Source organism: Teleopsis dalmanni, chromosome X (genome assembly GCF_002237135.1).
Source record: "Teleopsis dalmanni isolate 2A chromosome X, ASM223713v2, whole genome shotgun sequence".
Taxonomy (NCBI): Eukaryota; Metazoa; Arthropoda; class Insecta; order Diptera; family Diopsidae; genus Teleopsis; species Teleopsis dalmanni.
The window spans coordinates 4,754,463-4,822,613 of record NC_051848.1 but is presented as its reverse complement, the minus strand read 5'-3'; the positions used below and the strand labels follow the sequence as shown (position 1 = coordinate 4,822,613).

The following is a 68,151-nucleotide window of genomic DNA, read 5'->3' as shown; positions in this document are numbered from 1 at the left end:
ATTGTTGTTACTTTCAAAGCACATTGTCAAAGTAAAAATTTGGCATTGACGGCAATAGAGTAAAACCCGATTGGGACCATATTACAGAGACAATCGTTGTACGTTCTCATATATAAGTACATTTTGTACCAAATTTTATTTGAATATCTTTATTAAGAGTGGAAAAAACTCATATCCTACTCTTCAGTTCATATGACAGTTTTAAAATATAGTGGTTCGATTACAATTAGTCCAACAAATAATAAGGGTCCACTCCCAAAAATTATGTCTCCAAAATTTCATTCGAATAGCAAAAATTGTCGGCATAGCTTGAACTGAAATTAAATTGGCGGACACCTGACAGATTTAATTAAGCTCAACTTGTCAAACGGATGTAAAATACATAAACTTCATGGGGTCTAAAATGGTTGGGTCAATGCGTTACAAACATATTGATTGGCCGATATACCCTTTCAACACTACTTTAAGTAAATGGTATAAAAAGGAGGAAATACTTAACTAAATATCTCCACCCAATGACGGTGGGAAACATTTAAAGGAATTTGAACTAACTGTTACTAACGGTTGTATTTAAGTTACTTATTTACCTTCTGTGATAAACATATCAAAAATGTTCCATTTATCTTCCTAACAGTCTAATTCCTAAAGAGCAAAATCGATAAATGTGGCCAACGCGATAAACCAGTCTTGCAGTTTATCGAACACATGAATTATACATTAGCATTTGATATCTATAATAAACTTATGCCTGTTTATGTCATAAATGTTATCGAAATGTACATTTCGAAGATCAAGAAATCAAAGGTACAAGTATACATTGGACAACATTAGTCGTTAGTATCCTTCTGGTTATTTCTCACGGTCGACATCAAATGGAATTCAGGTTCTGCAAACAGTAATCGAAGAAATAATCAACACACTTGTATATATAATATGATTTTGTAAAAAAATCATTTCATAGATTTAAAAAACTAACATAGCAAGTATTAGAAAAAAATTTAGATATATCATTATTGGGAAAGAAAATTGTATTCATTAAAATTTGTAATATTATTCAGTCTGAAACGAAAGCAATAGATTGCCTAAAGAACTTCGCTTACAAGAGAAAGTAACATTTTCCATTGTTCAAAGTGCTTAGATCTGAAGAAAGATGACTGATACTAGCTTGGGCTCCGAACTTGGAGCGTTTGGAGAAAATGTTCTCATGCTAATCGCTTTTCTATTGATAAAGATTGGATTGCAATATCTAGTGAAATGGATTTGGAAGGTAAGAAAGAGTAACTAAGAAGCTGAAAAAAACGTTTAAAAATGATTTATTCTAGAAATTCGATAAAAGGCGTTAAAATCATTCTTTGGATGGAATGTACTTTTAAACAGTCCTAACCTCAACAGAAAAGTTTTTTTTTTGAAGTAGTCATGAAATTTTTTCATAAAACTGAATAAACAACAAACATGAAGCACTGAATTAATATTATTTTTTTTATGAATTAATGTTATTAACTCAATAATTAACTCAACACGATTTTGTTGAAAAGTGATATTAAACAACTAAAAAGATATCTCAAAAATATCTTAACGATAAGTTTAATTACAATTATTGCTAAATTTCCGAAAAATATATAAAATTATAAGTGTTGTGGTTGTAGGTAAACTGTGTTGGTAGTAAGGCTAAGAGAGATTTATTTAAAATAAATGGCGTTTCCGAGGTGTTAACTCGGTCGCTACTAAAACTATTAAATTATAAATAATTATGAATATGGAAATCAATTTGGCAATTCTCCGAAATCTTTAATCACCTTTTTAACCTTTGTGGTTAATAATCTCCTATCCGATCTCCAATCACGTCAAAAATATGCGCTACGCACGTATTTCATTTGCCATCGCTTTTAATAACTAACTTTATGCCGAAACTAAAATGCACTTTATCAGGAATCAGCTACTGTCTAAACAAGTTCTCTCTTTTGGCCACGAAGAAGCATATCGCAATTACGCTACCCGTGCGAACCCTCCGCATTTCATAGTCGATCGACTACTACCCCAATATAGATGACATCAGTAAAGTCGACAATAGATTTAAACATTTATCTTAGAGCAAATCCGTATACAGTTGTCAGCATAAGTGAGACGGTAGTCGGATACGAAGTTGTGTTGTTTGGTACACTGAGTGGACGGCCAAATACCACAAACACTTCTTTTATTCCTCCTTTCCAGTAGGAAACAAATCGTTCCGACATTGAAGACATCTCGAAGACATGAATGCATGCCTGCAAACCGATTCATCCAAATGTATAACAGTCTTCGAAGACATTGTCCAACAAATTAGAAAAATGTCTTCGAAGACATTTTGCGTACATGTCTCGAAGACTGGATGTGTCCATGTCCTGCTTAGAGATGTCTTCAATGTTATGAATTAATATTTATTCCGAAAATAGGCTTCTAATAATTCCTATAGATCCTATAGAGTTAAATAGAGTTCCTCTAATCCTATAGAGTTAAATGCATAGAGGAGGCAATAGATTTAATCATCAACAAATTTCATTATTCTTATGATTCCAATTTTAAAATTAATCAAGTATTTTGAAATAATATTAATATAAACTTAAACTTAAAACTTAATCAACCAAATTTTTAAAAAAATTTTTTTTTAATTTTAATCGATGTTATAAACGCTTTATGTGCGATACATAAATCTATTATAAACTTAAATATGGAATTCATGTTCAGCGTATCCGCATACCCCATCAGTATAAACATTGATTTCGGACTCGAAATGATTATATTTAAACGCTAAAAAAAAACAAACTTATAAATATATATTTAAAAATTTTAATTACACAAAGTTACCTTTGAATTAGTCAAGAACGACAATTAGTGATTTGACGAACGACACAATTATAATTAACCTCTCCGAACCTTGAAAGATTTCCGACGAGCCAATAGAAATCGTGAATAAATTATTATCTGCCAAAGCATTTTTGGCGAATTTATACCAATGGTCGTCTTCCGAATTTTGAAGTCTTTGGAATTGCTTGCGAGTAAGTGAATTGTTAATGCTGTAAAGAAAATATCAATGAAATAATATTTTTATATTAGTATAGTTCAGGACTCCGGTAAATAATATCAATTCTCTTCCAAGATTTTATCTACAGGAAAATCGTTTAAGATTTCTTTTTCGGCAATAGTTTGCAACCGATTTATTTTTAAATCAAATCATGTTTATTATTGTATACTGTAAGAATAATTATAGTATTTATTATGTTTGCCTCCAACGACATGACAATATGAAGTAATGCTATTCACCACTTCTTTTTCGAAGCGTATTAATACTGAAATAAGAGCGATGAGCTCTAATCCTAGCGATGAACTGCTAGGATTGTGCAAGAGATTCTGTTCATTATTAGACTAGATCAGAAAGTATTGCAGTTTTTTTTTTCATCTTCGTCCTGTCAAAGATTAGACCACACCTTTATGATGTGATTCTAAACTATAATCGAAATTATTTTTAAAAATAATTTAAAAAGTTATGTTTTATTTAAAGAATTGACCAATGAGCCAGTTTTAAAAATAAAAATAGTAAATTAAACTTTATTGAAACAATAAATTAGAGTAAAATAAACTTATGCAATTATTAATTTAATTTATTATTAATTTAATTAAACAAAAAAAAAAGTTTTACTCTTAAATTCCATAAATATCAAGTTTACCTGTATCTGAGGTGTAAAAACGAATACCTATAGTACAATAATACTAGTTGTTAACTAATTTTACTTATAAGTCGCAGTAAGAAAACAGGACAAGGGGCCCCTAAAACAACAGTTTCAATTAAAACTAAATTTCGTTATTACTGAAACCAGGGCTGTCCAAAGCACGTCCAACGGGCCTCATGCGGCCCAAGGGTAATCTTTGTGCGGCCCGCAACATATTTCTAACCTACCACAATTAGGCAAATTTCTCTTTGTTGTATTTTGGTAAATACATTATTTTTTTCTGTATGATATCCCACTTGATGTTGATTTACTTAATTGACAAAGACTTTATTATATATGTATTTCTTTGTACAATTGGTTCAAAAAACTCAGTTCCAGTCATTACAGTCATAAGTCCAGTCATGTCATTACATTACAGATATAATATTATTCGTATGGCAACAATTAAATAAGTAATGCTGTTATTGATAAAATTGTAAAAGATAAATTAATTATAATTATTATTAATAATTAATATTTATGATAAGTTAATAAAACTAAATTTTAAGATTTTCGCCGTATTTTTACTTCTCTTCGGAAAGTTTATGAACGTATGTTTTTATTTCTGCGGCTCTCCAACCTATTCAGTGATTTGTATTGCCCCGCGTTCTTATCTGGCCAAAACAGCTCTGATTTAAACGACATAAATGGTTATATGTCCTAGAACCACTCTTCGAATTCTAACCAATTGCCGTTCACATGGGCGTACCCAGGGCCGAAAGTATGGGGAGGAGGGGGCGCTGATATACTGATTTAATATTTTTACATATTTTAAAGCGTGTTAAGTTTTTATATTTTTAAAATTAAATTAAAATTTTTGAGAAATTTTAAACTTTTCTTGTAAACAGTATTAAATTTTTATTCAAAACAACAACATTTTGAAATATACCTGTGTACGCCCATAGCCGTTCACGAAACTCAAAAGATATTACACAAGAACTATACAAGAATTACACAGGACTACAACAACAACATTATAAATAAATACGTCAGGCGGTCTGGTATATACACTTGATCATATGTTCACGATCGGTCTCTAACATTTAGGAGAAATCAATTTGAAATCTATAAAATATACTATGGTACTTCAGGCACATTGTTAATGGGATCTACCCCATATGCCCTCCCCTCTACGCACATGCTCAATTATGTTATTGAGTGAAAAATAATTTCTTTTTAAAAATTTTTATGCCGTCTTGTTTTTGCACAAAAAATAAAAATATAAATTCTGATATAAATAAGAGTTTGTACTTGATTTTTTTTTTTTCTCTCTTACTCAATTCATTTGTATTTATTTTATATTAAAATGTATTTTATTTTTGTAATTACGCTTTATTATAGCAAACAAAACTTTTTTTATATTTTCAGCAACCTTGCCAAGAGTACGCAATTTATTGTTATTATTATTTATATGTACACACACTTATACTGACGACGGTGTTGACAACAACAACACGAACGGCTAATACAACTACTATATTAATATTTCTCCTACATAGTACATAAAAGAACATAGACGTTAATAGCGTTGCTGCTAGCTGCTAGCTGCTAGCTGCGCTGCTACTGCTGCTACTCATTAACTAAACAATACAACAACAATGTAATATCAGAGATCGGCAGGGGTCAAACAAATCATTGAAACACACTTCATTATCCCATTTCATGCATAAAAGAAATTTTAAGCAATTTTTTACTGATTAAAGACGGCTTATTAGGCATTTATATACATGCATACATACATGTTTGTTTGTGTGATACGCATTACTAGTACTGCTGCTGCTGAGAGTTTTGCTTGTTTGTTGCTGTTTACTTTGAGTATTGTTGCATTGTTGGTGTAGTGCATAGCTTCATACGTGTTGTTTTTGCTTAAGGTTACCATAGAAATTTTCTGATGAAATTTTTTCATCACTCTTATTCGTTAATTTATTTATGATTTTTACTTTTGTTGCTGTTGCTTTATTAGCATAATGAAATGTGCACTTTTGGTATTTTGGTATTTATTTGATGGCATTTTTGGTTTCGTTCATGTCAACACAGAATTTTTATTTGATTTTATTGATATTTTATTATAATTACGCTCAAGGCTGTCTTACTTCGTTTTATTACACACATACTTACATACATACAACACTTGATGTTTTACGATTTCTTGCTGCACAGCACGCAACTAACAAAAACAAATTAAATATTTTCATTTGATTGCGAACTATGCAAATTTATTTCACAGCCTTAGACAGTATATTCCTTCTTCTTCACCTTCTTCACCTTCTTCATTTTCCACCGCTGATTAATGATCGACGCGCATCCATGCCGTGTGGTCTCCACTCAAATTAATAAGCAAAGCAAATTGACAAAATTTTTGGTGTAGTTCATGCTGAGCTGTCAAGCAATTTTGTTTATTGCAAATTACAACAAAAACCAACAACAACAACTGAAAGGGTTTAATGAGTAACTTGTCTTCTATTTCGTGTGGTAAAAAAAAGGATTATATTGCAAGCCGGCGTTAAGCGTTGCCACTTTAAAATAATGATATTTTGCTAATTATAATTAATCCAGATTTATTTTATTTAAATTAGAATAGATATATATACACATTTTTTTTTATGAATTTAGTAAATAGTCATTACAAAAATATGTAATTATTGTTTTTTTAATTAAAGGTCAAAACTAGAGAGGCATATATATTAACATTGTATTAACATTGAAATTGGTTTCAATTGGTATACATTCCATATAGCCAAGTACTAATATATGTAAATACATATACCACAATATATTGATATAAAATTTTATAAAAAAAAAAATTTTCACAATGTCAATATAGGTCTGTTTCACGAGCTACTCGTAGTAGAACTCAAGTAAAACACAAGTAAAGTACAAACTGAGAGCGTAACACAAATAAAGAGCCAAATTACGCTCTTTATACAGATTTTAAAGTCAAAATTTAAATTCAAACCAAAACAGCTGATTCACACATCAACACAAGTTTCACTTGAAATAAAATGTACGAGTAAAGTCTGTGTAGCATTTTTAAATTTCGACAGGGATGTTACTCTCTCTCAGATGTTCTCATTTATCCGAAAATTTTTTGGTGAGCGCACTTGTGTATATACAGTGTTACTTAAAGTTACTACGAGTAGCTCGTGGAACAGACCTATTGGTATACATTCCATTTAGCCAAGTGTTAATATATGCGCATATATACATATTGCACCAAATATTGATAAAAAAATTTTTTTAATATCAATTATATGAATTGCAAAGTGATTGACATAAGACTGCACTTGGAAGAAATTTTTTAAAAATAATTTTTTTTACTTTAAGTTTTATATAAATTTTTTCTACAAAATTGATTTTCTTACTACCAACCGTAATTACTATTAAGATTAAACTCTAAGCAAGAAGCTGTTGTAACCACAATTCTAGAGCAGGATTACTGGCAAAACCCGTACAATGGCGTCCAAATAAAACGTCAGCAATTGTGGAGACTTACACCCCATATTATTAAACAAGTCAGAGTGAAAATTGTAACGCCTGTTAAAGTATATTGGTGTTAGAGATAATATAACGTTCTATGTCATGCACCAAATAGTTATGAAAACAAAAAACTTATGATCATATAGTGAATTATTTCAGTGTAAACACTTTGAAACAAAGTAAATTACGAAATAGATTGTTAGATTTCGCGGTGTAACTAAAGCATAATACATAGTTAAATTTGTAGCCAGCAAAACATAATTTTAATTTAGAATATGCTATATGGAAAAATAAGCGTAACATTTTTGTTAATATTTAAAATATTTGTTTCTATTTCTCACAGAAATTAATAATTCTAACAGTTTTTTTACTCTGTATGTAAAATTACTCTGTATCTGTATGTTGTTCAGTTTCTTATTTTTTTTCAACAATTGCTGGTAGTCAATCATTGCTGCTGTTGCTATTGCTTTTATTGCTGTTGTGATGTTGAATGGAAATTACTTACTTCCTAATTGTTCTATTAAATTGGATAATGGAATTCATATACACTGTTCCCACACACGTCTGTTGTTTTTAAAAAGATATGACGACTTAATGTTCAATTAAACATGACCCAAATCAGCTGATAATATGCTATGTGGTCAACTGTTTAATAATAAATTTGTTCTGGAAGGTTTAACGTTAACACAATGTTAATAAAAATCACACATTTTATATAATTTAATAATACATTTTATATTTTTGTGCAATCAATTAGAAAATTGTAGAATCCTTCAATAACCGACATCATATTATTTTTTACCAATTTCCTATAATCTGCGCATTTCATGCGCTTTACAACACTGCGTTGACAGGTAGTTCGCATTTGCAATTAGTAATTTTCGTTTTTTTGTGTTCGTTCGCTATTTTCCACCTACTTTTCATTCTGTTTGCGACAAAGAAGAAGGAGCTAGCAATCTTATTAGAAACTAGAAAAGTTGACGTCATGCATGTATTCCACAATCGGCAATTCTATTAGACACTAATACTAATAAAGTGAACAAAATTAATGAATTAATCGCATTGAAGAAGAAAACAGATTACTGTATACCTGGAATGAAAGATATGTGCTCTATATTTTAGAATTGTACGAGTTTGCCTCCACTATAAGAGTAAGTATTAACACCTATATTTTATTGTTATTACAAGTCGTGTTTGTACGCAAGTCCTGTGGTCGCTGAAATTACATTGACGTTAGACGATCGCACGTTTTTTGTTTTCTATAGGCGAGTAACTTCTAAGCTTGCAGTCGATCTGTGGATCGGCGTTCGTATTACAAATAGCTGATATTATTTTCTGAATCCTGGGTTTGAGGTTAAGCTTTTCTGCTAAGCTAAACTATTGTTTGATTTCAATAATTTCTGTCAAAATATATTTTTATATTTTTGGAAATAACTGGTTTCGTTGTAAATGGTTATTATTTTTGTTGTTTTTTGCGGCAAGAAGGAGTGGAATGCCTACGCATTGACAACAATCCGGCGCCCCGGAATATAAGTGCCCTACTCGCACTTACTAAACCACTCTTCCTCCTTCCTAGAGATCTTATCCTACCCAGGGCCTACGTTAGTATTACTTCGAGGTAGGATCCCTATTAGTCATTTAAGACTTCCATCGGTGTGACCTGCGTTCAGGCCCCGCTGCTACTGCAGATGATTATTCTTGGCCTTCATCTTGTTCGTTGCAAATGATCATCATAATCATAATCGAATTGATAAAACATATTTTTTTTTGTAAATTGTTAAGAATTATACTTAACTTTAGTTTATATAGGGTAGAAGTTAATAGAGTTTATTTTTTCCTAATTTGAATAAATTTCTTGTCTGAGTAAATTGGTTATGTACATATATTTGTTTTTGTCAACTTGTTAGGAAGTAGTTGAGTGAAACGACGGTTAGTTGAGTATAGACTCTACTTAGTACTTACTTAGTACTTAGGCTCTACTTAGTATAAAGTAGAGGGGTATAGGATAATAGTGAGAAACGATAGTGTTGAAAATTTTCGGGACTACTATTTTTAAGGAGGCTCTTTAGATCTGGCATATGGACGCTGTCTAATTTATGGCATCATCAACGGTAATGCCACTTTGTTGTGGCAATACTAACAATTTTAGTAATTATTTTATTATTATTTTATATTATTATTACTTTATTATTCTTATTTTGTTATTATTATTTAAATATTATTATTTTATTAATGTAGAATAAAATTTTGCCGGTAAAATTTTATATTACAGACTTAACTGGTTCGGGGGACTTCAACTGGTAGACCTGTGTATAGGGAGGAAGTAGGAATTGGGACGAATAAAGAATTGGGGCGAACGAGAAATTGGGGGAAATGAAGAATTGGTACAAACGAGAAATTAGGAGAAAGGAGAAACTGGAGTGAAGAAGAAATTGTGAAGAATTGGCAGTTTTGTGTACAGCGACTTTATACGGCTGTTAGGGTTTTTATGGGAAACCAGATGTTTTTGAAAAAACGAGGTGAGTTCTGCAATAATACAGCAACTGTCCTTGGACCTATATGTGTTCCAATACTTTTTGTTATGCGATTTCGATATAATAATAATAACAATATAAAAATGTGTGTGTTATTCGTTGTTGAGTATAATGAAATCTCTTCAGATAAATATTAACGGAACTAGAAAATAGTCAAATCGTTTTCGCAATGACTAATTTACAAACCAAAATAATTAAACAGGGACTCTACTAATTTTGAAAGCTAAGATATAAGATATCTGTTTAAAAGCATTAAATCGTTTAGTTAAGCAATAAAAGATTTATGTATAAATATTATTAATACTTTAATACTTTTATTCATATTGGATATTTACCATTCAAGAATATTGTTTAATCCTCTTAATATTTAATGCTTGGCATTTGTCACAAAACGATTCAAAATATTTATAAAATGTGAAAAAAATGAGATTTTAAAACTAATTTTTATACATTTAATCCAATATAATTCGAATAACTCAATTTGAGGATGCATTTTCTTCAAAATGCATTCGAATTTAACACAATCAATCGTTCATTCATGTATATATTGCCAGAGCCGTAGATGATTTGCATCGATAGGGACTTTCAATCACAATTTACTATCAAAATTTACATTATAAATTTTAAATAAAATTATAAACGTTTGATATAAAATGAACATAAATATTTTCAAATATAAGATAGTTTATATAACTACAATATATTTAAAATGGTTTTCTTTTAATTTCTCGTTTTAATTGATGATTTTGTATGTATTTGCAGGTGACATCTATAAATTGAGATCTGTGAAGGCTACAAAACCATTTTAATCAGCATTATAATGCCGAACCAATGGAATAAAAAAGCAAACAGTTTAGTCTGTCTTGACGTTTATATAGATGGCTTTTTTGGAGAATCGATATAAGTAATCTTAGAACCTTAAGTAACCGCCAAAATGTGTACCTATTTTAATTATTTTCGTTTGTGTAATCCAAAATGGAAGCCACTCTCAATATGTTCAACATTTCGCTGGACCTGCTCTTCTTACAATTAGATCAGCTTTTGACAATTGGATAATAGAGACCGAGTTAAAAATATAAGGGTAATTGTACTTTTTTGTATAGGATGGAACCCATGGATTCCATTCAACACTTATCGCTGAAGATGTGAGAACTTTGACAAAGAAGAAACAACTACAAACTTTGACTTCAAGAAGGAATACTTTTATTGGTGTGAATCTTTTAGTTAAGCTCCCGGAATACTTATTGAACCGAAGATTTGTTAAACTGTCTAAACTCAACAAACTTTAATTTATATTTAAGCGCTTCGTGCAAGGTGGAAATGTCAAATAATCCCTAATTATTAAGAGAGGAAGAATATCTGTTGACTAGTAACTACTAACCAACCAAGAAAATAGAGGAATAAAATGTACTGAAAATGAGTGCTATGATGTTGATTCCTATATATACTCTGGCAGCAATCACGTTTCCGGCATTAAACAGAATTATGGGAATTATTATGGTTTTATGTAATATTATACAAAAGGCAAAAATTACTAATATACATATAAGATATACCATATATATGAACTTTTTCTTGTTTTGTATGATTAAAGCTAATGATCACTCGTTCAATATTTGTATATATTTAGGTCTTTTCTAGTATTTGCTTTGATATTTTTTTTAATTATATTGAAAACTATATTGAGCAAATCCTCAAGTTGTTGTTATTGTAGTAACCAGCAGGAGAACCTGAAAGGAATAATAAAGACTTTGAGACTTCCTTTCTCTGAAAGGAAGTAGAAATAGATTGAGGAGAGGTGCGACTTGAATTGAAGTCAACCTGGATCAAAATCAGACCCACCGTCCCCTTTCATGTCATGCCACTGCTTTAGGTGGTAATAAAATTGGTGTAAATTGTGAACAAAATTTAATCGATTTCATAGCTTCGATTACGGGACTACGGTACGATGAAATACATGTATTTTGATTTCTTGGCGATTTAGGCATAAATAAGTACAAATAGATAAGACGATTATTATGAATTCAAAAAAAAAGTCAAAATAGCATCTTAAGCGGATATATATGAATGATTTTACATAAAATTTTAAAGTTTCAGATTAAATTGAAGTCAAAAAGTGTGACAACTTGAAATGTGTAAACACAATATTCCGACTGTTCAGGGCAATAACGGCTCTCAGAAGTGACTACAGATAAACGTGAAACAAAGTCATAAAATAACTTTGGTTTATGGAATTTTAATTAAATGTCGTCAACTTGCAATGGAAAATATTCAAAATAAATAAATTTTTTAATTTATGTGCACATAAACTTGTCTAATTATTTAGATAAACCGTAGCTTATGGCTTATGGAAGATTAAAAGCAAAAAATCAGGCACACACACACACACACACACAAAATTAATTAATTGTATCTATCCATAAAATTACAATTTTTTTTTTTGAAAATGGAAATTGAAATTTGTTTGAAATGATTTGATTGGATATATAATGAGTGGATTGACCATATTATATACTGAACAAAACGAACATGACACAGTAACTAACAGTCACAGTCGTCATTTCTTTACAAGCATGAGGTGGGGAAAGAGTCCACTGATTTAGGCATGCATTTTTGTGTCTCTGAGATGCCACAATCATTAAATAATATTTATAATTAAGACTTTTTATGACGTTAACACATAAATATGTGCAATCAATATTTCAATAATTATTTGAAATATTTTTTGAAAAAAAAATTTAGTTGCACTTGAAATCATAATTTCCCTTTTCATTTTTTTCTTTATTTTTTGTTTTTTGTTTTGTTTTTTGTTCTTGGATTTAAGATTTGAGGTTTTTGTGTGAAGATACATGAGCAGGCAGTGGCTTCCGGTAGCACTTCTAATATACCTTTTAGTACTTGTAAACAGCAAAGCTTGGAGATCGTTGGTTGAGCTTTGTAGACATCCGTTCCCGTTTATGAAATGCGCTTGTATCTCATGATATTTATCATTTATTAAAAATCAAGTCACCGCTGAGCCCTGCAGATAATGCACGCATTCTGCTCGTAAATCTCGTAAATCTACAAATCAGCGGCATAAGTAGCTATTGTTCTGCAGCTAACGCACAGCTCACACGGCCGGCGAGACATCACCAGTTCAGACAATCTCTTCTGTTTCACAATTAAAATTTTATAATTTTATCTTTCTCTGCTTTTTTTTTTTTTTTGTATTGAATATCTGTCGATCAACTTAAGCAGCAAACCATGTTTGGTCGTTTGGTCGCTTGAGATCTTCCCATGTGCAGGCGTCGTAGAGTGCAGACAACTTAGAAGACACGTTTTCAACTTTGTCGTCATAAACGCAGACTACCTTTTTTTATTAATTTTTTGTTCATGCCCATTTAATTTAATGTTTTGCCCCACATTCAAAAAGGCTCATTATTGGATTTTTTGTGGCCGCATTCACGGATAGAAAGCGGATAGAGGCCATTAAGTGTCTCTATAATTGTTAATCAATTGCATTACTAAATGTAGTAATTTATTGAAAACTAATTTTGAAATATTTTGGAATGAAAAAAAATTTTCATAAGAAATATTAACTCTATTAAATTAGTTGGCTAATGAAACCTGACTCTCAGCTTCAAATTTGGGTACGAGTTTAATTCTTGGTACTTGCAGTCTTAAAAAATTATTTACGAATAATTAAAAATAACAAATAACTGATGAACGGTATTTGAAATAATTGAAATAATAAAAATTTTGTTGTTGTGCTTCACCACTTCTCGAAACCTCTCTATTAAACACAATAGTTTATATTAAGTAAAATTGTTACTGTTTTGATTCACTTTTTTCTTTTGATTAAATAAGAAAAGGAATACGTCCCGCAAAGGTTGTTTTTCCGGCATGAAGTTCGACATGATCACTAAAGTACAAAATAAAAACACTTTTATTTGGCGGACTTAACTTATGTGTGTTTATAGTTTTATATCAGATAAACAAAATAACTGATGCCCACACCTAGTATTTATGTTTTTTAGACCTTCTTCGTTGGTAACCAGGGACATGATATCCATATACTGACAATACTCAAGACTTGAAAATATTGATTTTAGTCCCGATGCTATAGAAATTTATTTACCATCGATTTCCGCTTTGATCTTTGCAGATCTATTGATTACACTGTGTGGGTAAAATGAAGTCTTTTCCTTTCCTTTTTCTTACTTTTTAATGATTTTAATTTAACTTGAGTCCGCTGAATTCAAATTTGCAATCATTTTTCTCCGAGATATCTCGATTTCTGGCAATAACGTATTAAAATTAAGATTTTTAGATTTTTAAGTGGTTAATAAAAAAATTTTTATTTGAAGAGATAACAATTTCACGTTTTCAGTACATTGATTACGAATAAATAATTAAATTTTTTTACCTTAGACATTCTTCTTCAAATTCCCTTCATTCTCTCTCAAAAAGGAAGTTTTCTTAAAACAAATCTGTGGAAAAAAACTGTTTTAAAAAATATTTGAAAAATCCATTTTTTTTGTCAAAAGGGGGAGGGGATTTTTTGTTAACCCGCAAAGGCATAATTTTTGAACTTTCATTATTGTTCATTATTGTCAGAGATAAATGAGTGTTTGATTTAAACCCAGCAATAATTTCGAATATTTATTTATATAAGGCATGATGTTGTCGGAGAGTCGGGGCTTGAAGGACTGCAGTTGTATTACATTTGGATTAAGTATGACTTCTTTAATTTTTCAAAGATCATTATTTCAGAATTTAAGTTAACAAAATACTCAATTTTGTTATTTTGGTGTGAAAACATATTATATAAAATATGAAAGCAAATACAATAGTACAAAATTTAACGATCAAAATTAGAAGTAGGTTAAATGCAAATAAGGATAAATATATGGAAATATTAATCCAAATATTAATTAGATCATATTTTAGCAAACATAATCTAGTGGTATATAATTCTTTTTGGTGTTATATATTGTGGGACGTTGGGACAGCGCACCATCCACCAAGTGGCTCCACTGAAGTGAACGAAAACGTGAAGTAGTGAAGTAGACCACAAAACGTTTTGAGTCCTTTTTGGTATATACATAGCTAATTTTATAGCAGATTTTGTAAGCCGTTTCAAGTCACTAAAATTGTTTTATTCAGCTGTTTAAGTTTATTAATAGTTTGAAATTAAAACTCAAAAAACTAAAAAAAAAACAGAATATCCTTCATTTTATTTCTTTTATTTTAAAATATTCTAATGTCTTGTTTGATTGACAAATTAAGGGTAACTTTTTTACCGAAGATTTACTTTTAGTGCAGTATTCATTTTGGTTTGGTTAATTTCAAGCAAATGTATAATACTCTAAATATTTTTCAGATTAATAAAATTACCCTGAAATTAAGAACTATTTTACGTTATTTGACATGTTTGATTGGGCCACAAAGTTCAACCAAAAAATGACAGATTGAGAGCAAATCTAAATTCACTAATCGAAAAATATATAAATCAATATCTTTTCTTCAAATCACCTCACCACTAAAATAAAACCACAGAATAGCAAGCCCCTTTACTCGTTGCAGCTTACATAAAACACTTAAAACCTATAACCGGTATATGCCTGGGATATTGCCTCGTGATGATTTGTGAGTATATTCATTGTCGAGAATCTCCTGGCATGTCCCAATACTACCATATTCACTCTTCATCTATTAACCACTTTTTACATACTATAATTGTCCTCGATTACAAGTAGTGAGAGATAACTCTGGCTTCACTGTAGATTTCCTCTCAACATTTCTTTCCACAACCTCGCGAGAAACCATTAGTAAAATTTATAGTTAAATTCGTAAATTCAATTTTGCTAAATATATTTAAATAATATGTTTTTTTTTTGCTATAGCTTCTCATTAAAATGTAAATTAATTTATCATTAAGCATTTTAATAAATAAATAAATTATTAAACAAATATATGATTTAAAAAATATATTTTTAAATAAATATTAGTTGCAATGTAGTAATATAAAAATGTTTTATATTTTTTTTTTTGTACGATGTAATTATCAAAATTATATATAATAATATTATATTATTATATACAATAAAATTATTATATATATATTATTTATATATAATTATAATTATATGATAATTATATATAATATATTATATATATAATAAAAATATTATTAGCAAATGCAAGACACTAAACAATTTTTTTTTTGTTAATAAATTATTTATTAATTTTGCCACACTTGTTCTGGCAAAGCAGACTTCATGACGTCAACATACGCAGAACTTAACTTCTCTTGGTTTATTTTGCTTAAATAAATAAAGTTTGTTTTTTAATATGAAGAATTCATCAATTAACGTGAGAAACAAAATGAAATTGAAACAATTGAGCTGCTTATCAATATTCCTGTTCGTTATCAGCACTAAAACGGTAAGTTGTGTTTCTTTCCCAAGATGAGTTCTTTTGGCAAAAGCTCTTCGTTTCACTTGCGGTAGTTCGTAGTTAATATTTCGGCGTCGCTTGGAATGGTTTGAGTAAAAGTGTTCAATTGCAGAATTTAAAGAATTTAAATTATTTTGCAAATTTGTGAATTATTAATTTTTTAAAGTGTCGGTGTGTGTTGTAAATAATAAATTAACTATTAATTAACTGGTGAGTAGATTAAAATTTTATTATTAAATATTATCTAATATAAACAAAGAAAAAAAATTTGAAATAACTGTTAATTATACACATTACATATTCTTTAACATCACTTGAGGGACAGTTTCCAACAGGCGTATTAAAGATAAGTAACCCTTAAGTGTTTAATATATATTGTACACTAAAGTGCCAATTAACATTTAAACAAGTTCACCTGGTGAAATCGAAACAATCACTTAACTGTCAAATGGAAACTTAAGTATGCTTTGTAAAGTTTTTTAATATTTTAATTAAACACAAACAGTAATTTTTTTAGATAATATTGAAACCCAAACCCATTGAAAAATAAAAATACTTACATTCTAATTTCCGTGAAAAAGTGTTCCATATATGGTATTTGCTAAAAAGAACTAAATAAGTTAAATTAATAAAAAAATATGAAAAATAAAAAAAAGAAAATAAATTAAATATATAATATAAATAAAATAAATAAAATGAATAAAATAAATAATATAAATAAAATGAATAAAATAAGCAAGATAAATGAAATAAATAATACAAATCAAATAAATAACATTAATAAAATAAATAAAATAAATAAAATAAATAAAATAAATAAAATAAATAAATTAAATAAACTAAATAAAATAAATAAAATGAATAAAATAAATTAAATAAATAATATAAATAAAAAATAAAAAATAAAAATTAAATAATGAAATAAAAATCATAAATACATTAATAAAATAAGTAAACAATAATAAAGTGAATAAATAATAAATCAAAATAAATAACATTAAAAAAATAAATGGAACAAATAAAATAAAATAAAATAAAATAAATAAATAATATAAATAAATGAATAAAAAGTTAGAGAAAATGAAGAAGAATAATAATCAAATAAATAGACATTAAAAATAAACAAAATAAATAAATTGATTAAACAAATAAAAAAAAATAAAAAATGATCAAAGTATTAATAAATTTAATAAATAATATAAAATAAAATACTAAAATGAATTAAATCACAGTAAGATAAATAAAAATAAATGAAATAAATAATTAAATCAAATAACAATTAATAAAATAATAAATAAATAAATAAAATAAAATTAAATAAATTAAATAACTAAATAAATAAATAAAGAATAAAATATTAAATAAAATAAATAAGATAATAATGAAAATAATAAGAAAAGATTAAATAAATGAAATAAATAATATAAATCAAATAAATAACATAATAAAAAAAGAAAATTTAAATAATGAAATAAATAACTATAAAAATCAATAAATAACATTAAAAAATAAATGGAACCAAATAATAATTATATAAATAAAATTAATAAATAATATAAATAATATGAATAAAATAAGTAAGATAAATGAAATAAATAATATAAATCAAATAAATAACATTAATAAAATAAATAAAATAAATAAATTAATTAAACTAAATAAAAAAAATAAAATGAATAAAGTAAATTAAATAAATTTAATAAATAATATAAATAAAATACATAAAATGAATAAAATAAGTAAGATAAATTAAATAAATGAAATGAATAATATAAATCAAATAAATAACATTAATAAAATAAATGGAACAAATAAAATAAATTAAATAAATTAAATAAATAATATAAATAATATGAATAGAATAAGTAAGATAAATAAAATAAATAATATAAATCAAATAAATAACATTAATAAAATAAATAAATTAATTAAACTTAATAAAATAAATAAAATGAATAAATTAAATTAAATAAATTTAATAAATTATATAAATAAAATAAATAAAATGAATAAAATAAGTAAGAAAAATTAAATAAATGAAATAAATAATATAAATCAAATAAATAACATTAATAAAATAAGTAAGATAAATTAAATAAATGAAATGAATAATATAAATCAAATAAATAACATTAATAAAATAAATGGAACAAATAAAATAAATAAAATAAATTAAATAAATAATATAAATAATATGAATAAAATAAGTAAGATAAATGAAATAAATAATATAAATAAAATACATAAAATGAATAAAATAAGTAAGATAAGTAAAATAAATGAAATAAATAATATAAATCAAATAAATAACATTAATAAAATAAATAAACCAATTAAAATAAATAAACTAAATAAAATAAATACAATAAATGAAGTGCATAAAATAAATAATATAAATAAAATAAACACAAAAAAAATAAAATATAATAAAAATGCTATTTTCTCTCTTTTGGGTTATTTATTGTTGGTTATTTTGCTCTCTGACGAATCGAAAATAGGCTCATATTATATGATATTATATCAAAAACAGTGACTAATTTGCTTAACGAACTTCTTCGAAACAATTTTAGCACTTTTTTGCAATGGCAAGCTTTCATAGAACTTTATTTTTGGTCGTTAATAGGTGGTTAGGGAGTATAACACTTAGAGAATTTCTGTTTGCCCAAATCTTCGGTTAAAATTCAATATGATTTCCTTTCGGATATCTTAGTTGCCTTCCCGATAAGTATCTTAAGTTCAAAATCCTGTGCTTTTAGGAATTTTAGTTCCTCTCCAATGAGTCTCTCAGGCTCAATACTATGTGCTTCTGCTTATCTTAGTTTCCTCTCCACTGAGCCATTCAGATATGCTTTTGGTTATTTTAGTTTGCTCTCTGGTCTCTTATAGGTATCTCAGTTTCCTCTCCGATGAGTTTTCTTACGCTCGACATCCTGTGCGTATAGGTATCTCAGTTTCATATCCACTGAGTCAATCAGATTCCATATGTTGGCATTTTCTTTATTGCTAATGGTTATGGTCTTTAAGTTTCTCGTAATCTTGACTCGAGCACCTTAATAAAAAACTGGTGTATGAGACTTGCGGCATTCATTTGTGTATTCAGTTCTTAACATTTCAAAACTTTCTGCGCTATTTTTACCGACTTAAAAACAGAATGAAGTATTTGCTCTTTGTTCCATGTTGATGTTTTGACATAACATGAACATGAAATGTTTTGCGAATTCATTCAAACCTTGGCAGTGAGTGGTTAATATGTACATTATTTACCTTCTGCTCAAAAAGTATCCGGATTTTGTTGTTTGTTAACTACTTCTTAAATAATAGACCTTTTTCAAAAATTGTTTGTTATGTTGGTACACCCTTTCTTGATATATGGTACAAATTTGAGCGCCATCTGTCAATTAGTTTGTTTACAGCAGCTGTTAATGTGAGACGACCTCAAGTACATTTAGCGATTTTTACTATGGAAAATTCTTGTTGTACGTGATTTTTTGACCTAACACGGTACCACTGTCATCGCTCAGGCACCATATTCGCCAGATTTGGATCCGTGCGACTTTTTCCTGTTTCCGAAACTCAAATTGCCCCTTCGTGGAAAGCGTTTTGAGTCGATTTAATCGGTAAAAGAGAATCGATTTAATCGGCCAAAGAAACTAAAAGCCATACCTGCACGGGCTTACGAAAAGTGTATGGAAGATTGAGTTAAGCGTTGGCATATGTGTATCGCTTGAGAAGGAGCATATTTTGAAGGAGATAAAATAAATTTGGAATAAAATTGAAATTTGTGTGTTTTAATTATAAAATCCGAGTACTTTTTGAGCAGAAGGTATCTATCAACATTCACTTATAGATACATTTTTATGAAAGGAGACTCATTGGATTTTGGGCTGATTGAGTATCTTATTATTTTTTTTTATTACTTGGTCAGTAGTCTACTTTCTTTTAGGAATAGCTTTTGGTTAATTATTTTTCTGAATTAGGTTTGAATTTTTTTTATTTTAATTCAAAAAATTTTATTTAGAAAAAGTCTTAATTCAAATCATTTGACAAACTCTCTTTGTAATTACAAATATTATTTGTTTCATTTACATTTTTCTTTTTTGTAATATCAAATTATCATTCTTAATTTCAGTATGACAAATGTAGTCACTGGAGGAGCGACCAAAAACTGTGTGAAATGCAGCAAAGACTGCATTTGTGCCGAACGCCGAACGCCGCACAGCAAATTTGTATCTGAAAACGTAACCATAGCCAAAGCAAAGCAAATACAAAAATAAGATCCACACTGCAAACGGCCTAAGCAGGCGGCAGTGAACGAGCTGTGTCATCTTCCAACTTGATTTCACGATCAGAATTGGCCTCCCAGTTGAGTTCAGTTGGATGTAAACAAACGTGACGATCGGTCGTGTATCTGCGCGTGTGATTTCTACAGATACATTTCACAGATACATTTTCGTAATTTCTGTGCTGTTTTGGTTTGTTTTGTGTTTGTTTATAAAATTTGTAGCAAAAAATAATATAAATTAAAAAGTAATAAAGTAAATTTTGCTAAATATTTGGAATTCAAAATAAAATAATAAAAATTATAAAATTGAAGTTATAAATAAAGTATAAATATTTTTCTAAGTGAAATTTTATGAAACAAAACAAAAACAAAAACAAAAAGAAAAATTCAAATTTAATTTTAAATTTAATTTTAAATTCTATTTTTGGCGTCATAAGTGCAACTAAGCCGGCGGAATTTTCAGTGAGTTCAAGTCCCGCGTCGCTTAACAATTTTGGATCCGCGTTACCCGCTGCAGAGTTAAATTTGCATCTGTGAAACGGGCGTGCATATGATGCCGGCTGCCGGCTGCCGGCGTTTATTGTTTTTACAAAGTATCGCTCTTTGTGTTTATCGTCGATTCTTACTTTCGGCCAAGTTAGCATAAAAACAACAAAAAAGTTAATAGTGAAAAATCGAAATAAACAGTTTTTATTGCTATTTTGTTTTTTTTTTTTTGTTTTTTACTGCGCTATTTGCTATTTGCGGAATTACAAAATATGCACCCATTACGGCCCGTCTGAATGCATTTCCTGCCTGCCTTTTGCGCGCAATTAATGGAGTATCAACGCCATATAAATAAAAAAGATCAAAATAAATTCTCAATATATTCTCAATAAATTCTCAATAAGTACTCAAAATACTGAAAATTTATTTATTGTCGCATTAATTTGCGCCTTTGCAGTAAAGTCGAGTGCAGGCCCAAAATACCTAAGTGCCGAAAAGTGCAACAGTGCACTAGGAAAGAAAGTGCACTAATACTCGTAGCTAAAAATTAAATGAAATTACAGGTAATTAATTTTAAAGTGCGTTTTATCTGAAATTTGTGCCGCCTTTGTGCTAAGTGTGTTGGTGTAATTTATGTAGATTTTTATCTATTACCGCAATTAATCTCAATTTACTTGATAATCTGCGTCAGCTCATCATAACGTGACTTTGTTGCGGTACGTGAATGCGGTGGCGCATCCTACAACTTATTTCATTATTGCCGCTGGACATAAATGTTTGCATAAAATTTGCAACATGCAACAAGGTAAGGCCTTTTTCTAACTCACTTAATACGAATATAACAATTTCATAAGACTTCTCACGAAGTCACATTGATCACAGCAGTGAATATAAAATTATCAATCAAAGTTATTGTCTCATTTGTGTAATTCAAACAACGCACACCTACCGCTACTGGTCCGAGCTTTAAACACTAACTGTCCATAAAATATTGTGTGTAGTTTTTTGGGGAAGATCTGGGTATCTGGCCTTGCTAAACACTTTGAATATTTTACGGGTCCTTGTAAAACATATCCAATATTTTTCTACTCAGTATTTATATAATGTGAACTGTATTAATTTTTGGAAAGTTATGGGTACCAGTCCTTGTAAAGACATTAAATAATACACAGATCCATATAAAACATGTCGTATCTTTTTCGATCCGTAGTAAAATATTGTGTATTGTATTATTTTACGGATAGATATGTGCATCGGTTCTAGTAAGATATATTGAATATTTTATGGGTCCTTATAACACACATTTTATTATGCCTTTTTGAATTTACCTTTATGAAACATATTAAATATTTTTTGGATCCATAGTAGATTTTGAATTAGGAAATCCTGACATATAAATATATACGGGTCCTAAAAGCTAATTGTACAGAAATTATATGTATATAGAAAATTACTTGCTTCAAATATGTTTTCTTTAAATAATAATTATGGAATATATTTTATTCCAAACTTATTTTATCTCCTTCAAAATATGTTTCTTCTGAAGCGATACACATATGCCAACGCTTAAATCAATCTTCCATACACTTTTCGTTGGTTTGTGCAGGTATGGCTTTTAGTTCCTTTGGCGAATTCTCTTTTACCGATTCAATCGACTCAAAACGCTTACCACGAAGGGGCAATTTGAGTTTCGGGAACAGGAAAAAGTCGCACGGATCCAAATCTGGCGAATATGGTGCCTGAGCGATGACAGGCACCATATGCAGCACCATAACACGATGGTACCGTGTTAGGTCAAAAAATCACGTACAACAAGAATTTTCCATAGTAAAAATCGCTAAATGTACTTGAGGTCGTCTCACATTAACAGCTGCTGTAAACAAACTAATTGACAGATGGCGCTCAAATTTGTACCATATATCAAGAAAGGGTGTACCAACATAATAAAAAATTTTTGAAAAAGGTCTATTACTTAAGGAGTAGTTAACAAACAACAAAATCCGGATACTTTTTGAGCAGAAGGTACAATTCGCTCTGAATATTGCCCTGTATGTTAGCATAGGTCTGATATCTGCTCTATTGAATCTTCGCAGTAGTTTCGACTGTCATAGACTTGCATTTAAAATTTATTCCAATTAGATTTGCTTCCAATTCCAATTAAAAGTTCAAAGTTTCTTGTCTTTGTTGCAATGTCCTTGTCAGAAAAACTGAAAATTTCGCAATTAAAGAGCGTAAGTAAATTAATTGAAGTGTGATATAATTTAAAAATTAACTTCTCTCCCTTTGCACACCTTTCAATAGTGCAATATCACAATCAGTCAATGTCTCAAGCGAACCTGTGCCAGTGACATTAAATGCTCCAATTGTCAACGTCAACGTCAACGTTAACGTCAACGTCGCTACAACGTCAATGTCTATATAGTATATATAATTTGTTTGTAAGATTTCTGTTGTGCTTTTGTTGTTGTGAATGAATTTACTTTAATAAAGAAATTCAACAGAAGACACTGTCTTTACGATTCTTAGAAGATTTTAATATGTGTTGTACGTGCAGATGAATTTCATTTCACATTTTAGTAGATACGCATTTCAGCATTGACGTTGCTTAGATGCATTATGCATTTAATGAAATTGCAACATTTTGATCTTCCGTGTCTTTTTTCAGGTTTAAATTAAAAGGGACACTAAAATTGAAACAATGCAAACAAACAAAAAATAAAAAAAACAATTATTCATTTTAATTTCAATTTCTTTGGTATTTATTCAATTTTTGCTTATGTATTAAAGTTGTATCTTTTTTGAACGCATGTTCGGTGGTAGACTCACACCTTCCCTTTATCTTTAAGGGTTCTGCGATATGACGAAGGAAATAGCTACATTAAAACGGGTATTAGAAAGTATGTAGTGGGTTGTAGTGATTGCTGGACGTGTTAGGTATAGGTATAGGTTGGAGTGGCGGCCTTGTATCCCAAAAAGCCCACTTAAGCACAAATAAAGGCCCGTTGTGGTACCACAGGAGTTACGTTATTTGTATATAGATTTTAATCAGTATACATTTAACGCCGAAAGAAAGGTAACGACTCCCCCATTATGCAAAGCAAAACCAACCTGACAGTTCTATGAACTTGGCAAAAAGAACGTGTTACTATTTTAAAAAATTATTTTTCGAAAAAGCTGCATCCAGGCAATCTTCACAACATGCCGGATATAGTTTTAAAAGATCGAGAACTAACCAAAAGACATTTACCAGAAACTCTAAGCATCTCATTAGGCAAACTGAGCTATATTTTTTGTCAAACGACGAGTCCAAACGAGTGATATATTCATTATCTATGAAGTAGATATATATGAGAAGTAAAAGAGGTGTGTTTATCTGGTTCTTAGTTTCGGAAAGAGTTTTTGTTCAGCAATCGTTTCAACAGGTTTTAGGAGTTTTTAATTTCTTTAGATTGATTAGCGGAACAGTAACCGCTTAGGTATTATAATTGCAATCTACAAAGAAATTGTAGTAAACACTAGCCTATTGGTCAAATTTAGCTTTCTCTGATCTTTAGCTTTTTCTCTGATCTAACTCAAAAAATTCATCGAAAATTATATTCATCAAAATGAAGAGATAATAATAGTTCTTGAAAAGCTCTTTTGTGACGATCCTTAAACACTATCAATAACTGATTTTTAAAGTCCCAGGATTTTTTAAGATTTTTGTAACATATTGAAGGAAACCCAGAAAGTTATACACACTCGTATATATTCTTGACGAGTTGAGTTTATTTAGCTCCGTTCGTCTGACCGTCTGGCCGTCTGACCGTTTGATCGTCTGTCCTTCTGTTTTTTTTTTGTGTCTGCCAGTGATATACTGACTCATTTATTATCTTTCAAATTTATATGATATATATATATGTGTTAGAAGTCGAATTTAACAAACTAGAATTGCCATGTTACATATTTCTTGCATGTAATAATATAAATATAATTATAGACATAATTATACTACACTATATACTATACTAGATAGTAGTGGCTGTCCAGCTTTAATAATGCACAGAAGAAACCTGTTTCATAAAGAATTTCTGTCACCAGAGCAGATTAAAAACTCTTCTCTAGATTTAGTTTTAGACTTTATTCACAAAGCATTAATGAGCTTTGTTTAATCAATAGTAAAACTGGTACAATAGGACTCTTCTGGCCGCAGTACCGGCTGTTGGGCAAGTTTCACGTCTACTCTTATTATTATTACTAAATAGTAAATACTACTACCTGTTATAGTTCAAATTAGTCCGCGTTTTAAATGTAACTTCGGGCACATATTCCCGAACTTAGGTAATAATTTATGGAATCCAATCTGTATAATTAGAAATGTGATCGATCGGTTTAGATTTAAATATAGCTGCTATATATGCTGTCGATTTAAACACATGTTTTTGCTAGAAAAACTTGTTTGACCAATGTCTAGATTTTGATGTAGTTAATATAGAATATTGCAAATTAGGAACATGGATTTCTTAAAAAATCTTTTTTATTTTTTATTATATTCTTAATTACTTTAAGTTAAATAACATTTTCAGAATTAGTAAATATAATTAATATTTTTTTATTATTATTCTATTTATTTTTTCTGTATACTTTTTGCCTTCGTTTTTACTAGTTTTTATGTTGAAGGCCTCTTTAAGCTGAGAGACCCTAAAATGTCATAAATTTTATTGAAAAATGTCGTTAACGTTTTACCCAGTTCCCTTTTCTTATATATTTTTTGTTGCATTTTTATTGCATTTTTGTTGTTGTTGGCAGCACTTTTAGATTTCATTCCAAAGTAATCGTTACCTTAACCTAGTCGACGACGATGGTATTTAGCGAAAAATGACACAATGTTGCAAAAGTAATATTGTGCCCTTTTTGTCGACTAGCTGAACTGTTGCTATTGTTGTTATTGTTGTTAATGTATCTACTGATGTTGCTGTTGCTGTTGCTGTTGCTGTTGCCGTTACCGTTGAACAACCACTTTCAGTTGTTGTATTTGTTGCACCTTTAACCTATTTGTTATCATTGTAATGCCAGTTTGCATTGCATGCATTTCCACTTGTGTTTTTGAACTCACCTCCAGTGGCGTCGTTGCAAGAAGTTGAACCCGCAATTAGGGGGTAACGTATGACTGTATTTGTGTTTGAAGCAAGTAGCTCATGAGTAGCTCATGAGGCGTTTATAATTGCAATTCTCTTGATTGCAACTTAAATTACTCAGTCAATTTGCACGTATCGCTTTGGGTCATAGCACGACTCTGCCTGCTTCTGTTATGAGTTTAATTTGAAAACTAAAAAAAAGATATACGAATAAGCATAAAAATTGTATCTATGAAGAGGAGCATCTTTTGGAATTTTTTGTCGCTTAAATCGTGCATAAATTACTTTTAATGCCGCTGTCCCATTGTAGCTTTTTTAATTTAACCTTTTTATTCACGCTAAAAACTTTCTAATGATGCATTCCATTCTGTACTCCTAGATTTGCTAACTGTGGGAACAAAAATTGTTAATGTATTTCGTGTTTATTTGCTTTTTTGTTTAGTTCTGTAAGCCAAATTAACGTTACTATTGCGGATTTGTTGTTGGGTTTTTATCAAAAGTTTGCCATTGCAGTAGGAAATTTTTTCCAGAACTGCCATATAGGTAGCATCTATTTTCGTCTGTAATTAACAGCGAGGAGCATTTGTGCGAGGTGTCGCCATACAATTGATTGCTCAGGTGGCGCATGTGATAACAAAATTTAAAAGCGTTGCGGTTAACACGGAAAATATCATACAAATGTCTTTTGCTCTCATTTGCACTAAAATATCACTTATTTGAATATCAAAGGGTGATCAAATGGATGCATATGAATTTAATTCAAAATACTACCGAAATGGTGTAAAACATCCGTCAAATTAGAAAAAACCATTAATGAGTAAAATTAATATACTCTACAAAGACTCTACAAAGATAGGTATGGCGCTAGCTCTGTCGAATCAGCTGTAGTATATATTCACCATCGCTTGAAGAGGAGGCACCAAAGCACCTATTGTGTCTACGTCCACGCTTATTCAGAACCAGGTATAAGCTAGTCAGCAACATATTTTTAAAAATATTTTTAAAATCGGTGATATTTCTAACATTAGTATTGCACAGATACATGCATTTATCAATACATCTACCTGGTTCTAATATGCCCTTCTATTTATCTCTTTATCTTTCTAATTACAATAAAATATGGAATAAAAACTTACTACTTATTCCTAGCTCATTGAGGAATATTCATTTCTCCTTTCCTTTCTCCTTTCTCCTTTCTCCTTTATAATTTCATATAAATCACCACCCCAAAATATGTTTAAAAATGAGATTATGAAGTACAAACTTTTGGCAAGGTTTTTACATAATTATAAACAATCGCTCCATATGAAAAAAGTCCTATTTCACAAAGACTATGTGTCCAGTTATAAGTCGGTGGCTATTATGGTCAAATAGCATGAATTAAATTTCGATTTGTCTCTGCATCTAGCGTATTCGCTCTATTTGGCTTCAGTGTTTATTAACTATTGGAAGATCTCAAAAAAAAAAAAATGCTCCAAGAAAAGAGATTTTACTCCAATGACTAAGACTCTAAGACTGAGGCATATTTTAAGTTTAAAGACAAATCATTCTACAAGAGAGGTATTGAAATATTAAAGAGGAGTTGAAATAATTATATGTGAATGAAAATAGTACTTATCATATAGTGGAATTTCATCAAACAGTAGTTGTTTTATTGGTTATTCTATAGATTTGTTAACCGATGTGTTATGTCACTCTGGACTTACCACTATATTGGTAAAAATTATGGAGAATCAAAGAGAAAAATTTACCACGGCAGTAAGTGTTCAGTTAGATGGATTACATAGATTAATGATATATGTGACTAATATTGATGGATTATATACAAGTGATTATCGTGGTAAGTGATAAGCACATACCACGAAAAAAGTTAAATATAGTTATATCGTATATATTTGGTGTCAGTTCACATCAGGATTTCTCGAGATTATACTGTTATAAACTTCTTCTTCAATAAATGCTCATATTGTGGGATATATAAAATATTGCAACATTTTAATGAAACCACATATTGTTCAAGTCGAAGTCATGCTTCTATAACATTTTCAATTGACGTGATATGCATTTATATTTACAAAAAATATTGTCTACTAATATTTTTTTTGAGACCATAATCCATACAGCTTCATAAAAAGTATATCAGTTTTCTTCATATATAATCCTATAATTTATGGACAAAGATTATGGTTTTAATTAAAGCTTTGATGTCACATTTTGAAATCGAAATGGATGGTTTCAGTAATACGTTTACATTTTTGATGGATTGGTTTCTTGATGTTCCGATTACTTTCATTAAATTTCAATTTTTAGCACCGTTTCAATTTCTAGGTATAAACTTGTAAACACATTACCATACATTGTAATAAGAGTCGAAAGAAAACGATGCTACTTTATTAGTGTACCATTTAATTCATATTATAATTAACAAAAATTTTACTTCATTCAACAAACCAACTAAGTTTGATTTATACAATAAATTTTATTTATATCAAATAAAAATACATTATATTTCCTCACAATATTTGTTCGTATATTATTTGTAAGACTTGTGGGTTTTTGATTTCATCTGTTATATATGTGTAATTTCAATTATCGTACAGTATATGTAGGTATATCAGGACAAATGCCATTAATGAATCAATGTGAAAGTGAAATTCTTTTTACTTGTCTTTGACATCTTTATCACTATAGCAGTGGTATTGTGTCAAGCTTGTTGTTAAGATCGTGTCTTCAGTTGCCCTCCATGGCATGATGGTAGGCCCGGAATTTATACCGGTTTTGGGGGTGGGTTTTGGCATTAGTAGTACACAGTCGACATCAACAAAAAATGTCACTGTCCGCACTGTAAGGTTGAGTCGTCCCTCCCTAGACCTATGAGTGGTGATGTGACTCACTACCGATGCCAAGACCCACCCGCAAGATTGGCGAAAATTTCGGGCTTGCCATCGTGTCATGGAGGGCATCTGAAGACACGATCTTAACAACAAGGTTGACACAGCATTGTTTTCCAATTATTTGTAGAAAACTGCGTTGATCTCAATAAAACATTAAGTTCGAGAAGCTGTATTTTAAAGCAAACTAAGACTAAACGTTTTTACCAATATAACCAAATATATATGCATATAGATCCTAATATCTCAGAAATTCTCTACAAGATTATTTTGTCATAGTGCAGCAAATCACATTTTAATGGATTTGTAACGGATTCAATGAACCAGTGCAATGTATCTATATGTTATGTTCGAAACTTCTATTTTCTAATTTATAAAAGTCCAGCATTATGAAAGATCTATCTTCTAGAGAGTTGTAGTTTATTTCACAAGTGTGAAGATGTGATTGAGTGAAGAAATCATGAAAATTATATGATATGTGAAAGAGTTTGTAGCTTTCTTGCTGAATTCTTCCTATGGCATTTCTTGCCGATTAATAACAATTGAAAAACTTGCCATTTTTCGTTTTGTCATCACTTAGTAATAATTTATTTACTGCTTCGCTTCGTTTAATATTCACTGACATCACTGGAAAATATATTTTATTACTTGTTGTCAAACAATAAAAGTTTAGTTTGTGTGTGGCATTAGTGTGAAAGCACTAGTTTGACTCAATGCACATCTTCATCCTCATACTTTAGATAAAATATAGTCAAATATCGCACGTGAGGTTTCAAATATTTTTCTAAGCAAACGTCAACAAACAAAAAAAAATAATAATAATAATAATAATAATAAAATATATGACCGCTGCCTTTTTGCATCTTTCTTCCATTAAAAATATATGTACGTATACCCATGGAGAACTTCCTTCATTTTTATGATTTCCATGCTGGTGGATTTTTATTTGTGCCACCTCAAGAAGCAGATATGGTTCTACACTGTCATTTTAATGCCGTTGCGGTTGCTGCCCATTTCGCTTTCAGCCTCATTGCGACACTGTGAGCACATAAACCATACCCAAATCACTTGACTCGGTTGGATTTTATTGCTGCACTCAGTTAACTGCTTTGGACAAGTAACTGCAGCTTTCCGCCCCTCTGTCCATTGCAAATACAGTAGAGTTTGCCCAGGTACTAGCAATGGTCTGGTGGCAGACATAACTTTACCAATTTAAATATTTAGCTAATAACAGTAAAAACAAATTGCAACAGTTGAGTTCATCATAAAAAAGTTAAGAAACTCTATGTATTTGACTCTGGCGTACATAAGTAAATGGAACCATTCCGAAGCAGGAGAGCACTGACTTTGTTGAGATCCTCATTAGTAACAATTTTATTTTGAGTTCTCATGTGATTTAAATGTTTTTTAATGAAAATCGCCATAGATGAATACGTGCACTACTTGAATTACGAGAACTTCTTGTTTGTGGTTATTGGTAGCATCATCAATTTTCAAAGAATATAGCGAAAACCAATAGAGTATCAGCAGCAGTTGTGAATAGATTCCATATGACATTTTTCTTCCTTAATCATCACAATCTATAAAAACATTATTTGATTTAGAAAGGCAATTATACTTTAACTAAATTAGATTCCTAATACTACATTAACGGATAAGTATTAAAACTGTTATATAGTAAGAGTTAACAGGTAGCCCGCATTTAACTTATTTCTTTTCGATTTTATTATTAAATTTTTTTATTAACATATCTAAAGAATATATGAATATTCTTCAATATACGAAAACATTAATTAATAATAATTATTAATATAATGTAATGCAGATCCTTTGCTGATCATACAACTGTCTCAGAGATTAAGACATTTTCTTTATTCCTTTTTTATTTTTTTAAGCCTTGCCCCTAAATAGGTTGCATTGTTATGTGCTATATCTGTAGGTCATCTGGTAGTAAGTAGAAGTTGATGCTTTTAAATCGCACATCGTTTTCAATAGAACTTTATCAGGCATTCCGTAGTCTATCTAATTATCTAAATAATAAAGTAATACCTTTCTTTAAATATTGAAGAACGAATAAAGTGCTGTGAATTTTTTTATCTTAACATGATTTCAGACCTATCATTCCTGTATCATGTATAGTTTAAGGTTAGAATATGCATGTATAACTAAAAACTTTCTTTCTTTTTTAGTGTTTATAGTAGGTGGAAAGCATTAAAAGTCACAGTGTGAGACTTGAACCCACTAAAATCACCAGCCACGTGGCTGAGAGCTCATTCCAGCAATTAGAGAGAACAGATAAATGAAGCTTAGCATATTCAAGACTTTCTTGTCTTGAGTATATAATATTTTTAATATAATAAGAAAATACACTGGTTAAGGATTTATGAAGATTTATGAAAGTTACTGCTTATGTACACCAACTAAATCTTTAAGTTGTGTTTAATAGCAGTGTCTTCTTAACTGTCTGAGGAGAGTGTTCGCATAGCTAGACTGCTTTAAGACACAATACACGAACAACGATATACATTATACCCATTTTGCTGTCACAATATACCTAAAATTTTATGTATTATAGTAAGAAAAAGTTCAATTGAAATAAAATTAAAAGTTATACGTACTCTAAGAGAGCAAAATTTTTTTTGTATGCGGACAATGTGTAAGACATGTCATTTAATGTCATCAATGAGCACTTTGCAATAGGATCTATAGGTTTTTACGTATATTTCCATATCTTTAAGATATGGAATCTGCGATTAGCGATTGATCTTGATAAGACCATTGCTTATTAATAGGATTAACGTATTGTTTTCACTTTGGTTTTCACGTCTTTGCGACGTCTCTGATAAACGATCGACCCGTTTACACTTCTGTATATGTAGATAATAGGTCTATATATATAGGAAATTAACAGTTTTTTAAGAATAGTTCGTCTTTTTTTGTGTATTAATGCATGTAAACACTTATAAATATAATAGTACATTCTAATTTTACTGTATTGATTAGTTTAGGTTAGCATACATCGGCGATCTTAAGGATTGGACTTAGGCCTTGCAACCGTACATTTTGCAACAGTATAAAACTCAAGACTCCATAAACCATATTGTTGTACAAGCTTGTTTTAAAATTCTTGACTCCATCAATATGTTATAATTTGTACCACAAATGGTACCACAATGGTGTTTTCGAAAGCACTACTATACAGTTTTTGTATTAGAAGAACAATGATGCATTTCTGTGTACAATTTGTGTGTGGTGGTATCTGATAGAATATTTAAACTAATTATATTCAAATTTAATAAAAGTATTCGGAACATCAAGAAACCAATCCATCAAAAATGTAAACGTATTACTGAAACCATCCATTTCGATTTCAAAACGTGACTTCAAAGCTTTAATTCAATCCTTGATCTTTGCCCATAAATTATAGGATTATATATGAAGAAAACTGATATACTTTTTATGAAGCTGTATGGATTATGGTCTAAAAATATTATTAGACAATATTTTTTGTAAATATAAATGCATATCACGTCAATTGAAAATGCTATAGAAGCATGACTTCGACTTATACTCGACTTATATAACTGACTTTCCCAAAAAATAGGTTGTATAACTTCATCCCTATTTACTACAACTGATTATTATATATATATGTATATATATATATATATATCAAATAAAAGAAAAAAAGATATTTATATAACTATGAATATAATAGTCTTAACTTTAATTAAAACATAACTTTATTAAACAAAATATTTTCGGAAATAAAATTTTTGAAATAGTCTGTTAAATAACGATATCTCATAACCATTGTTTTAACCTCGGCTAATAGTTGCTAATAGGTATGTTCTTGACATCATTTCACTGCACAATAATTCTTCTTCTTGCTATTGTTTAAAACAATTCAACCACTTTTGTTACAACTTATAAATATGCTCCATAAAAACTTTGTGTAAACTTTTACTAGAATAAATACAAGACTACAAGAGCGAGTACTTCAACTAAATAATTCACTAAAATAACTAGTAAAATAACAAAACCAAGAGCAAAGCCAACGAAACGAAAACCACCAATGTTACAAACCAAACCAATCACTAGGAGAACAGAGCATCAACTATTACTTCACCTTAACCTACTGAAAATTTTCAAATTTACATTTTATAATTTCTTGAAGAACTTTCTTAGCAGCAGATTGGACCGAAACTCCCAAGGCGTGTATTATTCGTATTCGAAAATTCGTGAGAACTTTTCTGTTCGCTGTGTTTGTTTGTTGTTTATTAAACGTGTACATTTTAGTTGTTTCCTTATTCTCTGTTAAGCTGCGTCATCCACATCGTCATCCACATCGTCATCCACATCGTCAAACAAAGCGAACGACGTTCCACCGTATTGTCAAAGTGTACAGAATAAGCAATTTTCTGAGGAAGCATTAGTGAAGGTGGCAGCGCTGGTGTGTACCAACGAAAAATGGGCGCTTGAAAATTGTGTTTTCGCAACACCAAAACAAATCTCCCACAGCAATAACAACACTGATTTGAACCTGAGCTTCGTCAACGTTCAGAGTAATAGTTAGTTTATTTTTTAAGGGATCTGATTGATTTTTAAGGCAGTTATAAAGAGAATTAAAAGTAACGCAACCTTAGCTGTTACGAATACATGAATTTTAAACTACTTTCACTTATTTGTTGGAAAATTCTTACTTCAAGTGATATGGAGTCTATGTTTTTGATGAACTTCATCGACGGGGAATGAAGTTTTGGTTTTGCATACCCTGACATTTACATTCTTCACAAAGTGGGTTGTGGATCCACAGCTAAACTGTTAATTAAACTATAAGCTAGATTGATTTATATTGCAGTTACATATTGATATTACACTTGCATATATACAAGCATATATATATATTTCAATGAACTCATAAACTGATTACATTGAAGTCACCCTATCGATGCTCGCATTCTTGTTTGCTGCGTTCCTCAGATCCATACGACATGGTTATTACATTTCCTTCTCGATATTTAATATTGCTAAATCGGAATAGTGTTTACGTGATATTAGAAATAGAATGCAAAGGGCCCTGTATTCTGTGTGCCTCTTGAGCAATACTAGGGTATAGATCATATATGCATCTAATTTAAAAAAAAAATTATGTAGTATATGGGGCTCTTTCTGACGACCGTGTTATTGGAAAAATAGTAGCTATAATTTTAATGGTGGATATATCGCATTTAATTTAAAATATATAGTGATACAATAACGAAATATATAATAAAACCGGATATAACTATGTTTTCAGTGTGTAATTTGTATTTGGCATTATGTACAGAGGCATTCCTTGGTGAAATGGATTATTGCACAGTATATGAAATTGCCTTCCTTGCTGCTCTTTCACTTTTTGCAGTTCTAAAAAATTTTTTTTCTAATTTTATGAGGCCTCTAAGATTCGAGTTTCTTATTTGTAAGCAGCTTTATATAATTAAGATGTGTAAATCCTACTACATTCTCAACTTCAATATTTTAGGCATATGTTTCACTACCACAGTGTTCCATAGCTGCAAACTATCAGGTAAACTAAAGTCCACTTCAACAGCCTGAATCTTATACAAGACAATTTACGAATGTAGGCAACTTATAAACTTATTAGATTGTAAGTCCAAAGTAACTCTGATGCGAAACGAGCGTGCTGATGAGCTACTTGGATAAAGGTTTCCGTGTTATTCTCTGCTCCTCCTAGTCACAGCCGAAAATTGGCATTTAAACAGAATTTGCGAAAGTCTAACAGAATTTGGGTTAAAATTTTTGTAGCAGCCAAGTTGGTTGGTTGCAGTGGCAGCCCAGCAGATAAAATTCCGTAGGCCTAAATAAGCGATTTTTTTAGCGTACATGCTTCAAATATAGAATCTCTGACTTGATCTAAAGTAACAAACTGGAGATGTTTAGGATAATATATGTTCTTACGGAATACTGAATGACTTGAATCGAGACTAAGACTGTCCGGACAAAACTTTTGTAGATCGTATTAAGTGACGTTTTTGGAAGCATCATCAGAACAACTTTAGTATATGTGTCCAGCCATAAGATTTTGGACGCCGTAATCTTTATTTAAATAAGCGATATTTTTTACGTTAGAATTAGCTAGATACTTGTATTGTTGTAAAATGCTTAAGCTTCTACTCATAGTTGCGAGAAATGTAAAATTACAACGGTTTTCGAAGCGAATGGAGTAGGGTTCGATCTTCTCTTCATTCTAATTAATTAGCAACTTTATGCAATTGACCTGATTTGAAACTTTTTATTAACAGAGAGTAGAGAGTATATAAAAAACATATGCAACTATACTGAAACTATATAGGTAAATATATCCATACAAACTTACATGTATCATACTGTATCGGTTCCATAGCGCCTTTCCTGTTCCAAATATGACACTGTATTTATTAACAAAATTATCCGCAATGCTCTGAGTATTGGAATGGGTTCTTAACGTGCGCGACGTGAAACACTCTTTAATGTGCTTGGGAAAGGGAGTACAAATAAATCTTCTGACAATTATTGCATGTTGCCGCGCTAAGCAAGTAACTGACTTCTCTTCCTGCATCTCCTGCTCATACAACTCCACAATCACGCCAACTGACAAGCTAACGAAGTTGTAAATGCAAGATACATTAACGAAATCTTATATATTTATGCGCAATTGCACTTACATACGAACGATTTTATGAATGCACACTCGCACAGATGCTCAGATTAATATATGCAACGTTATGGCTATGGATGACCCTTAGCTGGTGATGGGATATTGGCAATTACGATAGAACAATTTTCAAAATGCTGCAGTCAATTTCAGTATTATTGTTGATGGGAAAATTTATATCATCAATGCAATTTTGCACTCGCATTTGCACGTAGGAGTAAATGTATCTGGTTGTGTGTGGCTGGTACTCGTATTAAAAACGAATTTCAATACATCGGAGCGTAATTCAAATAAATGTTTCAGTAGCTTGATTCTGTGGTTGTGGCTCGTAGTTTCGAGTTGCAGTCTAAGAGTTGCAGAGTTTAATTTGGCAGTTTTATGGTGGTTATGCCAGCGACGCTACTTCTTCATTCATTGCATTGATTCGGTGCTATGCGATTTTTTCCTTTTAAAAATTTTACGTGCTTTCAAGTAGGACTTGGCGCCTAATGCGGTTAACGCAAATTTGATTCAGTCAATTGAGTTTAATTATTTACAGTCACTCTACCCTTTCAGTGAATTCATATCGATATTATCGATATGTTTATATATATATATATTTTTTAATAAAATATGACTTTATTCGAGAACGTCAAAAATTTTTTAACAGCACAAAAAACATATGTTTCATGTGCGTGGGTGGCATTATGCTCTACTTCCAGAAAGATGGTAAAAAGTATTGGACCTAAATGTAAAAAACATTCTTCAATTTTTATATAATATAGATATCAAATATATAAATAGTACACCGTAGTGTACCGCAGTTTACATACTACGAAAACCATGTTTTACTTTTATACAAACAAAAAAAACACGTTCCCAAATAATCAAATATATAAGCAAAAAAACGTACAAATCTATAATATGAATTATTTGCGAAATCATGACTGGATGTTGAAGACGTAATGCAATCTAAACAGCTTATTTGTCTCCATAACGAAAATATTTGTAAGATCCTTGGCCTAAATCAGCAATAGACACACATTGGTTATATTTCTTCAATTGACTCTGTCTATTATTTGATGCAGATCTGTTTAAGAACTACAGTACTAAAATAGAGATATGCGTCTATTAAACATTTTTCGAACATGTATAACAAATACATGCCGAGCATACATAGTAAAAATTTTTGTCAACGCAGATAGTAACGCAAAATTATGATATGTACATACCATATGTAAACAACAATGCTCATCGACAAGCACAAAGATTTTACACAATGCACTATTTAACTTATATTTTGTGTTGTTGTTGCAGAATTTAAAGATTGAGATACAATTTTGTGTTAATCTTATCCTTTTTGTCTTTTTTAAACAATTTTCATAGCCACCTCTGATATATATACAGACTCGAATTCGAATAATTCATTAGTTTTCTAACTAAATAAATAACTGTCACCTATTACATTTTAACAACGGGCTCAACGAGTTTCTGTGCCGACCACTAATTTTAAGAGATTCCAATTCAGATTGTTTATTGGTTTTTCAATTAAACATACAACTGTTAGTTGTCACCTCTCCAAGATGCAATTAAAATAACTATTACCTAAAGATTATGAGATGTGCATAGAAAACTCCCTGTTTATTTTACTTGCTCGTGTAAATTTTCTATTGGATACGTGTGTATATTTATCGGAGTGCTTTAGTATTTAGAAATATCGAATCTCAAACTCATAACGAATTCACAATCCAATACTAAAGGTGTACGAAAATCTGAATAACTTTTTCGGGACCACAACGAAAACGCTGATAATTTGTTGGTCTTAATAGATCGGGAATCTAATTAACAAGTGATTCACTATCGAAATATGTTTCTGTCTACTATCACTTCTCGAATGTGGTGTAAGAGAATTTCAAGAACTGACAAGGTTTTTCTTATTTCCCTGATGTATGTACCTAACAAATGCATAGATGTGCGTTTAATTATCGCTTCAATTGCAGCATAGGGCTTTAAGACAAATTTTATAGTACAGTCTTAATAGATGTGCATCCAGCTTAGTTATTATTTTTTGAATTGAAAACGCTTCAATCAGCTATAAATTCTCAAATATAATCTTAAAGGATACTGCTATCTAAAAATTCAGTTAAATTTATTGTAAAATCTGAATTTTTAATTTGCTGCTGTCAAAAATCTGTTGACTGGGTTGTTTAGTGCTTTCATTCGGCTTAGCTGCATCAAATAAGGTTAGCAGCAAATTTGATCAGTAGGCTGATCAGTAGGATAATGGATTTTCACCAGCTTCTGAAAGTGTTAAGATAACAGTTTGTGATTGGTTCAGTATCTTCATTTGACCTTGTGCGATTTATCCAAAGACGTGATCAGTATGTCGGCTAGATAACAGAAGTTTCTTCAGCGATTTCCTCAGCACAATAAATCTTCCACATCGCAATACACAATTGTGACAATTATGAAAATTATGATATAGGTAACATATTTACGATATATATACAACTTAGTATACTTGATGGCAACTTGTATACAAGTTAATTTTAAAAACTATTTAATATGAAGTAATCAGATTTTTTGATCTCTGCTCACCATCTTTATCTGGCTTTATCGAACTGATTGTGGTTTAGAGCCTTGCCGCAAAATATATTGTTGGGTTAACCAAATGCTCTTTTAGAGAATGAATAGAGAATGAATTGATTAAGATCTGGAGTGTTTAATTAAAGTACATTTAGAGGTTTATTCGAAGTATTAATCTGTTAGCCAATTGAGTTAATTTCGATTGAGTTAGTTAACTCTGATGGTTTCTAAATGTGAAATGATAAGATTCCTTGTTTAGTTTAGTTGTGGCGTTGTCTAATTGAAACTTTTATTTTTTGCTTAAGTATTTGCAATGTACAGTACCCATCTATATGTGATAAGCAAAAAATAAATCATAGATACACAGAGTAATTGTGAAAGATATTCTAACTGAGAACAATTTGATTTAAAAATATTTTCTCATGTTGTGACTTTTCCCAGCCAAGACTGAATACTGCGTTGTCTTCCATCAAACTGACAGGTTTATGTTTATGTTTATACTTATGCCATATGTGTTATGCCTGCCTATGTTTGGCATAATCAAACAAACAAAAAACATTCCCGCATATTTGATTGTATCTAAACATAGCAAAACTTGTGCTGATAAATTTTTATTTTTATTTTTATTTTTATTTCATTTTTAGTTTTTATAAATACAACAACGTAACTTTTGCAATTTCTTCTCAGTTTTTATATTGTTTTTTGCACTCTTCATCTTTTTTTTTGTCTTATGCTTGTATCATTTAAAAGTAACGAAGTAACGTCTTAAAACACAACTTGACAAGTAAAGATACATATTTTTGCCATCAACGTTTTACCTTTGCGCTTAAAATGCAGCCAAAAGCACAATTATCGAAAGATTTAAACTTTAAACTTCAAATGATCGTACAAGTCGAAATGATGTCGAAGTATCTGAGCATCCTATAAAATGTTCACGTGTAACGTGTACCCCTGTCTGTTTGTCCGTCTGTCCATCTGTCTGTCCATTTGTCTGTCTGTTTGTCTCGTTGTCTGTCTATATGTATGCGTAGTAAAGCACTTCTATTGGTAAAGTATGCACATTCGTGATGTAATGAGGCTTAAGACTCGTTGCAAGTAACTCACTCAGTGGCAGTGACGAGCCAGATGAGCGCAATCGATATTTAGAATATTTTGAATTCATTTGAAATCTTCTTAATAATGCCTTTGTAGTGCTCTGTACTCTTCTTGTACGATTACATTTATTCATACTGAAGATGTTGTTTATATCTTGTTTGTATGAATCGCTCGATACAAAGGTATGATCGTTTCTGTTTTGATGTTGATATGACTTTGCTTTTTTGTACGTTGTATATTGTGGTGGTTGCTTTTGTTTATTTACTTATTTGTATTTTGTCAACATGTTTTGACATGTTTTGACTTTGTTTGGCATTTTGTTTGGAATAATATGAAAAATAGTAAAATAGTTCAACGTACACAAGTGCTCGTAGATTTCCTCGTAGATTCTCTCAGATACTTCGGCATGCACTGGCTGCATTACGCGTATCAGCATTAGCAGCATTGGCAATATCTGCTTGATCATCGTTCTCAGCACTAACTGCTCTATTCTAGTCTGTTAGTCTGTGATTATTGTTTACAAATGGTAAATGTCATTACATACCTTAATGATTGGCTAAGGTTAGTGCACGTTTATTGGTATTATATCTACACGTACTGGTACTTCAGTTCAGAAAATATTTCCTATAATTCGTTATTTTGCTGGTTTGCCATTGTTACGCTGCACTATTGTAAAGCTATATTTTTTCATTTTTCATTTTTCATTTTCATTTTTCATTGTAAATTGATAAATTAAGGGTTTCCTTGTAAATTGGAACATATTCCAGACAATGCAGCATAATGTAAAATATGTATAAATAAACAATGACTTCACCATTAAAAAGACGAGTAGAACTGATTGAAGAGTTTTGTAGCTCATACTTTTAAGAGTCTGCAGCTATAGCTTTTTCATTTGTACTTGCAGATTTTTAGATATGATGATATACATACAACATTTAAAATTTTATTGCTTTTTTAAATCACTAAACCAAAAAATTCAGATTCGCCTTATTAACTCAGCATAAGAATTAAAAAGAAAATTATAATTTTTGCTACCATCGAAAAAGTTTTCCCCGAGGTGGCAGCTTGTTTCTTCTGTGGGAAAAATATTTTACTTACTTAAGAGCTCAGACACGTTTTTGAAATTAAACCTTAAAAATTATTAAAGATTATCGCTTCTTTGTTGTATTTGTACAATTTAAAAAATCATTTGAAGGCTATTAAGTATATTTAATGGCAGAAATTAATAAGCGATTAAATGTTAGCAATGAAAGCCGATTTATTGTGCACTTGATTATCAATTTATACTTCAGCGTTAAAAGATAATGTTTTCTTCAAAACAAAAAAACAAAAACATAAATTGCTTTCGTGATAATCAGAGATTTTTGATGAAAAGGTAAACCACCTCAATTTGATCATAATTTGATGAATAATAAACTTAAAACACAAAATTACTTAATAATAATGATAATTAATTAATTAAGTATGGTATTGTGAAAATAAGAACACATTTTACAAAACACTCGTTCGTTAAAAAAAAATCAAGAATTAAATTAGATATTGTAATTATTAAGCCATAAACAATGTCACATCCTGAAAAACTAAATATGCTAGTCCATAATAATCAACTGTGGAACTTATTGGATACACGTAAAGCACAAATTTCTGGTAATGAAATAATGCAATCCAGTGTTTTTTAAAGTAATTAACACAAGTATCGGCATAATGCACCTATAAACATCTCACTGAAATGCTAAGGAAATACGCCGGTACTAATAGAAGTTATACTTTGGATTTAGTTCCTCCTTGGTGAAGAGCGAGTCAACTCACACATTTGTGGTTCTTATAATTACAACACTCGGTGGAAAAATACAATGCACCTTTGAACAAAAGTAAATGAGTTTAGTCATCAATACATTTGGATATAGTTTCCTTCATGGTGGAAACTGAGTTTAACTAACACCTTTGTTGTTCTTAAAGTCAAAACACTCGGTTGGAAAATATAATGAAAATATATAAGCAGCGAATAAAAGTAAATGAATACAAAAACTCTGCCCATATATATTTGGATTTTACCGCAGCCCACACAGCACTCTCTTTAAGAGGCCAACCTATATTGGTTAGGTCAGCCGAAGCAGTTTCTCCTAACCAACATATGGTACTAGATTTACGCTTCCCATCGGATGCCGTAAATGATACTCATTTACTACTAGACATACTCCATATAGTAACGGATGTTGTATAATGAATTTAAGTCGTCTCTTATGAAAGGTAAGCCTTATTTCAGAAATATTCTAACTGAGAAGAGGTACAACAAAATTTTAGCCGGTTTAATTAGAAGAAACTTTTCGATATTATGCTCAATTTTTGCTTTAATGAAACTTGTAGGTTATGTGTGGAAAAACGAAAATGCAAAACATATGCTTGGAGGTGATGCTTGGAGACACTAAAGATATTAAAGTGAGCATTCTATATGGTAGATTTAATTTTATAATTATTTGAATGATTGGATTTACAGAAACGCTTTGAATCCCTTAAGGGAGCTAAATAGATTTTTAGGTCGCAGTACGAGATTATCCATACATAATAATAATAATAATAATAAATATTTTGCTTAAAAAGTTTTATTTCTCGGGTAACAATCATTAAGCTCTAATTGGAATATTTACGATTACGAGTATCAACATCAGTATCGAGTAACATAGTAACACTCTAACATGCCGACAACAAAATATATAAATATATGTACTCGAAATGTATTGTGGTCATGAGCGATATTAATGTTCAATCAATACATATAAACTTAAGAATCTCAAACTTATTCATACTTGGCAATAGCAGATGCAGTGCTCTATGTTATCCTCATCCTTGAGTATATCTCAAGGATATGATCTGTGATGTTTGATCTGTGACGATATTTTTAGTGGCCATGTGATGCCTGACTGTTTTGGTAGTCCACTCTTTGGTTTTTTGTACAAAGCGCTTCGTTACCTCGCAGGAGGTCCATTATGGACCTTTTTCTTTTTACGGACAAAAACCACAAAATTATTGACCCAGCAATAGGAATTTTGTAGAGTGCACGCCAAAACTAGGTTCCGATCCTATTGCTGCCCGAGTAGAGCATTTATTGTTGAAGTGATCAGCCAATTGTTGACCACACTGATCAAGAACCCTTATAAAATGTAGTTTATTATACTTTGCAATACTAAAGAGCAATGAATTTTACTTGATGTCTGAGCAGATCTAGATAGCTGTAGTACAATAGAAAGAAGCTCAGTTGGAACTCTGTAAAAATATTAAAAAAATGATCAGTCAAATAGTGTTTCTTGTGAATCTTGATTTAATTTAATTTAATTTTAATAACAATTCATAAATTTTGACTGTTTTCACCACAAAGAAATACATAAGCGTCATGTTAAGCGACAACTAATAAAAATTAATAAAATTTATTTAAATTTAAATCGTTAGTTTGATACGCAAATGAATTTCATGGAGTAAAGAGCAAATTCATGTAACCCTACGATTTTATGTTTATGTCCATTTCAATTCAATTAAGCGTAATTTAATTTCAATAGAAACAAGATACTTGCTACTCACGCGAAATGAAAAACTACATTTGCTATGCATGATACTTGTGATGCACACCAAAAGATACATTTCGAGCATACCAACAGATACAGATACTCTTGGGCATTCGCAGAAGTCTTGGTATGTCTTGGTTGGGAGGTATCTTTGGTTTCGCTTATTTCGAAATTTAAATTTTGATTAGAAATTGATTCGGAAACGACGTGTCTACTTCGGTCCAATCTGTTTAGCTGTGATTTGGATTGTGTTTCTGGACACGGCAGCGGCTGTGCTGACGGGCGGCACCTGTAAATTATACAAAAGTAAAAGATCGCATACACAATACTACACATAAAAGATACATTTTTTATGAGGTTTCATTTATTGTTGTATTTTTACTTATTTTTGTTTTTGCCTCCTCATTTTCTAATAAAAATATTTAAATTTTTTTTTTTATATGTTTTTAATTTAGTAGTGAATCTTATTAGTAATTCAATACGCTAATAAAATGGCTTGAAGCATCTGTGGAAATGTAGTTAAGAGCCAAACATTATAGTTTTGTTAAGGCATTAAATAGTTGGTATTTAATTTGATAGACGCTATTTTATGTAGGAATCGGAAATACTTAATCAAAAGGTAATAATATAATTTAACTGATATTTTTAACACTTGAGATTATTATATCAATATTGTATTTAATCAACATTATTAATGTTCTAACACTGCTTCAACGGCAGTGTATATCTGGAGACAAATTTGTAACTCACAGTAAAAAATATATGCAGCTTGCCACCCCTGGTTGTTGTGTACTTCTATATATAATCTAATATATCTAACACGGATTCAAGCGACCGAGTGGCAGTATTGAATCTGTTTTGATGTTCGTATGCAATAGACTTATTATTATTTAGACTTAATGCTGACAGTATTAACACAAGATTTCGCTCACTCTTAGTCGCTGTCAGTAGATTATATTTGAAACAGATTTATTTAAATAAACACACAGTTCATTACATTAGCTTCATTACAGAACCATTTGATGACGTAGTAAATATAGCAAATTACTTTATAACTACTAAAATTGTATGCAAAATCTTTTATAAATAAAAAAAGTAATTCTAATTGTCGAAACCATGATGAAGCACTACATTCAATTTCCACTTAAACAAAATTTACAATATTTTTCCTCATATTTTTTAAAGTATCTTTTGTCGATTTTGCGTTTCAAGCATTTGTTCAGCTTCATTTAAACTGAAAGTGAATTTCAACAAAAAAATGCCATTTCAACAAATATTTTGAACTTTTGCGGTAAATACGTTTTTCCGACAACAAAAAATAAAATTAATTCCATATGAGTCGAAGATTTAAAACAGTCATAAAGACTTGAGTTTTGTGCTAAAACAACGGCTATATTAAGTCATGTTCCCGAAATCGGTTGGTGAACACTAGTCGAACACTATTGCATTTGAAATTGTCTACTTTTTTATTGAAGCATACAATAAGTAAAATTTTTTCGAACCAGCGACTTCTAGTCCTTTTCAGTTTAGTGTTTATACGAGGAAAAGTACACCGACAATGCTATATTATCTACCCGAACTGTAGAACATAAACTAGTGAATTGACAGGTCACTGTCTGGTCGCATGATATGCGCAAGTAGGAAATGCAACGAGCCGGATCAAAGGAAACTCTGGAGCATCTGCTGTGTAACTGCCAGCCTCTCTCGAGAACTCAACAATAATACTTGGAAGCTGTTAGTTTTACAGGACTGGAGCACATACCTGAGGATTCTGTTGAAATTCTTATAAAATTCGCTAATAACACGTACATCCTAAGTGATGTGCACCTTAATGGTCTACGTGTGGCCTTTTTAGTCTGTCAGCATAACCTAACCTAACCTAGTTCAGTGTTCTAAATTTATAGATTAATAGGTATATAATATATTAACACATGACATTTGCATATTTATGCAAACTCCTGATTAGGTCTTGAGAACACGTTTTTGTTAAAGTAAATTGATACTTTCAGACACTGATGTCTACCATGTGTCTATTTTTTAAAACTAAACTGACATCGAAAGCTCATAGCATATCGGGTTACTCTACGGATCGGTGTAACTTGCAATATAACTTTATTAAGTTCAGCTATCCGATATTGATGTATGTTGTTTTTTATAAAACGGATATTCACAGCACAGAGCACATTTTTTGTGAAGTTGAAGGCTTCATCACTAGATGATAGGTAATCATCTGCTTACTTTGAAGGTCACTATAACATGCAGTTTTACTTGACTTAATTGAGCTATCCGACAGGGATGTCAGTTGCTTTAAATCCATAATTAATAAATTTAGAACTTCTTAAGAATAACTATTGAGAGTATAACTTAATAATAGGAATGTGTTGAAATTTATAACCGAAAAATGATTAGAATATGCCACCAGATATGAATCCCTAGTATTTCATTACTTCCACACCCGACTGCATATTGCCGTAACGATTTTATTTCATAGTTTAAATAGTAAATTAAATGTTTTACATCAGCTGCTGTATAGCTCAGACCTTATCACTTTTAACTTCCATCTATTTCGCTTAACACAGTATGCTCTCCTTGCATTACAACCCACTTTAATCTAAGCTACCAAAAATTGACGTAGTAAGGCGCATTTAATTTTTTTTCATAGACTTATAGACTTATAAGTTGCCAGCAAGATAGAAAAATGTCGTGAGCAGAATATCAGAGAACAACCCAGGTTTTTAGTTATACATCCAATATATAATAAATTAGTGTCTGATAAATTAAGTGTTTCTGATAATATGCACACTGGTAACACTGGTAACATTTAAAGATGTTCTATTCTTATCTGCTGCATGTAGCGTGCAGTGGAACTTTTTAAAAAGGTGGCGACCACGGCAGTGGCAGCTGTGAAAACTGAGAATGTTGCCAACACATTGTAAACACATTAATTAATTATTAATTAATTAAGAATATCGAATGTAGAGTATAGAAAATTAATACAAAAATATTCATTTTGAATGGAGTGGCTTTTCGTAAGATAATATTGCGGCGGTAGCAAACTGCTGCGTTGCTTCCTCTATTGTTGGCGGTTTTTAATTGTAATGCCGACCTGAACTGGATTGCTTTAGCTGGGTTTGACTTGGCTTGGTGTTTGGTATTTGGAGTTTGGAGTTTGGGTTTGGCTTTAGAGGTTTGATTGTGAACAATACACATTTCATGTGTACATTTTTTATCTGTCGTTTTGGTTTTTTTTTTCAGTTCATCTTTGCGGTGCTTTTATTTTTTTTCTTGTTAATATAACAGAATTCTACTATTTTCGTTGCATATCATTATGTCTTTTATAGTGCCAGACCAGACATTTGAACATTTGAACATTTGACTTGTTCTCATGTATTCCTATCATACACATTATTCAGGGCATATTAAACGCGTATCAAGTGACGTTGTTCTTATCAGAGCGTAGCTACACGTTTGGGGCAGTAGGACAGAACCGGCCGGTTCTGTCTGCCAGTCTTTCAATATTTAATATTTTTTTCTTTTGCCCAGTGTGTGTGGAAATAAGAAATTGATTAATGATATGTGATAACCTGAAGTAAAATATTTGTAGTGTTGCTGGTTGTATCGAAACTAAATTAATAGAAAATTTTTTTTTTTTCATTTTATCTACTTCAATGTGATTTTCAAGCAACAATAAAGATTTCTCTAACATATAGGTTTTGAGTAGTAGCAAAAATTTGTTTTTAATCAAATCTTTTTAAAAAAAACTTGGGCGTACAGTGTTTTTTTTAAGTATAAGTATATTTGTTGTTACTAATTTGTTTATAAAAAAAATTTAATTAGAAAGATATTTGTAATATTTTTGCCTAATTTGTTGTTGTAATTTTTACTCACCTGAGGCGTTTATTACAGTTTTTAATTATTTCGGCATAGCGGGAATTTTAAAGAATCTTGCACGCCTTCACATTTAGTATAGAATAATATAAATGAAGGTATAAGTGAATACATAAGTATGGATAATCTATACAAAAATGTATGTCTCATGAATTAGCTGATTAAAATTTTTTAACTTAATATTCTAAAACACACAACACATTAGTTTTAAAATGTATATATAACATTAGGATGAATGACGTCCTCAGGGACATCAAGATTGATCCGATTAAAAAATACATAAAGGATAGAGCCCTAAATTATTTGCGAAATCTGACAGACTTACCAACACCGCGTTATCAAATCTCAGAATGGTTACAGGGTCCTCGGGGAGGTGTGCAGATCTAAGGTCGGTTATTGCATAGTCTGATGAAGTGATAAACAATAATCCAGTCAAGGCGCAAAGAGGGGTTTTGAAGAAACCTCGCAGTTATAAGAGAGTAAAAGTGCTCAGGTGCACTGACTCAACTAGCCTCAACATAATAACAATTAAATATGTTTAAATATAGCTAAATTTATTAGAATTCATTAATTAAGTGAATGCATAAAAGTGGTGAATTAAATTCAACTGTTTTACTAATAATATTATATACTTAAATTTAAATAGTAGAGTTGTGTCGTATAGGATACTAATATTTTAGAATATTTCTCTTCGTTCGTAATAACTCTGCTTTGAATCAATCAGATGTTATTATTTTTAAAATTTTGAAAATACAACAGTAAAAGATTTACTTCATACGTATAATTGCTTATAGGTCCCTTCACAATAAACTCTTATTTTGAACAAGCACTGAGGTTTTTGGATTATAGGACAAAAAAAAACTAATAGAAACTTCGACTGCTTAATCTGGATTCAATCTAGATTTACCAGATTTTCTAGATTTTCAATCTAGATCTGTCAAATTTTGTTACCCAAATATCATTTTTGTTGTAGCGTTATTAGACATTTATACCTTTCATAAATACATATATAAAACTAAATTAAACTTATCTATCTTCCTACTCTGGTAAAATATCTAAACTGTAATAAATTAAACTCGAGTATTATACATTTTGTCCCATATTTACCAATTCAAAATAAACTCACACTAAAAGTATATTAAAAGATCATCTCCATTGAACAAATTATCCCAGTTTTACCAATTGAGGAACTCAGCCAATTTTACCAATTGAGGAACTCAGCCATAAGGAACTCAGTCAGTGAAATAGATTAGCCTAGACTCATATTTCTTAATTTCCTTGATGAGTCCAGAAGGTATAGAAAAAGTTTAAAGACGATGCATGATTAAGCTAACATAACTCAACATTCTAAATTCAATCGCAAATGTTGGGCAATTACAGGCGAGGTGCTCAGCGTTGTTTATATCATCGATTAGTTTAAACAGCTCTTATTCATAAATGAGGGGTATGAAGTACTCATAGGATAGCAAGAAATCTGAAGCAAGCTTTCAATGCTGCTTAATAACTTAGTATGTTTATTATTTATGCCAAATACAGTTGTTTTAATGGAGCTACATATATTTTCGTATTGACCTTATTTAATACAACGCGAATCCTTCTGGAGTTTTTCACAATATATATAAATATAAATTTAGAGTTTTTTAAAAGTTCTTCATTTCAGAATTTGCGTTTTTTTCAGTTTAAGAATATCAAGTTATTATAATTGACCATTATTAACTTTGATTCCTTATATAGAAATTCAGAAGGTATGTTTTTAAAAAATCTTTATTGTATATAGTTCTTCCAAATAGTTGTAAAAATAAAATATAAGATTGTCATATAATCGCTTGGACCGCCAAATTGTTTTAGATGTATAATTGATAAGATATTGATAACACAGTATAAGTATATATCATTATCGATAATATTATTGCTAGCGCCTTGATCTGTGACTTTCATATCCATTTGAACGGTGAGTTGTAGGTGTCAACCAATCCGATGGTAAACATTTTTTGAGTAGCGGTGCATTCGAGAAAAAGCGTGCTAAACGATTGATCCAAGATGGTATATCTATGCCACATAATACATTTGTTAATGCATTTGAGAAATGGTTGCAGTTATTTTGTATTAAATGGTAACGACTTCCAGAAAAAGTAGTTCCCATTGCATCTATTAACTCTTCTACATTATGGTCCGATAAAGATGTTGCACCGATGCGCATACTTTGGCGTAGTCGCACATTTGTACCTAATGCTCTTTCGTTACGTGGAGGGATTATAAAAATACCACTTGCTTTGCAACAATGACCACCAAAACAATACTCTTTACCATAGACCTCAACACCTGTATGGTAAATGCCAAATCCCAATATATTAGTGTATCCATTAATCCAGTTCAGATCATAAATATTTAAAAATACAGGCTCTTGGGTGGAAGTTTTTTGTTTGTTAGTTTGCATAACGTTCTGGAATAGAGAAAATGTCATAGCTAAGGTAATGGTAATGAAAAATCTGGAAATTTTTCAATTTACCTTGTCAATTACAAGAATTTGCTAATGCTACAATTCTATATTTATATACAATATTAGCTAAAAAATATAGTATGAAGCGCTTATTGTATTTTAAATTATTTTCTATTGACAGCTTTTAAAGCTTATTTTATTTTCAATATTTTGACAGCTTTGTGTATGTATATATTTGTTTTTAAATTTGAACCAAGGTTTTCAATTGTCAATTCGTTTAATATTTATACTCAAAATGATAGTGATGATCATTCTTAGCACAACAGTTCGGAGTGGATTAATGTTTTCTCAATTATATTTTCTCTGCAGCCGGAACCGCTTAGTTCAACCATCTAAAACGATGGGATTTCATGTATCTCATATCTCAAGCATTTTCAATGTTAGGAATATGGCTATAGAGACATGTATATTTCGCAAAATCTTACGTTCCCTTATGAGTAGTTCTGCTATGTCAACATTTTTAAAAGTTCAGATATTAATTCCATACGTTAGAATGGCTCTAATTAACATTTGTGCATTATAACCGAACAAAATTTTGGATTGAAAAAGGTTTACGTATGAAGTAGGTCCTATTATTTGCCTGTATTTGCCCTTGGGTTGCTATTGATGTGCATTTCATAGCGGTAGTCACTACTGCAAAGTATGCAAATCTCATTATTTTGAATAAACGAATTTTGAGTCTATACATTTCTTGAACGCTATAGTTGGAATAAGTTGTTTTTAGTCCCACCTGAAACGATGAGTTTCATGAGGATAGCGCATTGCTTTATTTCTGAGATAACATCCAAAGGGTTAGCCAATTCACTTGTTAGAGTATTTATTGTGGTTATTTTCCCATTAATCTTACTTGCTTCTTACGAATGTCATTTTTTTATCAGAGTAGAAATGAAACCTTTATGGAATTTCAGAAAAATGTTGACTAGTTGTTATCAATAATTTTTCTTGTAACAAGTTTAGATACTTGTAGAGTATGTTTGTGACGGCTCTTATATTATACGTTAAGCTACGGTGTACAAATGTTACTCTTCCAGCTCTCAGTTACATTCTTTTCAATCCTAGTATCTACATAACATTATTTTTAATTGTACCAAATAATTTTTTATTTCAAGGCACTATATAAATACTCAGTTATGTACAAAAATCTTTATTACAAAATATTCTTTAAGAGTATTTATGAAATAAAATGCCATATCGACAAGTAGTTTATTTAAATTGTATACACTTAAAAAATAGATTGTAATGAATCGATTGTTTTGATCACCTATTTGATATTCCAGAACTAAACTATACCCAAAAATATGTTGACAGCAGAATAGATGATATTATGGATAACATTATTGTTGAGGTCCTGGTGTGTGATTTTCAGAACCTTCTTGTTCACCTGGTCGTTGATCATGTGGTGTTAGCCAGTCTGGTGGTATGCACTTTTGCAGAAACGGAGCATTCGATATAAAGCGAGCTAAACGATTGACCCATGCTGGTATGTCTACGCCACACAACAGTTTTGTGAAGGCACCAGAGAAATGATTACAGTTATTTTGTATCAAATGGTACCGGTTTCCAGTAAATATAGTTCCCATTGCATGTATCAATTCCTTTACACTTTGCTCTGACAAAGCAGTTGTACCGATTCGGATACTTTGTCGTAGTCGCACGTTTGCACCCAATACTCCTTCGTTACGTGGAGGAACTTCAAAAATACCGCTGGACTCCCAACGATGACCACCAAAACAGTATTCTACACCATAAACCTCAACACCAGTATGGTAAATACCGAATCCAAATGTATTAGTGTATCCATTAATCCAGTTTAGATCATAAATATTTAAGATCACTGCTTCGTGGATGGAAACCATTTGTTTGCGAATTGCAGTTTTCATAATGACCTGCAATAGAAAAAATATTTGCAGGTTTTACCGATCTTATATTGTAAAAAATAGGAAACTTTTCAACTTAACTTCGTTAATCACACGAGTTCGTAAACGCTGTAATAAATGCCTAAAAAATATATTAAGAAGTGATTTTTTTATTTTGAAAACTCTGCTCCAATTTAGTTTTATGATTTAATAAAATTTTAAACATTTTGATGACTACATATCTTTTTTAAATTAATTACAATTCTTTATGAAAAAATATAAAAATTTATGTGACGTTTAGGTTTCAATGCTTACCTCTTTTTTGTTTTTATCAACAAAAATTTTTCTTTCTCCTAAAATTGAAAAATATTTGGGTAAATCTCTTGTGAAATATGCGAACGATTTGGTACGGGCAATAATTTTGACGGCTTTAGTGCATCCAAATGCACCACCGCTAATTAAATAGTTTTGTACAGTATTTTATATATATAAATCGATAACTGAAACTAACAATTTTATGAGGCAATTTCTAAAGTTATACCGAAAAATGTGAAAATTAAAATAATAAAAATAAAATTATATCAATGAGAATATATCATAAAACTTTTATATATTTGACGTTAGCATATTTCAATAAATCAGATATCTACGTTTGTTTATTTTACTGGTCAAATATTGTGCAACTGCCTTTACTCGAATCGTAGAAATACTTGACCCGGTCAAAAAACACATAAAAGAGTGAGCATTGAAGTTTTACGTGAAAACTGACAGGCTGTCTTATATACCACTATCTAATCTGAGAGCAGTCACTAGCCGTACGGGACGGTATGCAGATCTTAAATCAGTCATCGAATAAATCAGCGAAGCTTATGAGGAATATATAAATTAGTCAAAGAGAAGGAGGGGGCTCTTTAGAAATTCCCCAACTAAAAAAGAGTAAAAGTGCTCAATTACACTCATTCGGAAAAACCTCAACATAACACTATCATTTGTCACTAGCTTAAGTGAAGAGTAGGAATCCAAGGTATACGACTAGTTCCACAACGTATTCCGTAAATAGGGCTATAAAATAAACGTGCGTAAATTTTTCTAATGAACACTTGTCTTCTGTGGAAAATTTTCCAAAAAAAAAGTTCTACATTTTATTTTTTTCATTATATGGAACAGCTTCTTTTGACCGGATACCACTCTAGAAGGACCAAAATGTGACTGATGAGTTTTTAATACTTGTCTTTTGGCCTTCTTTTTTTGTAACAATAAAAAAACAATTAATTTTTGGCCGGATTACTCTCCTAAATGGCCAAAATTTGACTGATAAGTTTTTAACACAATTTTAATTCTTTTAGCCAGATATTTGGGGAATTGATAAAAAGCTGACTTCACAACAGTGGCAACACCAAAACAATATATACAAATCATATTTTGTATATCTGACAAGTTTTAACTGATAAATGTAAAAGTTTCGACTTTAACAGATAATTGGGTTTTAGCTTGGTTCCATTACTTCACACCTGAGAGAATACAACAAGCCATAGAATGGGTAGAGCCCGGGGAAGTGCTCCCAAATGACCACAAACTCAACAATTAGCTGGAAAAGTTTTGGCTTTCGTATTTCGAAATTCAAGTGAAATAATTTTCATAGACTATTTCAAAAAAGGATAAATAATAACATCAGACTACTATTGCATATTGTTGAATCGATTGCATGAAGAAATCGAAAAAAAACGATCACATTAATCGAAGAAAACTAGTTTGTTTTTGTAGGATAATGCAATCACTCATACGTCAATGAAAACAATGGGAAAATGATGTAAATTACAGTACGAATTGCTTCCTCATTCACTGTATTCTCCAGATTGGAAAAGCCGGCTGAAGGGAAAAAGATTTGCAACTAATGACGGAGTGAAAGGGGAAACTGAGGTATATTTTGGAGAACTTGATAAATTCTATTATTTAAAAGATATCTAAATATCTTGAACTGTTTTGAAGTATAAAATATAATTTTCCAAAAAACTACTTAGACCGGGCATTTATCAAGTACCTAGTACTCTCTGAAATAAGAAAAGCTGACTGCCAATGACTGAGCCTCTTCGCTTGAGAGGGTTCACACTGTAGCTATTTTGTGACGGTATTGAACAAACCTCTACATCTATTACATATATATGTAATTGTGGTATATAATTATTCTTTAATATATGGAGTAAATTTTTTTTTTGTTGATTTTTAGATTTTTGATAATATGTTTTATATGTGTGTTCCCTTTCCTTTTTTTATAATTCTCTTAATCAACTATATTAGTTAATAATTATGTTAAAATACCATTATAGAAGTAGCGTGTTGGTTTTGAATTTAAATGTTTACCTTTGGAGTAACAAAATCTAAGTTAATTAATTGTTATTTTTTCTACTAAAATAACATCTACTATCTACTATCTATCTGCTAAAACTAAAAATTGTTTTTTTTTTGTTTTGTGAAGTTAAATTCCACAGAAGATATATTAATGGTAGGTCTTTTATACGCCTAGGGGGTGTACATTTTTTTGAGCTTCCGAAAAAGCACATTTGTTTGGGGCTTGAAGTGAAAACCAGTCAGTTTGTGAACAGACTGCGCTCTTCATTAGTTAAGAAGTTCAAAGAATCAAGGTGTCTTTAAATGTCTTTAGGTGCCTTAAGGTGACTTTTTGTTAAATTAATTCGAGTGTATGATTTAAATTACAGAATATGAGACACACATGTAAGGGATACATACGTTGGATTGGTCTCGTTGACAGGAGGAAGATGCTTCATTCACTGCAACCGCCGCGCACATATATCATTTTAAAAAGTTAATTAAGAGCAACCATAAATGTATTAATGATATTAGCCCATTAGCAAGCTATTATTAAATAATTATTTTTTATATTTATTTTTTTCAAACTTTAATTTTTTCCAATTTCGTTTCGTGCATTAATTTATTTGGATAATATTTTTTTTTAAATATATGTTTAGTAACGAAAATGGTCGAAAATTCCGAGGAAGTATTCCATAATTCGTAATTTATATTTCTTTTTCAATTTAACTTAGCCTGAGTTGAGTATGAAATTTATGTTGACTTTTATTGTGGATTTAAATAAATAAATTCCTTCGGTTCGCATCTTGTGTACGCAAATGAACTTTCATAATTAATGTAAATCCGGTGCATAATACTTATATTTTATCAAGTGTCTGCTTATTGTTTGACTTCAGTGTTAAGCTTATTTTATGACTTAATATTATTAACAATATCTGTATATCTGTATATCTGTTTGCTTTTGAAATCTACGAAGCCCAAATATAAAATAAAATCATGGAAATATTTTCAGAAAAAAACCAAAAATTCTGTAAGAAAAATTAAAAGTATTTTTCAGTTTAAACAAATGCTTAAGTGTGAGCTGAGTTATAAATAAGATGTTTTCATTGTTCAATATTTACCCATAAACATTTTCGGTTGTTTAAGATTTTGCGTATTTATTCAAGCACTTACAATACCATGAACTCGTATGTAGGAGAGTGTACTCTTCAAAAAGGAATTATGCATATTTATTGATTGGACGTCTTACTTCTTTCTGTTCATAGAATATTTGAGATCAGATAAATTTTGCCCGTCCATCCGTCTGCATTTGTGTATGTAAATTTGCATGTAAGTTACTGTAAAAATTGTTGTTATATTTTCATCCTTGCAGTGAAAGCCATAAGCTTTCACGTGACAGTTGCTGTCTTCAATTGCATTGTTTGTTAAAATTGATGATGCCTTGAGCATCGTGTTTTCAGCGTTATTTTTATTAATAAATATTTTTTTCGTAAAATAAAAATGTATAAAATGTACAAAAGTCATTCATCATGAATCACCCAAAATAAAGAAACCAGAATAAATATTTTTTAACATCAATCAATATTTGAAATTTAATATAATTCAAAAAATATGCACTACTTTCATATTTACTTACCATCATTCACTAAGTAAAAATATTTTATTCTTTTATTCTTTATTCTTATTCTTTTTAGTGAAAAAAAAAAAAAAAATCTAAGTAAAAATATTTAGTTTCAATTTTTATAGATATTGGAATATAAATAATTTTGCTCCGAAAACAATTTTAATTGCCACCATTTCCTTATATAAGTTTTTCAACAATAAAGTCTTACAAATAACGAAATAAAAAATAATGAAACTTAACGTCCTTAAAAAGGTTCAAATCACTGCTCCATATATTATATAACTCGAACTATTCGTAACTTCAAAATTTCCTAGTCTTTTTGTGGACCTTTATAAAAATAAAGGAGAACCAGAATAAAAAGTATTACTGAGATAAACTACCAGGATTAAAACAATCCAAATCACTCATTGGTACCTATAACAGTAAGAGATATCAGGATTGTAAGAACCTATCAAATAAAAAACTTTCAGAACACTATGAAGTGAAACAGAAGCTTACAAGAGTGGGTATACTAACGGATGCAAACTGTAGATTCTGTGAAGAGAGTGAGGAGTCGGCCACACATGTGCTGTTAGAATGCCCTGCGCTAATGCACATACGGAATAGGTTCCTGTATATTCTTACGGAAGAGACAATAAGACACAATAAAGTAGGTTCTATACTACTTTTTTATTAACGCTACAGTACTTAGAGACATATTTTAAACCTAGAAGGGAACACAATAGACAAGACGGTCGCAGTGTCAAATCCCCTAACTATAATAATAATGTATTGAACTCAAGGCGTTAGCAGAGCGAGCCTTTCGAATATGTTCGAACACCATATGAAGTTCGAGTATTTGCTGTGTATTTGTATGAAATAAAACTAAAATAAAATACTATATAAATCTATAAATACTACAAATATACTATGCTGTAAATGCTATACATAGACCTTTGAATAGATCGAATAACTTCGATTGGCTTGAACAGCTTCGAACGTTTGAAGTGAAGTGTTGGAGTATCTGGCATACTTGAACTGTTCGAGCAATTCAAAGCTTGTAGACTATAAAACACAGTTTAAGTCTTAATGTATAGTTGTGTTGTTTTATTAAAGCAGTAAAATCCATATATATATCCATATACACATCCATATATATATCCATATATATATCCATATATATATTCATATATATATCCATATATATATCCATATATATATCCATATATATATCCATATATATATCCATATATATATCCATATATATATTACAGATATGTGTCGTCGTTGGCCGCTTCAAGTAGCCTTCGCCCGCCAGCCCGATGAGTTGCTTACCGAACGCCCCCAAATCGTTGGTCATCTGGTCCTTCCACCGAAGATGCAGACGTCTTCTACCGCGTTTTGTACCTGCGGGTACCGTATCAAACAGCTTTCTAGCCGGAGCAATTTCTTCCATTCGCACGACATGACTAATGACTAAAGGGACCATAGATCACCTTAAAGAAAGTAACCGTTCAATTAGTCTTTTAAACAAATTAAAGAGGTTTCGTAATAAAAGTAATGTAGATTACTAGATTATCCCAGTGTCGACCAAATGAGGTGCACATAAAGAAAAATATTTTAAATTCACAATTTTTATGGACTTAGCAAAAACATAAAGAAAAACAGTTACTTGATATATAACAATTAGTTGAGAAGTTGAGAAGATTTTACAGTGCAGCCTAGAGATATATTGTACCCACTTTATATACATACTAAAGACCTGTTAGAATCTGTCAAACATATTGGTTGATGATTGATGATTGGTGTTCTTAATACAATCCAAAACTAGAACGTCAGTCAATGGCATGAGAGTTACTAAAAGAGCCAGAAAGAGAAAATTACACATCTTAACAAACAAAATCAAGACTACGTTAATAATTTTTTTCGCTTTCAGACTTTAAGTTATTTGTTGAGAATGACTTTGTCAAAAAATTAAGTTAGAAATAAATGAGTTAGATCGAAAAAACGAAAACCAGTTACACTTTTTTAGTCAGTCTTTATTGCACTTTATTGCACCCTAGAAGAATACGGTATCATTCATATCCATCATCCATCTATTTATATGATTTGATATTGTTTCATGAATCAACATCGAACCGCTTCACTGGCTTGATAATGTCGTGAAGATGGAACCTGATAATTGACCGAAAGCGATATTTAAATCAGAGTTGGAGATAAACACCGTTTCTCTAGTGGAATGAGATGAAGATGAGAGCGCACTGACCGCATTTGATGTAGAAAACTGGAGTGAGCAAGTGAATATTTTATTAATAGCTCTATAAACAATATTTCTTAATAATTAACAAGATGTAAGTTAATGTTTAGAGATAAAATTTAATAATTCATTTAATAATTCTATGGTATAAGTAATATACTTGCAATTGAAATTTAATTAAATTTAATGTTGTGAATTAAAATATTGGAAAATCGTTGTGCTTCAATAGTTATATCATTAATAGTTAAAGACATGCTACATGTTGATGCCATCTGCTAAGAAGGGTTCCACCAAAATTGGCCTTTCATTATGTACGACACGATTATGGAATAAATCACTCGCATCATTCAAACGATGCATTATTTCGAATAGATCAGCCATGATTCCATCACCATCTGGATAGAACTGTAAACATAAAATAAAAGTGACATATTGTTATATGAATATTGAAAATCTCTATTAACCTACAAAAGGATCCAGACAAAGCACAACAAAAGCCAACATCACTCCAACAATGGCTCTATGACCGAAATTCAGGAATCCTAAATATATTATGAACATCATTATGCGATTTTAGCTTTGATTTTATGTTGTAAATAAATTTCACGATAATGTGGAGTTATCGTTTAGTTAAATAAATGTTTAAACTTATTTTGATTAGATTATTTTTTTGAAGAAATTTCAATGAAGTATCGATTTTTTAAATTTCAATAATTCAATAAATTACAAATTCTGTATTTTTTTGTTGATTTATTCTCTAAGGGTCATGACAATTGTACTGACAATCATATATCTGTTTCTGTTACCTTAAATATTATTTTTGTACATATTTTCTGTGGCCGAAATTAAGAGATATTCATTTATGTGTGGATATGCTTATATGTCCATACAAGAATATACATATTTACTCGTAATTGGTGCAAATTCTGACATTTGTCACCTACAGATAAGCTACAGATATTTTCGACTTTAGCTTTCTCTTTGAGTAGAGGGGTCTATAACTCAGTAATCACCGACAATGAATCATTTACTACCGGCACGATTTTTTAATGTGTCTTAGATCAAGGTCTCATCTTCGAACTTTACTGGAGGTTCCTGAGAATGTCCCTATATATGTGTAGGATTTGTTTTAATTGTAATGGCATGCTATGTTAAATATACCTATTTATATACTAAAATATATACGCATTTTGTTATATATATTTATATGTATACATATATATATTTAGATATTTATATATATATATATATATATATATATTATCTTCTTGATAATTTGATTCTCTCAGTCTGGAGAAGAAAATTCGGAAATAATAATACTCTATTAAGCTGAAGTAATTTTGGTTTTTCACGTATTTGTTTATGGTTTGAATAGTAGAACTGAACTACCTTCTTTAGTATATTGAAGTAATTCCATTAATCTCATTCTTATTCTATGTATAACTTTATCAGTCACAAACTATGATCTTTTATATATAATCTAAAATATCTGTGATTGGGATCTTTGCGAAATTCAAAATTTATGTTTCTGGTTTTATTCTATTATTATAGGTATACACCGTATATCTACTTGATCTCTCAAATTTTGCTGTCCAACCAAATACTCTTAGGGTAATCTAACATGTCTGTAGTAGTGTTAGTTGCCATTTATATTTTTAATAAATTCATGTATCAAATCAAACTCTTTCTCTATCAAATCATATAAAATAGTTGTTAAATTCAGGGTGATCTTGTCACCCTGATCTTGATCTTGCGTAATCAACGAATCTCAAGTGTTATACATTTTGCCCCAGATTTACAAATCCAAAATAAAGATGCAATAAAAGTGTATTATAAGAGCGAGGCGATTACTTAATGTATTCTACTCCGCTTTCTCCACTTCTTTCTCTAAAAAACCGTTTGTGACTTAATTAGTGTTTGAACTTTAGTCACAGTATGCCTAGAATTCCTCCATTTTTACTTTAAACACACAACTAAGGCATATTTAATTTCATTTTTACAATTCTTGTTTAATAATTTAATCTTTAAAGTTTAGAAAACTTCAACTCCCAAACAAGTCTTAATTAATTGCTTTATGTATTTTGTACTGAAATGTTGAAAATTCCTTTGATATTTCCTTTAGTGCTAAACTTTGTATGTACTTTTCTTCTATCCACAAACCAACTATGTCATAAATAAGTTCTTGCCATCAAAAGCGGCCTCTTCTCTATATTATTAAAAAATAACAGACAGTGAAATTGTAGTAGCCTTTTGATTCATTGACTGACGACAATTTCATAGATACAATTTCATTGCAATTTTCCATGCTGACAACTTTCTGTTGTCTGGACTTTTTCGTCTTTCAATTTCTGTGAGAATAAAGGCAATAATTGTCATCTGTCATCTGTTATCTGCGCCCATATTGCCAACATAATTAATTCAAAGCAAAGGAAAACATTCGCAGCACAAACGGAAAATAATTAATTTTCCATTTTCACTTAATAGATTTTTGCAAATTTGAAACGCATTTGTCACAAAATTCAAAACAAGCACGACTAAGTGAAATTGCTGAGACATCCAGCAGAAATCGTACAACTCAAATAAAATTTAAAGAAATCAAATCACAGAAAAAAAAAATTAAATAAAAAATTTGAATAAATATATTTCCTGTCGGTTTCCGATGTTTATGACTTGAAAACTTTCAATTTAATACCCAACGAAAAGAAAAACTTGAAAAGAGGAAAATCACGCTCCCACAACGAAAGGCGGAGGTACTATTTCGTTACTTTGCGAACAATTTTTTCCTTTAACTTTTTTCTTTTCATTGTCTAGTTTCAATTACGCGTGATTTATCTATGCAAATGTATTATAATGTATTTGTATGCATATGTATCTATATACAATACCTACTTTTCATCACATATTTTTGCCTCAAATTGGCTTACAGTGGAGTGCTGGCAAACTGGGGCGCTTGAGTTGAATTGAGCCATCTAGCAATCTAGCCATCTAGCCATCTAAATGCGATGTGCGCTGCTTTAGTTGAACTGCCTAAAAGAGCCAACAACTGCAGATATTTATTGCGTTTTAGTCACTTCAAGTTACTTATTATTGCATAAAGTTGTTATGTTTCGTATAAGATTTATTTCATCAGCTTAGTACAATTTAATTTGCCCACCACTGTGGCTGTATAAATATTTGTGGTACGTGCACTTTCTATTCTTCGCTCACACATTTCATTTCGTTTATGTCTATGGGTTGTTGGGTTATTACTTCGAAATCTCACATTTACAGCTGTTTCAAAAGTATATCACATGTGCGCCAACACACCCGTATACGGCAATACCATACATGTATATGCCACCATATCTATGTATAAATATATATACGAGGGCGGTTTGATAAGTCAGTGACTTTTTGAATTTGCCGCGTACTTATTCCAAATGCAACAGTGCTGCCGTCAGCTATAATCTACCAGTGGGCAACTTTATAATTTTGAACAAGCTACGTCGTTCAGTTAATGATTTTTCACTTGTATAGTCACGATGGCCAAAATCCACAAATTGGAATACGAACTGCTACCCCATCCAGCATATTCTCCAGATTCAGCCCCCTGCGATTATGTGCTGTTTCCAAACTTTCCAAACCTAAAGAAATGGCTGGGCGGCAAGAGAATTGAGTATTTTGAGAGCTTTGAGAAAATCTATTACTTGGAGGGTATAAAAAAATTAGAAAAACGCTGAACTAAATGTATCGAGCTAAAAGGTGATTATGTAGAAAAATAGAATGTTTATTTGCCGAAAAAAATTTGTTTTATTCAAAAAGTCACTGACTTATCAAACCGCCCTCGTATTTAACATGTATTATAAGTATATGGAAACATTTTTTATTTGTATATATAGCGTGTGATGTGTGTTCTGGTGTTGTTAACTTTATGCTAATGTCATAAAAAATAATGATAATGATGCTACTGACGTGCAGCGCACACTTTCTGAATTTTGACTGAATTTTTTCGGCTTCTTTTCATTTGTTTGTAATTTATATTTTGCCAAGACACACCAGAAACTGATTAAAAATTAAAGTCAAGTCAAATTTCATAATAAAAAAAAAAAAAAATTTAATAATATCAAACGATCGATATTACATAAATGTGGGACATTCACGTGTGAGCTTGACATTGCGCAGATAAAGAATAAATATATATAAACATTTTAACAGATGCAGTCGTATGGACTTCACTTTTTTTTTAAATACACGTCAATCTTCTTTTTTCTAAATGCATTTTATTTAACATGTAAAGTCTTTATACTCAACTCTTCTTAATAAACTCAGACAAAGTTTCAACGTTATCTTGTGATGGGTCTTAAGGATACGAAAGCAACGAAGTGCTGCTTGTCCCATCAAGTAAATATATTGACCTGGAAATACAATATATTTACGAAACGTTAGCAACTGGTTCTGAAAATGCGCTCTATGTACTGGCTTCCTTGCCAAAATTCAAAGCAATAACTGAACAATAAAGTACTTCTATATGAAGTTATTTTAAATACCAATATTGACTTACGGTGTCTCGATCTGGGGAACAGCTGCGTAAACTAATATAGCGACATTATAGGGTTTTGAATCAGAAAAACTTCGTTTATTGTCTGCTGCACCATGATATGTTCCAAAAAATGAGTCAACGCGATCTCCACGTCCTATCGGTGTTTGAAATAATACAAACTATCAGCAAAAACTGCCGAACAAGACTATCAATACACTCGAACTCAGATGCACACAAGCTGTTATCAGATAACAGCCACTTACGTCGACTAAGAAGATTTTCTACATCGGATCTCACTGATATTAAACATTTACAGAACTTTAGCGGTGTTTACTACTAAGTGTTTAGCACATGTCTACATATTATTTCATTCCACTTTAAATCCATAAGTAATACTGAATGCTCTTCTACAGATTGTATTTACAAATAATTAACATAAAAAAAAACATAAATTAATTGCATCTGAGCCATTCTGTATTCTATCAAGAAGACACATTGTGGATAAACTTAAATACTTAAAAGATTTCAAACTACTGGATAAACAGTAAAGGATAAAAAAAGACCTTCACAGTTTTAAAATTTATCAACTCATATGAGACTATCTCTAATAGACTTCTTAAACTGAACAGAGTATATATTAAAATTGTCACCATGTTTCAGATAAGAAACTGTATGCCGACGTACTATCACAACAAAATGTATATTTTGGAGATCAACACTATATGCCGACACTGTATGCCGAATTACTATCACAACAAAATGGGTCTTTTAGAAATCAGTATCTGCCGCTTCTGTAAAATGTTGAAACGATCGGGAATCATTAAAGTAATTGATTGGATTACATCAAAACTAGTTGCAAATGCAAAGCATATTGTGGTATTAGTAACGAGAACTCACTAAGGTACTATTAATAGCATAATGAATAATACTGTCATAGTAATGTAATAATTCCTTGTAATTTCCTTTCTTCAACTCACTTAGCGATATCTCCAGTATCAGCATTAGCCAGATTCTTGCTTTTGTTAATGCCTCTGGTTGGTTCTAGTTTGACCCTCTATCTACTACCCACTATTACGAGGTTTTTGTGGATTCAAAACGGCTTTCATCCTTAGCTATTTGAGGAGGATTCGTCCTCTCTCCACCACAACCAACTAACTAATGTAATATATGACATAATTTAGGAATCAAGCTGGATTGGACATATTCATTCCTCGTTCTTATTCTCTGCAGAAGGAGTAATCACCTTCGAAGACAGAAGAAGTGCTAGAGAAAGGCAATAGCTTTGCAATCAGGTAGGCAAAGGAAAACTACACGATTATTATTCCATAATAGCTTATTATTATGCGCCCACGATCTTTCAAGAACAAGGGATTTAAAAAGAAAGAAGTATGTCATATCATCTGGAAAGCACCGAAAAAAAAGTTTTTTTGTTGTTGAAATATTGTTTAGTGCTTACTTAAATGTTTTTTAACAGGTCCATATATTTTTATGGTCAATTCATAAAAATATAAGATAGAATACGGTGACAAAGGTCTGTTCTAACATAAATATAACAAAGTCCAATGTCTTGGCCTGGTTATTTAATCTTTTTTTTTCTTTTTTTGGTTTATACTATAATATATTGTCTGTATATTTTTAATATTTTATTCCTTTAATTGCCAATTTCTTTTTCTTACAGTGAAACCCTTTGTGTGAGTACACAGTTTTTAACGAATTCCTCACCATAAATTATTACTTAATTTACGAGTAGTTTTGCTTTCTTTACTTTTGAACATAAAGGCAAGACAAAAACGAAAAATTGAGCGTAGAAACGGTTTGAGGAAAGGAAAATCTAAACAAAAGATCTTGACATTGAGTAACAAATAGTAATTTACAATCGCTTTTAAGCCATGGCTCTGAAATAAGGCCAGGGCACGTTCCATGATGGCTGAGGACGCTGGCTCCGGCGTACACAAAGCAAGTCAAAGAATGTATGTGTGAACAGGGTTTAATAAATTATTCAGAGTTGATGCTAATGTGTGTTTTAAAGGAGTTGGTAATGTGCTTCAACGGCAATCCAAATGTGCCGAATATGGGCGGTAAAAAATGTGCATAGAATAACATAAAAAATGCTGCCAATTTAGAGTTAAAATATTGTTAGCAGCAGAGGATTAAATTATTGCTGAAATGCAAAACAGCGAAATAATAATTGTGGAAGAGAAATAATTGTTATAATAGATTCCTAAATATTTTGTCACTTCGAGGTATAGTTCAGCTTATTAGCATCGCAGCTTCAATTAATATTAAGGTTTTGAAAGTAAATATAATTATCTCACTTTAGATTTCATATATCCATGATATTTTTTTGATTTGGTCATAACACTGAGCTATATTGTGCTTATAATCGATATAATCTCCAAGAGTCGGTTTCATAGTCATGGCTTAAGTCTCTATACTGACTTAAATCTTCTTAAGCCAATAACTTTGTTGACTTGATTTATATTGGAGTCAGGTATAACTCTTAATTCAAGACTATGGTATCGATCTTAAGATAAACAGTGGTTACTGAGACTTTATTTACCAAAATGTAGTGTTGAAGGAAGGCTTATCTTAAATTATGTGTAGAGAGGTTTTGAAAAGTTGTGAACTACAACAACAAAAAATACTTTTTATATTATTTTAATTAATTGATTTTTTAGCTGTCCTTACAGCTATTTCGAGTATTGTCAAATAACCAACATCAGTGGTCTTGGAATTATTTCTTGTATATAATTATTCGTAAATAGTTTTTATTTGAAGACTGAAAGTACAAAGAAAGTAGTGTTTTTATTGAACACTAATTTAGTTAGGATAGTGGTCCACAACATCCTTCTATCTTTTTAATCTTGCCTATATTTTAATTTTACTTTTCAGTTGCTGATTTTTTTCTTAGATTTTACTGCACAATGTCACCCCAACTTTTTCTTGGTCTTGCTCTTGATCCGCTCTTGTTATTCTAAGCACGATTTTCAATATTTATGATGTTAGCATTTCTTGAGATACGAGTAAACATGTGACGTGTCCCATCCATTTCAAGCGTTGTTTTTTTTATGTATCGTATAATTGTAACACCTTTTATTAGTTGATTGATATTATGAATATTTCCAATATGATCTATTCCTATTTCATGCACCAGAAAAAATATTATATCATCTCTTTTTCCAATTAATGCTTCCTTGGCTACTTTTTTACTTTTTTACCTGATAATCCCCAGGCTTTACATATTCGTTTTTCTTTATAGCTTTTAGATAACACACTATTTTTCTCCTCCTATTTTCAATTGTTTTTTATTTTGAGCAATCAGTTTAGTTGCGTTTATCTCCGTAGAAACCAATCTTAAGTAGTTTTAACACAGTACACAATAGGTCATAATTGAAATGATAAATATGCATACCAGTCACAAACCGTCCAAAGTTTTGAACTATGATATTTGCTTTATAGGCACAAGTCATTGCAAGTAGTGCCTAGAAGCATGACAATAGCTTCGTTCATTTAATTATGATCTACATGCACCGTTGGTAAATTCTTCTTAGTCTTAAACGTCATCTGACATTACATTTATTTACACCAATTGTGTGAATGAGCTGTCAATTGGTACTCTCCATATGATAAGATGTAATTGTATGAATTTGAATATAAGTCAAATAAATATACAACGAAAGTATCACTTTGAAAATGAGAGACTATAAATTCTGAAAGAGTTTATACAAAGTAAAACATTCTAAATATTTATAAAAAGTTGAATGTTTTTTTTAAAAATTCATTTGCATGTCGTTTCAATAATTATTATAATATATAAATTACTTTATTATCTATTTCTTTTGCCTTATAGGTAAACCCATTTAAGTACTATAGCAAAACAAGCAGGTGAGGAACAAATCCTCCTTAATTAGCTAAAAAAGCCGTACAGAATCCTCAAATTTTCGTAATAATGAGTAGAAAAATGTGAAGTTAGAGCCAGCTAGAAGCATTCATAAAGTTAAAAGTCTGGCTAATGCTAATGCTGGAGATATCGCTTAGCGTGCTAAAGAAGGGAACCCCCAAAAACTTAAGCCAAGTTCTGGTCAAGCCTGGACATAGGCACAATATATGTTTTGGTGTAGTCTCTTCGAGCGCCTGTAGATATGCGTTACAGGAGATACTACCTATGGTCTAGTGCACTGTAAAGAGAGTTACCTCAGGAAATCCTACAGGGTAGGTCGAGTCTAGCTTCATGCCGTACTATGGTCTAGTGTCGTGTAATGATAGTTATCAACCTACATACCTCTGATTTACCTCTCTCTGTTTAACCTTTACGTCTTTATAGTTTTGACTATGACTTAGTCACATAGTTAAAGTTAAAACTTATGAAGGAATTATGCTTTTAGTACTTTTCGGAAGCCAGCATCTACATTAGATATAGATTTTGGCGAGATATTTGCACACGCTCTTACACTTTATATACTCTTTACACCACACTTCATACTTTTACATAACAATTATTTTTGCAGAAATATTTAAAAATTAAACAGTTTCCATTTGAACATAAATATCTTGCCAAAATTAAAAGAAATCTCATTACACTTGACGTTTAACATTTCCCATCAGTCAAAGTCAATTCGAAAACAATCATCATAACATTTATTCCATCTCATATCAATATTTTCCGGGTATTTAAAGAATATTTGTTAAGCATGTTTAATTTCATCTTTAGCATTGAATGAGAATGAGTGTTTAAACAAATGAACCTTGATTGATTGTAATTAAAAAATTTTTGTTCACTCTGAAAATAACACTTGAGAGTTGTGTGCTTATTAGCATTACAATTTTGTTAGATACTTTATCTCATCAAAAGCAGATTTACGCATTCCTAATGAATAATAATTAAGCATAATATCTTTTCTGGGCTGAACTCAATGATGATATTGAAGTTTACACTGCAAAAATTCAAGGTAATCAAGGTAAGTTTTAATATTTGTTCATAAACATTATTAGGAATTTTTTCCATCTAATATTTCCATTTCCCTTGTATATTTGCACCTGATAATAATTTGTAATTAGAACTCTCGACAAAAAATATGTTAAGAACTGAAAAACTGCATAAAGATAAGGTACGTAATTCTTTAATGTTTTTTTTTTTTCTTTGTTATTTTTTATATTTTATCCTGGCAAATAATTGCAAAAATTGAGCATTTAAACATGTTAGTAAGCTTGCTTTACAATTTGTAGATTTGTAGTTTTTCAAAGTCCATCCAATTGTCCATTTGTGTGCATCCATCTATCCATTCGACCATCCGACCATCAGACCATCAGGCCGTCAGACCATCTATCCATCCATTTATTCATCCAACTACTCAACCAAACATCCATCAATCTCACTTGATATTTTCCCGCTCTTCATTTCTGCTGATATTTAAGAAGCAACGATTCTTCTTCTTGCTGTTTGCAGTTTTTATCTTTTTGTTTGCTTTTGATTTTTTAGCTGCAGTTTTGTTTTTCAAACTGATTTTCTTTCCACAAATTTTATAACATTTTTTATTACACAATTTACTCTTTTTCTGCACATTTTTTATCTAAATTCTTAACTTTTGTTGTTGTCGTTTTAGTCATATTTCCGCTTTTACATTTAACTACCGAGATACGTTTTTTGCTAACATTTCTGTCTTTGCCGACGCTGCTGGTAATCTATCTGCTCATATTGAGTTACTCAAGCTTCATAGTTGAGTTTAGTTTGGTTTGTAATTTTCTTGAAGTTTTTGCTCTTTTATGTTTTTATGTTTTTACCTTTTTTTCATTTTTTTTTTACTCTTGCAAAATTTAATGCTTTAATCTTCATCCGTAAAAAACTAAAAAACTAAAAAACTACAAAACTAAACAATGATTATGAACCATGAACCAGTTAATGCCATTACACAACATAAAACCACAAAACGAAAATATCTTTTTTAAGGAAAGTGTTCATCACCGCAGTGATGCGTCGCTATTTTGTTCCTCTAAATATCGTAATATCGTCACTAGATACTTTTGCTTGATTTGCGGTTGATAGCATTTCTATCGTTTTATCGGAGAATATGTAATCGTTACAACGCCTAACAAAAGATAAAAGTATCTTCTCACATTTCACATTTAATTCTTTTTTTAATTTTAGTAAATGCAAGTATTTCCGAATTCTCAATGCCAAAGTATCTAATATGAGTGATTTCATCTTTGTGCCTTGAAATCAGTGGCAAATACCGAATATTGCATTAAAATGATTTTCAAAGTTACTTGCATTTTTATATAAATAAGGAGAAATATTAAAAGAATGTCAAAAAA

At 30.5% G+C, this 68,151-nt stretch overlaps 1 protein-coding gene and 2 long non-coding RNA genes across 4 annotated transcripts; 2 read left to right on the top strand and 1 right to left on the bottom strand.

The window, feature by feature from the left end:
- Positions 1-1,006: 1,006 nt before the first annotated feature.
- Positions 1,007-1,465, top strand: LOC119662786. Its single transcript, XR_005250900.1, has 2 exons — positions 1,007-1,267; positions 1,323-1,465. It is a non-coding gene; the product is annotated as an uncharacterized LOC119662786 (long non-coding RNA).
- A 6,670-nt stretch (positions 1,466-8,135) lies between these two features.
- On the top strand, positions 8,136-11,020 carry LOC119689720. The gene is made up of 3 exons (XR_005253476.1): positions 8,136-8,374; positions 9,496-9,742; positions 10,520-11,020. It is a non-coding gene; the product is annotated as an uncharacterized LOC119689720 (long non-coding RNA).
- Positions 11,021-48,560: 37,540 nt separating this feature from the next.
- LOC119689295 (deubiquitinase DESI2-like) lies at positions 48,561-51,702 on the bottom strand. 2 transcript variants are annotated; one of them, XM_038104087.1, is made up of 3 exons: positions 51,448-51,702; positions 51,234-51,274; positions 50,371-51,162 (listed from the first exon to the last, which is right to left on the bottom strand). In XM_038104087.1, exon 3 carries the CDS (start codon positions 51,154-51,156, stop codon positions 50,611-50,613), a length of 546 nt encoding a protein of 181 aa, XP_037960015.1. In that variant the 5' UTR covers positions 51,157-51,162; positions 51,234-51,274; positions 51,448-51,702; the 3' UTR covers positions 50,371-50,610. The 2 variants fall into 2 exon arrangements, with proteins under 2 accessions (XP_037960016.1, XP_037960015.1); XM_038104088.1 differs by lacking the exons at positions 50,371-51,162; positions 51,234-51,274; positions 51,448-51,702 and adding exons at positions 48,561-49,219; positions 49,286-49,371.
- Between the last annotated feature and the right edge of the window lie 16,449 nt (positions 51,703-68,151).

Coding starts and splice junctions, on each gene's coding strand:
- LOC119689295 (XM_038104087.1), bottom strand. CDS start 51,156: ATGAAAACTGCAATTCGCAAACAAATGGTTTCCATCCACGAAGCAGTG.